We start from the raw sequence: 65,323 nt of genomic DNA, 5'->3' as shown, positions 1-65,323 counted from the left end.
TTCACTGACAAGAAGACCTGAGTCTGAATCCCACTTGGGGCACTTTCTAGATGCGCCGTCTTCGGTAAACCACTTAAGCTCTCTCGCTGTCAGTTTTCCTCCTCTCAAAATGGGGCTAAAACTAAATAGTCCCTGGCCTCCCCGGGCTAGTGTCGGAATCCTTGATGTCCTCAGATGCTGTCAGGGAACTAGTGGAATATTCTGACTTTCTGTCTACCTAGCAAACTTTGATCTTGTCACATGACCAGTCCATCTTTTATTTCCATCATACAATTCACACGAAACATGATGTACTCCTGTTCTTTGGAGCTCTTCATTGGTTAAGTTAGAGCTCCCCCTTTCCCAACACTGATCCTTTCCATTGCCCTCTGTATGATGCTCATCTTTAGTTCTAGGCTTTGGTTTTCTAGGTCTCCCATCTCATATTCTCAAGTGAAATATGAAACAAGGATGTGGGTTCTTGCCCAACTGTGATAAGAAGAATCCACATTGAGGATAGTTTTAGAGTAGATGGGGAGAGCTACCAGCTATTCCACATTGTGGATGAAGTTGTATTGTTTTCATCGGGAGAGATTTCAAATTCTTGTCCATCCACCCAGGAAAGATAAAATGGATGAAGACTTGGTGCCTGTTGCTCCAATTTCAACATGGATATCTGAGTGTACACCTAATAAATAACCAAAATAATAAAAGTGGGTTTATATGTGGTGGGCACAGAGCTGGGCCCAGAGTTGAAAAGGAGGAAGAGAGGGGACTAGATGACTTTTGAGAAATTCCAAAGTACTTTTGCCAACTTTATGCTTCTCATAACAACCGTTATTTTCAATACAAACATTTTTACCAGCATGGCTATATGGCACTTCCAAGACCTGGAATGAGTATGAGACATAGATGAGAGACACATTGTCGTAAGGCAGTCTATAAGGTGGCGTCTTGTTTTACCAGACTGAATGCTTTTTTCTTTTGACCAAAATCAGCAAGGAACGTGATGGGATCTTATAGTTTCTACATCTATGAGTCAATTGTGTGATGATAAGATGCTAACCATTGTCAAAAATAATTTGCAAAATCCTGCTTATCTTCTACCAATATCCTCATTAAGGATCCCCTCAATTCATGAGCAGATAACCCTCAAAACCACTTTGTATAGATGAGAGAATCAGAGTACACTCTGGTAGTTGCTGATAGTCTCTTGGTCACTTCTTTTGGATATCACTAAGGTCTGAGGTATTTTTCTCCACACCACTGGTACCTTCTCTTCCTTTAGAGATTTTGTAAATTGATTTCTCAAGGATTCATGGTTGTATTGCCTCTGGTAGCGATCTCTTTTCTCTATATTTAACTGAATCCAGCTGTTCTCCCTTTTACTCTATTTAGTCCTATATCTCTTTCTACTATAAGAACTCAAGAGACAGTGATGTTAGGGTCCAAGTGTGATGGTTCCACTATCCCTGATGGAGAAAACAATTTGTTGGGATAATTTTTGCAGATCTTTTCCATTTTTCTTCTATCTGTATTTCTCGCTTTTAATTCTTGAATTCCTTGGGATGATTTTGTTTAGTTCAATAGATTATCTTAGATATCTTGCCAAGCTTCCTTTAGACTTGCTTCTTTGCTTTGTCCTTTATGATAAAACAGAATAACCCTAATCTCTCTCTCACATCATAGACATCTAAACACTTGAATTTAGTTATGACATTCTCAAGTCTCATCTCCAAGCTATTCAGCCCCAGTTCAATCAACTGATCATTTGACCATTCCCTGCTGCCTTCTCTGGAAATTCTCCAGTTTACCATTGGCCTTCCTAAAATTCAGTACCTAGATTTGAATACAATAGTTTAGATGCGATCTGACCAGAATACAGTGGTAGTATCACCTCCCAAGGAGCCTTTACTCTACCATCTTGGCTCCACCCATCTTCTAAGAATTGGGAACTTCAGGTCTCAGTGCAGCCAAAGAGTGAATCAAAAAATCTAAAGATTTCTTAGACTAAATGCAATTTGGTCACATAACCCCTACCTTATATTTGTGAAGTTGTTTTTTTTAGTTTGTTTTAGACGTTCATCTCTAAAGGTTTCCTCCATAGAATGGCTCAATATTTCATCTGACTTGCTTGCCATGAGGAACAATATAGCAACCATGGGTAACACAAATTTAGGATAGACGCTAGTCTGTAGAATCTTTACAGAGAAGGATGGTGAAAGAGCAGCATCGTGGTGACTCTAACAATGTTTAGCTTAACTAATTTTCTTTTTTTTATAAGAGAGGACACAACTGAAAAGTGACGCTGGAACAAAAACTAAAAAACAGCAGGATATCATGAAAGAAAAGGAAAGGAAGGAAGGAATGATGAGAAAGAAAGGGGTGAAGGAAGATTGGCAGAAGGGAGACACAGAAGGGGGGAGGAAGAAAAGAAAACACAAGTCTTGAAGTTAGAAGACCTGGGCTGGAATGCCGCCTCTTGCTTCCCATACATCCTTGGACAATGCTAGTCATCGTTCCTGCCCTTCAGATTTCTCATCTGCACCATCAGGGACCGGACTTGGTTATCTGTAAGCACCCTCCAAGCCCTGACATTCTATTTAAGCAGAAAAATATCAGATTCAGAGTTGGAGGATCTGGATTTTAAATTTCTGTTTTGAACTCAGTTTCTGGTAAAAAGATGGGGTTGGGGCAGAGATGCTGGTGTGGAGTAGCCCTTTAGGGCCACGAGGGGGCGATGGTGCAGCACATTGGACATTGGGTATCCCAACCAGTGATGGGTCAGTTGGGCTGAAATGCACTTCAAATAGGGATTCCCTGGATCTGCTCCCCAGATCCTACACGAGGAGGCCACTCTTGCTCACCCCCTTCCTGGAAAAGCCTTGAGTGCAGAGAAGCTTGGCCACAGCCTCCCCAGACAGGGGCGATCATTGCATTTCTGTGCAGTCCCATTGCCTTACCCTCAGAAACCACAATTTGGCATATTATTAATGATCTAAGAAGAGAGAATAAAAAACAAGCAAACCCTCTACAACTTTCTGGTGGCAGACTGGGGGGGGGGGTAGTCAGGATTGTTTCTGGCTCTAGAAACAGAACTTCTAAATGCCCAGCCTAGCAAATGGAGCTGACAGAAGCAGGCAGAGGGTTATTGATCAGTTCTGGACTGGAAAGGGAATTAGGAACCTGGCCTTCCTGCCTACAGATTAGCGATGATTCAATTAAACAGAAAATGGGCCTCATTGTCAAGTCCATCCACTTACGCTTAGCAGATCTGTCCTTGGGCAAGGAGAGATGTCTATAGCTGAATAGGAGTGAAGGTCGCTCACCATCCTCAGGAATTACATTTATTTAAAGGACAGAAGGGACATGGGCTTTTTTAGTTCAAAAGACAGAAAATTGGGGCGGCTAGTGGCGCAGTGGATAGAGCACCGGCCCTGGAGTCAGGAGGACCTGAGTTCAAATCCGGCTTCAGACACTAGCTGTGTGGCCTTGGGCAAGCCACTTAACCCCATTGCCTTGCAAAAAAAAAAAAAAAAGAATCCGGGTTTTCTGACTTTATGGTCAGATGCTCAATTTCCCCTAGCTGTTTCAGGAAGTCACTGCCTTTATTCTCTTTGTGGATTTTTCTAGAACAACCAAGGTCTGACCTGGACCCAGGTCATCTCTAGTCGGGCAGATCCCAGAGAGATTAACTACAGTTTGGGGACATTGGGAAGGGTTCAGTACTTGTCCAGTTGTCTTGGGGTTGTTCAGGGAAAGGCCTCTAGACATCCTGAAAGAAGGGGCCTTTGAGTCAACAAGCATCTTTCCTGTCTCTCACTCAACTGAATCCTTACTGGCGCTCAGTGACCCGTTCTTCTCGGGTCACTCTCCCATCCTCCACAGTGGCTTTTCCAAACTTTCTCAGCCCTCCTCAGCCCTTCTGTGGCTCTCCTCCTCCTACTCTATCAGCTGAGAACCTTGCCTCATACTGTACAGAAAAACAGTTGAGGCCATTCACCATGAGCTCCCTCTTCTCTCCTTTTCCTCTCCTCAGTATAGGGCTGAGACCTTTGCCACCAGCTTCTCCTTCACTCCTGACTTGAATGATGAAATTGTCTTTTTTCCTTTCCAAGGCTAATCTTTCTTGTTCAAACAACCCTATTCCATCTCCAACAGATTGCCCCCTTCTGACATCCAGATACGAGGCTACCACTGAGGAAAGGAGGTCCTTCTCGAATGTCCAAACTTGTGGCAGGTAGTGAGTTCCCCAAGAGGCAGAAGGTCTGACTTACAGCTGGTGGGAGAAGGTAAAGGTGTGTCTGATCCTGAGACAACCTCTGGAGCACCAGAGAAGGAAAAGACGGCCACCTGAGGCCTTGGCTCCAGGGTTGATGAAAGAGAGCGCCCTAGGGAGTCTTGAAGGGAGGAGGCCACAGTCAGAAGGGTCTGATCGGTGCAGAAGGGAGGTGGAGTCCACAAGTGGGCTACCGTAGGACCGAAAGCAGAAGCCACAGATGACAGAGGTGGGTCCAGATCTGAGGCCAGGCTCCCTGGGATGTCTCAGGAGAGACGTGGGCAGAGACAGGAGACCTGGATTGGAGCTAATACGGTACTCTCTGGAAGTCTCAGTTGATAATGTTCCTGTATGACTCCTGTCCATGTTTTCCTTCAAATTCGCCTCGAGTCCATTCTACCCAATACACTGGAGACCTTCCTCGATTTCTGATGACCCCAAGTGGGCACCAATGGAGCACATTCGCCCCTTGGTCTTCCTGGGGAACTCACTTGTCTTGTTTTCTGTACACATAACGCTCCTCACTTTTTCCTAATTATGTCTTACGGCCTGCTCACATCCACTTTTCAATTCTTCAATGATGCTTTGTGCTTCATTTTTGAAGAAAACCACATTGGGGGTGATGCCACGACAAGCACATGAATTGGATTTGAGAGAGGGGGCCTGTGCTAAGTCACTGGCCTCACTTCCTCCCCTGGAGCCACCTGGGTCCAGTGGCCAGAGAGGAATCAGGACGACTGGTGATGGCCCTGGATACCAGGCAATCAGAATTAAGTGACTTGCCCAAGGTCACACAACTAGTAAGTGGCAAGAGCCTGAGACTGGATTCAAACTCCTATCCTCCTGTCTCCAAGGCCAGGGCTTTATCCACGCACCACAATTCTTTTTTGCTCTTTGAATGATTCTCGAATTCAATTCCTCAGACACTGCAGAGACATTACTGACAACAACATAACAATCTAGCATTTTACTATATGTATAATTTATATGTAGACACGTTATCTTTCTTGATGGGGGATAGCTTGAAGGCACAGATGATTTCCTGTCTGTATCTCCAGTATCCAAGCATAGAGTCTGCCCTAAAGGGCGCACTTAAGAAATGCTTATTGATTGATTGTTGATTTATAAAGTTTCATTTGAAAACAAAATGGAAATGTTAAATTAAGAGGTTTCATTTCTCCTTTTTTTAGGGAAATTCATGGAATGGCGTTGGTTGCCCTTCAAATTCAGATAAACCAGAATAGTCCATTGATTCTCACCATCTTTCCTGGTCTCATCCCAGAGTCCTGGAGTGAAGGTGTCTAAAATGTATTTCATGTATGACTCGAGTGGAAAGGGAGGGTTAAGGAAGAGGGGGAAAATGAACTGTAAAAGAAACTGGGGCACAGTGGGGGAACACTGCTGCCTTTGAGGGAGGTTTTAAGACACCATGGAAGGGGTGGTGCTAAGAAACGGCTGGAATCATTGGAGGGCCTGCTGCTGAGGGACGCCAGCCAGTTCTGGGAAGTTCCTGCACATGGGAGAGCCTTTCCTTGGCTCAGCACATTAGGTGGAGCATAGCCAAGAAAAGGGAGAGTCAGAAAGGGGCGTGGGGGAGATGGCCTTTGTTTCCCCAGACACCGGGAGAGCTCCAAGATCAAATGAGCACTATGCCAGAGCCTGATAGGAGGAGGTCGGGCCAAAATGAGTGGAGAAATGGGGCCGGCCATTTCCCATGCAGCTTCTGGCTCCTGGCTCCTGCCCCAGATTCACTCACGCTGTAGGGAAGAACCTTGGCCCTCTGACCAGGTGACAGAGCATGGCTTTGGGGTCTGCGCCAGGAGGGAGGGTCAAAGTCCCAAAGTCCAAAAATTGGAGGGAGAAATCTGAAGCAAAGCCAGGAGGAGCGGTTGTGGAAAGTTACTGGCAGCGGGATGATAGGAAGCCATGAGAGTGTGTCATCACAAAAATGAATCAGTCAAAGAATTTCCCCAGAAAAAGACCAGTCACCCACCACCGGAAAAGAGGCCACCAGAGTGGGAGGGGGATTCCCTGAGAGGAAAGACTTGCAGGCTCCTAGAATCATGGCTAATAGATGCCAGACTAAAACTGGGAAAGCGTTCTGCTCCAGGGAAACCTGAACACGAGGGAAAATGTGCAAAACACCATCTGTCAGTTTGCTATGCAAGCTGATGGCTAACTCCTCGTGGCCTTGCAATGCCGGATATGTAGAAACAGATTAGCTGCTCCTAGCAATTTGTCATAAATAAGGTTACCGTGTTAGCCCTCTGACATCTGTCTGTCATGATGCATGCTGCCTAAACAGCCCAGGAGCCCCATCCTATCAGTTTGCCTCTATCTCTCCTTCCTTCCTCCCAATCTTCTTTCCTTTCTCCTTTTCTCTTCCTTCCTCTCTCCTTCCCTTCCTTCCTTCCTTCCTCCATTCGTTCCTTCCATCCTTGTTTTTTTCTTTCTTTCTACAAACATATGCTCAAATCATTCTGCTGGGCAATGAAGGAAATAAATGTTCTGTTCATGTAAACACGGGGCTAAGGAAATGAAGGCGAGGAGGGCAGGACATGAAGTTTGGATTGTGGAAGTCAGGCCTCGGTGAGTCAACACCTGAGGTGGAGTCAATGGACATGGGAGGCCAAGATGTCTTGGGCTGAGCTGGATGTCCGAGTGGAGTATATTAGGATCAAGAGAATTGTCATCCGCCCCGTCTTCTCATCCACCACATTAACAATGAGGAAATGGAGCTGGCTGGGACCTCAGAGTCCCTCGTGCGTGTACTTGCTGTTCCTCAAATACATGATTCCACCATTCTTTTCTTTCCCCAGCAAGCTCTTGGCCCCCTCACCTCCATTTCTGAGTTTCTGAAGAATAGAGTCTAAGGCCCCACTCTTCTCGGCCAGTCTCCTGTTATGGAATTCTAATATACTTAAGGTTCTGGACAGAAGTGGTTGCCAAAATTCTCCAGCAAGTTTGCTGATGCAGCTTAGTTACAATTTCACTTTCCTTATCCTGAGACCTTTCCGGTACATTTTGAGAAATCCCACTTTTGTTAACAGTCCACACTCAAGACTACTTCACCCAAGCTGTGGATATGACAACAGACGGCACTCTCCTAGTCCGTGGTGGCTTTGGACCCCACTGGAGAGCACTTCCCACTGTTGGTCTCAGCTGTCACTTAGCATGTTGCCCCATGAGATGGGTGGGGGGACGAGAAACCACCTTCTGGGGTATACTACTTGTTTCCACTTGTTCCTGCTTGCCTTTCACCTGAACTGGGCCCTGGCCTCCATCTACCAAGACCCAGCTCAAATTCCATCTCTTGCTAGAGACCTCTACAAGTCTACTATTATCATCTTCCCTGTTTTATAGATAGGGAAACAGGGGAAGATAAAGGTTGTCCTGTAATGTCTGAGATTAGATTTGAACTCCCATCTTCCTGACTCCAGGCTCAGGGCTCTGCTGTCTTACTCTGTCTCTAGTTTGCACACAGCTTTTGGCATGTTTTCTTCCCCATTAGATTGTAAGGCTTACCACATCATGTTTAATAAATTGGGTAAGTTGACTGATCTGACTACATTTTGTTAAGATTGTCAACAACCTCAGGCTTCACTTAAAAAGTTGAACTCCTGATACTGCTTCTTATATGTGATTTTTTCATTTGTGAATCATGAAGTACTTTTGAAAAAATGCTTATAATAACTTTTAGGCAGGGAAGTAACCCAATTTAGCAAAAGAAAACTGAGGCACACAGTAAATAAGACAAGAGATGAAGGGATAACAATTTAGAGGAATCATGATTTATTTTATAGGTTTACCATTAGGCATAATTACAGTACCTGATAAAGATTTTTTGCTTTTTTTAAAGATGCTTTAAAAATGTGCCTAATTTTAAGAATGGATTCAAAATGGATATTAATTTATGCAAAACAAAAAGGCTTATTATACCATGATTTAAAAGATTCTTATCTTTACCATATCTTCAAATAGCTATTTTCACTGAAAAATTCTTGGTAAAACTATTGCAAATCTTTTTTATGTCTGATTCTAATAATTTTTCCCTCCTTTTGCTTGGTACAATTTGAAAATTTGTGATCAAGTTGCTGTGTTCTGTGGATAATAGGCTTCATCAGGCTGGGGAGGATGGACTCTGCACGGCCTCCCACTGACGGCTTCAGTCACATATTAGAACGAGTTAGCCAGTGAAAATCCTAGGGAAAGAGAAGAATGGTTAGGCCAGTAGACAGTCAGCCGTGAGCCCAGTCTTGTCACAGGATCACCCTGCACTGCCCAATTTGGCCAGAAGGAAGGTGAGTTCATTCTCTTCTTTTAACGGATGGGCCTTTTCAAAGCTGTGGATGTTCCCTCCTCAGAAAAAACTCTCAATCCTGCCACACCTTACAAGATATTAAGAGGGACTAGGGAAGGCTTCCTGAAGAAGGTGGCATTTTAACTAGAACTGAGGGAAGCCAAAAAGGTCAGTAGCCAGAGCAGAGGAGTTCCAAGCATCAGGGACAGTGAGAGAAATATCCAGAGTCAAGAGACTGAACATCTTGTTTTTGGTTACTGGCCTGAAGAGGTCATGTAAGAGAAAGAGAGAGGAGTGGGGGGATATAAAGTATATAAAGTACAAGATAGCCAGAGCTGTAGGAGGGGCGGGTTATGAAGAGTTTTGAATGCAGAACAGCATCATGTATTTGCTCCTGGAGGCAAGAGGGAGCCACAGCAGTTTCCTGAGTTGGGGGGGAGGAGTGACATGATCAAAATGTTCATTTATAGGAAATTCACTTTATGGCTGAATGGAGGACAAGTGAGAGGCTGACACACCAGCAGTCTTACTGCAGTAATCCAGTCATGAGGAGATGAGGCCCTGCTCTAGGGTGGTCAGTGCTGGAACCCTGGCCTGCTTGGTAGGATGTGCCAGAGTTCATATATGCTAACGTACAGGCTCCCATGAAGCCACGATAAGACAATGGAGCAGGATTTCAGTGCAAGATCTCTTTCAGAAGTCTTTCAAACAAAGACTGGTAAAGCCTTGTAGTTTGGTTCTCTATACTTTTCTAGGATATGTTTCTGGATCCTTCTCCATTAACTAGAGTTCTTGGATAGAGATTAAAGGTTGTGAACCTCTTTGAACCCCAATGACAAGTTACAGGATGACTAGTACAAAACAAGTTATAACTTGTACAAAGGGTAGGATTAATTCTCTGTAGTAAATATTCCCAAACAATACAGATTTTGGTACAATTTAGTAATTAAAATAATCAAGTTCTCTTTAAAACATGGGGAAATAATCTGAATATTGATTTGGGAACTACAAATTTCAATGAGTAGGAAATTTGAAAACAAAGATCAACTGAATTTTTCTAGTGACTGGGAGCATGCCTGGCCATTGTCCAGAGCAGCCCCCTTCCTGGTAGTGAGGTTCCTTGGAATTCACTAATCAGATGGCCTGATTAAACAGGGAACCAGAGAATAGTTTTATCTGATTGTGCTGAGTTATCATGTCTGAGCTCTAGAAAACAGCTTTTGGACTGGAATGGGTTTTACAATGTGAAAAAGGATGCTTTGGGTCTGCATTCAGATTTCATAGTTTTACTCTGGATGTGGATGGCATTGTCCATCACAAGTCTTTTAAAATTGTCTTTGGTCACTGAGCTGCTGAGAAGAGCTGCATCCATCATAGTTGACATCTCACAATGTCGCTGTTAGTTAATGTGTACATTGTTCTGGTTCTTCTGCCTTCACTCAGCATCTGATGATTGTTCTATGCTAAATACACATGTGGCTTCTACAGAAAGTGCACATGGAGGAGCTTCACTCCAAAATGTAGAGTATGGGCCCCACTCCTAACTTGCTAACAAGAAGAAAATGATTGGGGGAACCAGACCAAGGCAGGGAAGATTGGAGGCTGGGTTTGGAAAAGGTGGAGTGCAGAACCAGCAAAGAGGAAAAAGCAGACAATGTCAGTGGAGAGGGGATGCCATTCTGGACAAATACAAATGTCAATGTGAGTATCATACCTGAAACTAAAAGGTTGTTATCTTTATAAATCAATAATAGTAATAATTATAGCAACTGTAATACAACTAACATTTATTTGGCACTTTAAGGTTTACAAGTGGTACAAAGTTGACAAAGTGCTCTACCTGATTGTTCTTAAGATGTGCTTTTTTGAGGAGCTTTGCCTGAGTATTTGTTAGGAAGCATCATTTCTCTCAAGGCAGATGTGATGCAGGGGATAGAAAGCTGGCCCCCAGGTCAGAAAGGTCCCACCTCACACAGATCCTGGCTAAGCAACTTTGGACAAGTTGCTGAGTCTCTGAGCAGTTCAGGCAACACTCTAAGACAAGAAGTGGCATGCTTCTGGGCTGATTGGCATGGGTGGGGGAATTACCTTACCAGAAGGAAATCACAGATTTAGAACATAAAAAAAAAATCTGGTGTATCAAAACCAATTATCAATATTTTTTTTAAAAAATGGTACACAAGATAGAGAAATATGCTATAAATTCATATGGACTGTAAATAGGATTCAAGTAAATTAATGAATGAAGCTTTGAAAACCTACAAAAGGGCATCACTGTTTAATACCCTCCTTATTTGTCTATCTACTATTTTTCCTGCCTTTGGTATTAACTTAGAGGACAATATAACTATAAAATATTTTATAAATTAAAGGCAGGGAAGAAAAAAAGACTAAAATCTCAATTGAATCCATTTCTTAAAGATGTCAACAAAATTTCTAAAAGTCTCCTAGCCTATTCTTTGCCCCTTTTCTTTTTTTAAGATTGCATAATTACTAATTTCCAAAGATAAAATTATTCAAATATAAAGTTTTATTTTATATTGAGTAGCACATTTTTTTATTTAAATATTTTATTTATTTGTTTTTCCAAATACATGCAATGGTAGTTTTTAACCAATTATTTTTTTTTGCAAGATTTTGAGTTTTTTCATTTTCTCTCTCCCTCCTTTCCTTTCTCCCTTTCTGTCCCCCAGACTGAAAGCAATCTGATATACTTTGTCTCTTTTTAAGAGACAGGGGGCATTTGGGAGGTGGAAGACAGCAGTCCCTAGAGGAAGCACAGCTGGCCACCTATTGGTCACCACTAAACACCAGCATCGATAGAACACAAAAACCTGAGGATTCTCTGCTTGGCATGTGTGATCTCTCCCTTATTGGTATGGGCAGCACTTACCTGTTTCTTCCGACTGGCTTGAGGCTCAATCATAACGTTGATAAGAGATGGCACTGTTTTCTCAGCTAAACTTGTTTCCAGAGCTTTTTGCAGCTCTCCTGGAGTCTGTACAAAATATCCTTTGCCTCCAAATGCAGTCATAATTTGCTCATAATGGGAATTTGGCAGGAGAGAAACTGGAGGTGCCCTGAAAAAGGCAAATAAATGGTCTTTGATGATTGCCTTCTTTTTGTTGTTTTTTTTTTGTTTTTTTGCAAGGCAAAGGGGTTAAGTGGCTTGCCCAAGGCCACACAGCTAGGTAATTGTTAAGTGTCTGAGGCCAGATTTGGACTCAGGTACTCCTGACTCCAGGGCCTGTGCTCTATCCACTGCACCACCTAGATGCCCCTGATTACCTTCTCAAGAAATGTTTTAAAATAATTTGTTGAATTGGAATAAAAAAACTTCTGTTTATACTACATATAATTCTACAGATTTTTTTTAAAGTTTGTAAAATAAAGAAATACAAAGTAATTTTTAAAAAGTTAATTAAATAAGAGTTAACTAAGCAAGGAAACAATCAAGAAGAGGGAGAATAGAATGTTACTTGAATACTGATGGGCTTCTTAGCCAGAAGAGCAAAAAACAGTACAGAGCAGAGAATCTTGATAGGAAAACATTAAAGAAGAAAAACAATGTTGGCACAGTGGATAGAGCACAGGCCCTGGAGTCAGGAGGACCTGAGTCCAAATCTGACCTCAGACACTTAACAATTACCTAGCTGTGTGGCCTTGGGCAAGCCACTTAACTCCATTTGCTTTGCAAAACCTTAAAAAAAAAAGAGGGAAAACAAAATTTTTTGAAAAGTTTTAAAACTTAAGGAATGTCAATTATTCAACATGAAGGTATGTGGAAGGGGAAGTTCAGAAGTCAGACTGATCTTGAGAATACTCAACCTCAGCTAGAACAGAGAGCCAAGTCTTCCTGATGATTGAAGAGAAGAAAATCCAGTTAGAATGTTTATATGACTTGAATAGTTTGTAGTTCCTTCTCTTGAGGACTGATTGTTCCTATCCTTTGGTCATTTGTATTTTTGGAAATGGCTACTGGTCATAGCTACAACCTCTCTCCCAAAACTGTTATATATCTTGGATGCTTCAAACCTTTATCACAGAAATCTGACATGATGACATTTTTCCCATTTGACTACTCCTATTCTTATCATAGATGCATTTATTTTGTTTGTGCAGTTTTTCAATTTTACGTAATCAAAATGATTGTTTTTCTCTTTTGCCTCTACCTTTCATTTTAGACTATCTTTTACCCATGGAAGTGAGAGGCGTTGGATCGTTTTTCTTTTATTGTTTTTACAGTTGATTTTTAATGTTAAGGTCATGGATCTATTTAAGAATGTATAGTGAAGTGTGGTGCAAAGTGTTAGTCTAAGCCAAATCTCTCCCCAAACTTCAGCTTTCCAGTTTTTCCAGATGGAGTCCTTTCTTGAGTAATTTAAGCTGCATCCATCACTGGGTACAACTCCATTGCTTCTGATTCTCCCTTCTACTTTTTAACTAGGACAAGATGATTTTGATAATTGCGCTTTATAATATAGTTTGAGGTATAGAAATAATAATTGCTCTTCATCCCTAACTTCTTTTCCCTTGATATTTTAGATCTTTTTATTTTTCAAATGAATTTTTTTATTATTTTATTAAGTTCTATAAAATATCCATAACACTTTGATTGGTATAGTATTAAAAGTGTAAAGTAATTTTGGTAATATTGTCATTTTTATTATTGGCCCTTTAGTTTTAAATGCTTTTAAATGAAAAGTAGCTTAGAGACTACTTTCCCAAACAATAGATGTCTCAGTTCCATTCTCCAAGACATAAACTTCTCAACACTGCAAATTTACTTTTGTTCAGTCACTGGAAATTCAAAAAATATGACTTCATAGTTTGATTCCTGTGATATCTGAAGAATGAGGAAGAGGATGAGGGAGTTGAGACAGCTATGGTAGACCTTACAACAGAATATACCCCAAAATACACTAGTCCTCATAGAGCAGGACATTCTAAATTAGTCCTGCTCCTGCCAAAGCAACTATCTAATCACCAAGGCTATGACAGCAGGAACCTATGTTGGCAGCACTCATAGTAAACATCCCTAACCTAAAGTCTATATACATGTTTAAAGCCAACTCTAGACAAAACTGTCGATTATGGAGAGAAATGTAGATAGCTCAAAAAAACCCAACAATCTCAAATCACTTACATTTGGTTTAGGAATACAACACAAGATGCACTCATATCCACATTTTCAAATTCAATATACCCCTCTCCACATCAAGGGAGGATAGGAAGAAGTCTACTATCAGCAGGTCAGGATTCAGCAAGGTAGTAGATTATGTACAAAACATATCATTACAATCCTAAGTGGCCTGCTGGATCAGCTTGGGAACCCTAATATCTAGATTCTACTAAGCTGGACAGCACCATGATTTTATACTATTTCTTTTCACTTACAAGATCAAGACAATTTATTGTCTTATTTGAACTTGACAAAGACTTTAGGTTCTAAAAAAACACTAATTAATCCCTCTCAACAATGGACAGCATTTAATAAAAACCTATTGATACCATTTAGAGGAAGTCTAGAATTTAAAATCACATAGATTACAAGGACTGTAGGAAAATCATTTTTTCCAACGAGCTTTTATTTTTTAAAAAAGTTTTGCTTCTGTAGCTTATTTAGTGCTTTATTTTTCCCTAGTCACATGTAAAAACAATTTTTAACATTCATTTTTAAAACTTTAAAACTCTCCCTTCTTCCCCTGCCCCTCCCCCACATTGAGAAGTCTTGTAATTCAATATAGTCACTTATATATAAATGTGTAGTCAAGTAACACATTTCCATAATAGTCAAGTTGTAAAAGAAAACAGTGATTAAGATAAAATCCCCAAGAAAAATAAAGTTAAAAATATACTTCAATCTGTATTCAGACATCATCAGGTCTGAGGGGAAGGACAGCATTCTACATCATAATCATAAGTCCTTCAGAGTTATCTAGGGTCATTATATTGCTAAGAATAGTTAAGTCATTCACAGCTGATCATCTTACAATATTGCTGTAATTTGTACAGCACGTTTCACTTTGCATCAGTTCATGTAAGTCTTTCCAGGTTTCACTGAGAACCTTCTGCTCATCATTTGCCATTATAAAATAGTATTCTAATACAATCACATGTAACAATTTATTCAGTCATTCCCAAATGATGAGCATTCCCTCCATTTCCAACTCTATGGCATAAGAAAAGAGCTGCTATAAATGTTTTTGTACATAAAGGTCCTTTTCCTTTTTTAAAAAAAATCTCTTTTATGCTACAGACCTAGTAGTGGTATTGCTAAGTCAAAGGGCAAGTCTGGTTCACAGTCCTTTAGGAATAATTCCAAATTGTTTTAAAGAATGACTGAGTAAGTTCACAACTCTACAAACAGTACATTAATGCCTCATTTTACCCACATCCCCTCCAACATTTTTCATTTTCCTTTTTTATCCTATTAAGTCAATCTAAGAGGTGTGAGGTTTACTTTATAAGTGTTTTAATTTACATTTCTCCAATCCAAAGTGAGGTAGAGCATTGTTCAAATGGCTATGGATAGCCTTGATGACTTCATCTGAAAAGGTTAATATCTTTTGATCATTTATCAATTGATCAATTAATGGCTCTTACTTTTATAAATTTGACTCAGTTCTTAAATGTTTGAGAAATGACACCTTTATCAGAGAAACCTACTTGTATGAAAAACATTTAAAAAATAATTTTAAAACTAAACCTGAGACTGGAAGATATACTTAAAATTCTTCTTGAAATCTGTTTCTCTCTCTCTCTCTCTCTCTCTCTCTCTCTCTCTCTCTCTCTCTCTCTCTCTCCTTTAGGCAAACGGGGTTAAGTGGCTTGCCCAAGGCCACACAGCTAGGTAATTATTAAGTGTCTGGGACTGGATTTGAACTCAGGTACTCCTGACTCCAGGGCCAGTGCTTTATCCACTATGCCACCTAGCCACCCCCGAAATCTGTTTCTCAATAAGTCAAAGAGTTCAAGTTTTATGACACTCACACTTTGGAAATTTCTCCAAGTTTGGTTATCTCTTTCCAGGTATCTGCATCAAAGCCTTGATAAATTCCATTGTTGTTCACGACAATGAGAAGGATTGGCAGATTATGCCTGAAACAAAAGAGAGGAAACCAGATTTAGTAGCTTGGATTCAAACCATGGCTCTTCTGTTTACCATGCCTGTGACCCTGGCAAGCCACTTCCTAGGCCTCAGTCAGAAAAGTGAAAGGGCTGGACCTGAGGACCACTGAGGTGCCTTTGAGTCCTAGAGCTAAGATCCTGGGAAATAAATCTTTCATAATTCTAAAGGAATCTTCTATCTTTAAGAAGAAATTTCTACACAATGATGGACACAACTATCTGAGTTTTGTGTCTATCAAAGTCAGACTAGAAATGTTGCAATATTAGTGGAATCATCTCCTCTACAGCCTTTTGCTAACATCCTGTCACAGTGCAGAGATGGACGATGTCGGATCTTCCAAGGCTTGGTCAAGACAGCATGAGCTCTGGGAGGATCTAACATGCTGGAAGGCGAGCTGTGAGTACAGATAGAAGGCCATCTGCTTTCTGGCTTCTAAAGAGCAGCCTGGCTAAGTTCTGAGAGGCTATCTATCTATCTATCTATCTATCTATCTATCTATCTATAATATATACATACGAGTTCTTTACAAACTTAAAAAAAGTGTTAATTATTTTTTCCAAAATATTGGTTTTTTATTTTTAATTGGATTGGTATCTTAATAATCACAAATATTATTTCAGAAAATCATTTAGTAAAAAGAAAGAATGTTTGCTTTTTAATGCATGTACTGTAATTTTATGGCCTTTTAGGGATCCATAACCTAATGGTTATTTCTGTAGCATTCATTTTCTTATTTTCATTTCTGGAAACTTCACTTAACATTGTAGAACATAGTTTATAATCAGCGAGAGGATGTGTAGGATTATTTTATAAATCTACATTTCACCTGTTCATAGAATCTTAGTAACAAGTCAATTTGGGATTTATGTATGTAATGATTTTTTTTTTAAGTTTTGGTATATAAAAAACTTTGATGTTCCAAAGAGAGACCTTGAGTGTTTAACAAACAGAAGATGGGACATCTTTAAAAAGAAGTACTTGCCTAAATGTTAGCTTGAACCTCCTAAGGTAATTACCAGTCCCTTGTTAGGATGCTTGAATGTATTGGCAAACTTAGAAATGTTAGAGGATTCCAGAAAACATAACCTGCCACCAGATGTGACAACAAATACTGCAGCTTTATGAAGATTCAGTTATTTACTAGCTAAAAAGAAACTTGACTGCAGAAAAAAATTATGCCGAGATAGAATTCTTACATTACTCACCAGAACAATTTAAAGAAATTTCATCTTTTTTTTTTTGTCATAACTATTTTGTCTTGGTTTCCTTGATTTCTTAATGAGTTCTTTTGTTTTTTAAGTCAGATTCTAGCAGCACTTTAAGGGCAGAGAAGCTTTTCTTTTTACCCCGTATATCCTCATGCACAATACTAAGCATGTGGGAGCCATTTAGCAAATACTTATTGATTTCACCAGTTGTCTATTAGGCCAACTTTGCAGTAATTCAAGCATCTGTGATTTCATCAATTTGGGTGCTCTCTCTCTGACTTCCTTAGCAAATTGTCTTGAAGGTTCCTGGAGCTAAACAATCTAATAATGGCCTCTCAGAATGTAGTCAGGATGCTCTTTAGAAGCCAGAGGGCAGATGGCCTATCTGAGCTCACAGCTCACCTTCCAGCATGCTAGATCCTCTCAGACCTCATGCTGTCTTGTCCAAGCCTTGGAAGATCCAACATTGTCCATCTCTGCAACATGACAGGATGTTAGGGAAAGGCTGTAGTGGAGATTATTCAGCTAATAATGCAGCAATTCTGGTGTGACTTTGAGACACAAACCTCAAGAGACACTTGTGTTCATCTAATTTAAAATAATGATGATTACTTAAATTGCAGTCCTATAAGACTTGAAAAAAAGTTGTCCCTAGAGGAGAAGGCATGTGTGATTTTGTGAGCTGTTGTAAGCTATAGCATTCTTCAAAGAACCACCATGTTGTAAAGGGGAGAGCTAGATAGTGCAATGGCTAGAGCATCGGCCCTGAAGTCAGGAGGACATGTCCAGCCTCAGATACTTATTAGTTGAATGACCTTGGGCAAGTCATTTGACTCTGATGCCTCCTATCCAGGGTTATCTTCAGTCATCCTGATCCATATCTGGCCACTGGAAGAGAAAATGAGGCTGGGGACTTAGTATCAGCCCCCCCCCCCCCCCAATTTAATTGTGCATTTCATGATATCACTTCCATGGTGTCATGGTCTTCTTTGAGAATGAAGGACAAACAGCAATGTTATAAAAAATAAAAATTAAGGTGATCTCAGACAAGACCTTAGGATGACTTTGTCAGAGTCATTATGACTTAGGAACTGATCTTTATAGATTTTTTTTCCTAGCAGGTGATAAAAGAGCAATTAGTATGTCTTTAACATATTAATTTTTCATACATAGGAAAAAATTGAAATGCCACATTTTTACCTGCAGATTGTTTCCACTTCCATGCCAGAGAATCCAAAAGCACTGTCTCCTTCCACACAGACCACACGTTTTTCTGGATTTCTATCTTTAGCCACCATGGCAGCAGCGATAGCAAATCCCAAACCAACTCCCATTGTCCCAAAAGTTCCAGCATCCAATCTATGGGGAAAATTCTCTAATAATTTCCTTCCTCAAAAGAAGAATTAACTCTACAGAACAGTGAGACTACAAAGATTCACAATCCTTTGGATCTTGGTCCAGAAGCTACCTGAGAAAAACTGTAAAAGTAAGATAAATACATTCCAATTCATTTTAGAATGAAAGTTATTGTACAATTGTCAGATAGTCAACAGAAAAAAATTTCATATGTCTATAATTGTTCATATTTTAAAATTAACTTTCACACAAGGTAGGAAACATGTACTTCAAAGTAATTTTGATTGTAAAATTAAATTTAATAAACTGATAGAAGGATAGTCATTTAAACCCTATTCTTTACATAAAAAACAATTTAATGTGTCAAGATAGTTTTCACTAAGTATGTACTATTGGAAGCTTTAGTAACTGTAAATTAATTCATCAAGTACACATATATACATGCACATAAATAACTGCAATTATTTTAAAAGAAAAATTTGGATTTTTTACCTATGACGAGGAAGGTAGTTTTTAAGCACAGTTCGTCCAATATCCATAGTATTTGCTCCTTCGCTTACTATAATACAATCTCTTGGTAGCTGTTCTTGGACATGGTAGAATACTGTGTAATAATTCATAGGCAAAGATTTTTGGGATGCTAATTCCTAAAGTTATAGGAAAAATCATTAAAGAAGATTTATTAGTGGAGTAAAGAGTTATAGGGAAAAAGCAAAATAATGAGAGAATTAAAAGTTATAAAACTAATTTTTGGGGAGAGCCTATTAGAGGCACTATTATATAAATAGTAATAAATGACTGTCAAGAAAGTATTTTGAGAGGACCAACTAACTCAAGTTTGGAATTCGCTGCTTTTGTACACTCCACTCTTAAAATCTTTAATCTTTTTTCCAAGTTCAAATCATATTATCTTCTATATTCCATGTCCCCAATGACTGGATGTCTCCCTCAACAAATTTACTGTGTATTTTCCTCATTTATTTAGTATATACTTTTTTATAAAATTTGAAAATTCTTATTTACAAAATCTTAAATCACATTTGTAAATACTAAGACATTTTGAATAATGCAATACTTTTCAATGTTTAATACAAATCATTGTTATATTACTACTCAGTTTTTACTTTCTCCAAATCATTCAATGAAATTCTGAAGAAATAATTCTATGTCAAAGAAGTTATGGTAACAGAACATCGCATTTCCTGTACACTAAGGCCGAAAGCCTGGAAAAGGCAGGGAGACCCATCAACTGGGAAATGGCTGAGTGTCTTTGAGGTACATGGTTGTGATGGAACACTACTGTGCTTTAAGAAATTATGAGTTTAGTGATCTCAGAAAGGCATGGAAAGACTTGCATAAAATGATGATGAACAAATGAGTAGAAACAAGAGAACACTGTATGCAGTAACAGCAAAGTAGTTTTAAAAATGACTATAAGTGACTAAGTCATTTTGACTATTATAAATACAAAAATTAAAAATAAAGGACAGAAGAAAAATGCTATATGTATCTAGAGAAACGAATGATAAACAGAAGTATATATATATATAGAATAATTTTATATATATGAATATTTAGAATATACTTAAATATGTACATATTGTCTCCTCCTATAGATAGAAAACTCAACGAGGGCAATGAGAGCCTGACATACAGGAGGCACTTAATAAATTCTTGTTATTTGATGGGACTCCTACAATATATGTAGGTATATCTGGTTTTTTTAATGTTGTTTTCCCTTTGTTTGTTTTTTATTTTAGGCAATGGGGTTATTTAGTGACTTGCCCAAGGTCACATACCTAGGCAATTATTAAGTGTCTGAGGCTGGATTTGAACTCAGGTCCTCCTGACTCCAGGGCCAGTGCTCTATCCACTGTGCCACCTAGCTGCCCCATGTAGGTGTATCTGTAAAGATCAACACAGTGAACACAAAGCCATGATAAAAAGAGGGAAAGATTCATTTCTTTCCTTTGAACTAAGGTTCTCCCCAAGGAAAAATCTGACTCATGAAAATGTGATAGAGGAACAAAATTGAAGCTCATTATTATAGCAACTGCTCTATTAATGAATTTAGAACTCCAGAGTTTATAATAATGGCTTTCATATAGTACCTCTACTGCATTAGATTCTCAGCAGTCTGTAAATATCTGTTATTTACTCCATTCTACAGGTGAGGAAACAGACTCAAAAACCTGATCAACACTACCCCCAAAGCAAAGTTGGTAAACAGGCCCAGCCCAGTCATCAACCCAGAGCACCACCCCAAGGGTTTCTCATTACCTTGGATGCTTCTTCATTGCTCTTCATTTTTTCTTTTAGTACCTCCCACCATTCAGCATTACAAGAATATTGCCATGGACTTTTTTGGTAATGTTCTAAAAGCTAAGAAATAATCTTAAATTAAAATACTGGCATAAAAAGTCTTTTTGTAGAATGAAACACATATCACTTGTGCTCTAACTTTTTTAAAAATTAATTTAAAAAATGTTTAAGTTTCACATTTTATAAAATGTGAATTTTTTTTTTTTTTTTTTTAGATTTTTCAAGGCAATGGGGTTAAGTGGCTTGCCCAAGGCCACACGGCTAGGTAATTATTAAGTGTCTGAGGCTGGATTTGAACTCAGGTACTCCTGAAATTTTTGTTTCTATCAACAAAACTTTCTTCTAGATAATGAGACTCTCCTATATTGGGAATACTGTCCATAATTCACACTTTCAGGTTGTTCTACAAAAGGTAAATCATGCCCCAGCTCATCAGATTTCCTCAACTGGGTAAAGATGGAACTCTACTCCAACATATTTAATCCTAGCAGTGATACAGGTTCCTCTAAAATCCCCAACCAAAGAAAGGGAGGGAACACACTGATGTGGAACAGTATTTAGTTTATACTTTTCTGTCATATAAACATGATAAATACCATTATTGGTAGTATTTATCTACCAATATTTTGGCTATGAGAGCTAGTCTGACAAAAGTATAATTAACCAACACTTCTTAAATAGAAGTTAAAATATCATTCTATAATGATATAAAGAGAAGCAAACACTGAGATCTGGACAGTCTCAAAATATAGATGGTAAATCAGTATCAATGGATCTTTTTTTGCCTAAAGAAATAACGAGAGATCTTCCTAATGTCTGTAAATTACATTCCTTTCAAAGTTAAATTATACTTTTCAGGACACTGAATAACTAAATAATACTCTTCCTGAACTAGAGAGAGAGAGAGAGAGAGAGAGAGAGAGAGATGATTTCACAGGTTACCATCAGAGAGAAATCCTAGATATAATATGGTTACCAAACTCCAGAGTTCACAAAGGAAATATCTTAATTCATCTAGTTTCCAGGAATTTCTAGCATATATAAATGTGGGTATGAGGAGCTCTAATTTCATATTTTCAAGTGAGTCATATAGTTTGCATTTTTTAAAACTATAAATATTCAGACACAATTGATTCAAGAAAGAAAGATTTTAAAGAACTGAATGTTCTAAAAATGCCTATGTAAGGAACTCAAACCAAGGTCTTACCTGTGCAGTGACAGCATTTATATCACCCAACAGAGCCACAGCAGGCTTAACATTATTCCCCAGCTCTTCTGCACAGATATCAACCTACAAAGCAATGCCAAACAAGGTGAATTAGTTCTTTAACAAGAATGATAATTTGATCAGCCCAAGTGTCCTTAGAGCCTACAGTATTATAGTATACACATTAAATGCTCCTTAAGTGTTCTTTCGTTCACCCATGACGGGCAGCAGGAATGGACTCCATGGGGCTCTAGTCTCAGCACCCTGCTCACATGGTGGATCAAAGAATAAGAGGGAGACTAAAGCAAACACAACTCTGCTGTTGGCTGTTAGGATTTTTTTTTAAGGTTGAAACAAAAGGGAGTTGTACTGAAACAGGACTGAATACTGTGCTGAAATTCTGCTACTAATTAGGGGAACAGATTTTATATTATTATCAATCATAAAGCAGCTTGAAATTGTCTAGGATAGAGGAAAGAGCTTTACATACCTTAATAGCCCCTGAGTATAATATACTCAATTAATATCCCTAAAGATGATCTAGAGTCATCAGGAAAAGGTTTAGTTTGTGTATGTATATCAATATATGTATATTTCTATCTCTCTCTCTCTCTCAGAGAGAGATACAATATAAATATGACTAACATCCAGAGAAGCAAACATCAAAAGAATTTAACATTTGAAAAAAATACTAGTACTTAAAAAACTTATTTGGAAAACTTTTTTGACATGGATCACAAGTCATGCCAGATGGAATTATTACTGTAATTGTAATCTACTTTACTACTTAAAATAATAAATCTTTCATAGGATAACTAGTTGTTTCCCCCTTATTTTGTAATTTAGTACATTTGCATAAGTAGATTTGAAGTAGTATTTTTTGCTCAATCTAGCTTTTGAAAATGGTTCCAATTAAGTAAAAGAGAAGGGAGACTATTCAAAAGGAGTCAATCAACAACCAGCAAAAATTATAAGAAGACAGTACAGAGAAAGAACTCATTTAAATTTCTTTCCTCCTCAGACCTGGATAATCTGCACATCAGCTCGATATCTTGGTGGAAGTCCAAAATGCAAAATCCAATTTAACCTGGCACCAAGTAATATGATTACATCAGCATGTTGCAATGCCCTGATAAAATAATGAAAAGATAGAAAGATGTCACAAAAACATACTATATTTATGATATGAAAATACTTAAAAATTACTCTCAAGTGTTTGGAAAATCTAAAATAATTTATCACTACAGAAATGAGTCTAAATCTATTTCATCTTTCATTCTAAAAATGTCTAATTAAAATTGATTTATTTATAAAAAGGTCTTATTAATTACTGTGTTCTCAATAAGGGAACACATAAAAATATTACCACAGATGTTTATTATTCTATTTTGTCTGACTTCTCAATCTTTATTATTACAAAGATCAACTGATCTATCTATCTATCCATAGATAGAGCAATTAAAGGTCTGTTTTGAGCTGAGAAAATGCCCTGAATTTAAATAAGTTTGTCATGGGAACACCTATTCACCATCATCAAACCCTTAATTCCCACATGTTGTCCAAGATACTACACTAAGCACTATGGAATTCACCAAGTTTAGGCTAAGTCCTCTATTTACAGGATGTTTTAACCTATTGGAAAGACCATATAATTGTTTCAACTATTTGATAACCTCCTAATGAAGCCTCCTTCCTGCTGTTAGCTTCTCCTCTTCTCCACCATGCAGCCTTCCCACCACTGATCACATCCTCTCACAGCCTCCTATCAAATACCAAAGTCTTGGCCTGGGCCCACAATGTCTGGGGCAATTTAGGTGCAACCTGCTCTGCAGACTAATTTCCCCCATATTCCTGTCATTATCTGTGTTCTAGTCAAGCTAAACCCGTTCTCCAGGCCCCTGCAGGGAATACAAAGACAAATACAAAGCACTCTCTGCTGTCAAGGCCCTTGATGCTGCATTCCTTTTCTAATCAGCCTACATCTGATTTTTGTATCTTGAGAAGATGGCACAATACACTGCACAATACTCTGCAACTGTTTGTTGAGTTCCATAACAAATACATTAAAATTCATCAGTTTAAGAAAACTTCAAGGTCAGTCTAAAACATAAAAAAGTTACAGTTTATTTATTTTGGTCAGTTGTTTCAGTTGTGTCTGTTTCCTTCTCCAGTTCATTTTACAGGAGAAGATACAGGCAAAAAGAGTTAAGCGACTTGCCCAGAGTCACTTGGCTAGTGTCTGAGGCCAGACTTGAACTCATTAAGATGAGTCTTCCTGACTCCAGGCCCAGCACTCTGTGCTTGCTGGTGGCCTCAGATTATTTCTAGAGAAATATAATCTTATATATTTCAAGCACATATGAACTTCTAATCAAAGCTTTCCCCAACCAAGTCCTGTGGAAGCTGATTCAGTCAACAGACGGCAACATCAGCTGCACACAATGGAGCCATGCTTCAGTATCTTAAGTTGCCCATCAGTTTGTCATCTAGCTACATACAGAATTAACTGGCTCATGAAAACACTTGAATCAATGGAATAGTTATGGCAGGAAAGTGGCCCAGGACCCTGTGGCTCCAACTTCCTGCAGACCCTTTGTAGATGAGGGTCTCCAGCAAGCTCACATCCTCTCCTGGCTTCAGTTTCTTCAGCTATTAACATGAGGCTACAAGAGTGTGTCTTCCGAGGGGTGCTGGGGAGATCAAGTACTATGCTAGCTATGGTCCTCCTCATGACAGTTTATAAGCTGCTAAGGGCAGCTTGGTGCTGCAGCAGACAGAGCACCAGCCTTGGAGTCAGGAAGACAGGATTTCAAATCTAGCCTCAGACATTTGATTCTTACTAGCTGTGTGACCTTGGGCAAATCACTTAATTCTGATTGCCTCACGTCCAGGACCATCTCCATTTATCCTGATTCATATCTGACCCTTGGACGCAGATGGTTCTGGAGGAGAAAGAGAGGTTGGGGACTTAGTACAACACCTCCTCACTCAAATCTAATTCATGCGCCTGTCATGGCACCACTTCCCTAATGTTGTGCTCTTCTTCAAGAATGAAGGACAAACATTACCATTATTAATATAACGTGGTTCTACTGTGTAGAGACCAAGAAAAACAAGTCACAGGATTCCAGAGCTGGAAAGGACCCTCGGCAACCATGTGGTCCAAACCCTACGTGGAACAAGATCCCCTCTCAAGCACAGCTGGGATCTAGGGGTCTCCCCAACTCCCAAGATGGCTCATTCCACCTCTGAGCCCCTCTACTTCTTAGAAAGCTTGCTCTCCTGTCAAGCCGGTATCTATCTCTTTGCTATTTGTAAGAGTTTCTCCTAATTCTGCATTTTGGGAATGAGCAGAATCCATCTCTTTCCTCTCTTCAGTGACATTTCTAAGACTTGACAACAGTTACTAGGGCTTCCCTAGCACCTGGGTCTTTTTTTTTTCCAGGCCAAACAGCCCCAGGTCCTTCAAAGGACGCCTAAATGGCACAGAAAGTCCAGTCTTGGATCTGCCTGGACAGTTAACACGTGACTCCCAGAGGGCAGGCATACAGCTCTCAAAGTTCTTCCTTTGGTCTCAGTAATACGAACATTCATGCTGTTTCCAAAAAGGCTCCATATTAATTTATTGGCAGGAAAAGGAGGGTGACTTATGGCTCACCAGACATGTTTTTCCCCTAAGCTTGATTCAACTCACTTTGCCTATGCACAGTGGGACAGATTTCACAACTGTTATAGGAAGCCTACTTTTCATTATGCAGTAGAACCAAGCTATGGGTATGTCTGAGGACTGATGATTTTATTGTAGGATATTATTTTACTGTAGGATTGATTAAGGTCACAAACACCAAGCTAAACTGTAGGATTTACAGCTTGGTGTTCCACTAACCTGGATCTGGCTGCGGCCACACAATTGGGATGATCATCAGGAACAACACCTTTGCCCATGGGCGTGGGCAAAAATGGCAAGTTGCACTGTTCAACCAACTTTCTGATGTTATCTTCAGCATGTGAATAAGCAGCACCTGCAACAAGAACATCTACTGGATAACTTGCTGCATTTCATGGAGCATTTCATGGAATTACTTCTTTATACAGCCCAGGTTGCTTTTCACCTATCTCTTTTAAAAATACTTTCCATCCCGTCTTCCCTAGGCTAGAAGAACAGCAGCCATAGTGGGTCATGATCCCCAAATTGATTAGCACTGAAGATTTAAGCTTCTCCACTTCTGACCTTAGCTGGTCCACTTCCCCTCCCTGCCCCAGCATGGATGCAGAGCCGTGACCCCTCTACATCTCATGATACTGGGCTGCTAAGAGTGAAGGGAAGTGAGGTGAAGTGAAGTGAAGCGATTGCTCATAGTCACACAGGCATCAGAGTGAGGCCAGTTCTGTAGCTGCCAGGCCACAATGCTGTTTACATTGGTGATACTAAATAAATAATACATTGTTGGTATGTCCAAAAATACTTAGAAAATTTTCTGATGCAGAAAAGTAATTTGCAATCTATTACTTTGTTTACAGTTTCCTGGAAATCTGGTAATTAATTCCTTTAAAAAATTTCAGAATTTATAGGCAATCATGTCACAATTAAAAAATATAGTCAATGGATTAAAGTAGAATTTCACCTTCCAAATTCAAAGTAAACAAAAAGGCTGGCAGCTAAGAGGCACAAAGGTTAGAGTTACAGGCCTGGAGTCAGGATGACCTGAGTTTAAATCTCACTTCAGGTACTTATTAACTATTTGACCCTGTGTGAGGGCCTTGTTTTCTCATCTGTAAAATGAGCTGGAGAAGGAAATAGAAAACCAGTCCATTTATGTCTGCCAAGAAAAACCCAATTGAGGTTATGAAGAATGACTGAAAAGACTGACCAACAAAGAAGCCTGGAAACTTCCCAATGGGTTTTGCATTCTTTCATGTGAATATTAAAGTTCAACTATCTGTTTCCTTCATTACCTTTTCCAATTATCAGAAGAGGTTGTCTTGCATTGCTGATGACAGATGCTGCCACAGACACAGCAGAAGTATCTGCCATGTTCACAGGGGGGGCCATGCAGCATTCCATATACCTGCAAAAGAGAATCTTCACTTTTGTAGCAAATAAAACAGAGAAGATCTTCCTTCAACCATCAAAGACTAACAGGCATGACATTCTAGTAGCCGCCTCTGCACAATGTTAGTGCCTTTAAAGGGTGAGTAGAAAAAGGTTAAAAATCAGGCATCATACTTGGAGAGAGTTGTTTTATTTATTAAAAAAATGTAATATAAGTTGTATAGTTGGTTTTAAGTCAAAATCCACCAAGATAAATTCAAAGAGACTGAGAGAACTTTTGGATTTTATTCTCAGGTTCTCACTTCACTTGCTCAGATCAACAGTCACACCTAAGAGTAGGAGGACTATTTTGTCTGATTCTTGTACAGAAACACTCCTTGGGACTTTCAGCATCATTCATGTGTAGGATCTGGGTTAAGTAAACATTTTCTAAATATTCCCCAGTTGATGCTCACAACAATTCTGTAAGATAAAATTATTTAGACAGGCAAGCAGGTCTTGTGGAACAGCATGGCAGCAATATTATTACTACACAAGTAAGCCAGCCTTAGCAAAAATCATCAGGGCATCCTAAGGCAAAGATGAGAGACAATATATGCCAGACAAGTGATGCTACCACCACTTACTCAATCACTATCTCCCCTCAGACCCAACTGGAGAGTACCCAGTACCCAGCCATACCCTGAAGCCTAGAGTCTCAGCAAGAGCGTACCTGGAAAGCAATCAGTGTGGAGAAAGGACACATCTTCCTTTCCACCACCAATACCAAGAGTTGACCAGCTTCCACTGCCTGACAAATAAGACCAAGAAGCCAGGGAGTGGAGGACCCACCAGATTCTAGACCCCAATTGTCATTGTCTTGCTAAGTAATTCCCATAAAGATTAAATTAGGGAACTGCTTCTCCTGAAGTCCTTGGGGAGGGGGGCATGGAAGAGATGAAAACCCTTTCCACTAAAGTCTGGCATTCTCAAGTGGTTCAGGATCAGAATCAGACAGGATTTTATTGGTGCAACTGTTACTGATAAAGTGGAGCATGGCCATCCAACAGCCTTGAGACCTTCCCCTCTGCCCACAGCTCAGTTTAGTGCCTGGAGAAGCGGGTTGGCTGACTTACTTAGTATGTGTCCTTTGAGCCTACAGTGTTGTAGTGCACACAGTCAGTGCTCCCTAAATGCTCTTTCCTTCCTTCATGGAGCGCAGCAGGAATGGACTCCATGTGGCCCCAGTCCCCGAACCTTGCTTACGTGGCAGACATGACTAAGGAAGGAGAAGGAGACTGAAGCAAACGCAACTCTGCTGTGGGATGGTTTGGGGTTGTTTAAGGTTGAAACAAAAAGGAACCATGTACTGAAACAGGACTGAATACTGTCCTGAAATTCTGACTGCAAAACGGGCTCAGCTCAGGGTGCTTCCTTTTTCTTTCAGTGAGTAACTTTTTTTTTTTTAAGGTTTTTGCAAGGCAAATGGAGTTAAGTGGCTTACCCAAGGCCACACAGCTAGGTAATTATTAAGTGTCTGAGGTCACATTTGAACTCAGGTCCTCCTGACTCCAGGGCTGGTGCTCTATCCACTGAGCCACCTAGCCTCCCCTAGTGAGCAACTCTTGATGGAGGTCTCCCCACTTCAAGGGTCTATCATTCCACCAGCATGGGCATCCACTTCACCAGCACAGACTCCAAACCCGGGAGTCTCTGAGAATGCGTGCGCATGTGCGCGTGTGTGCGCACACACACACACACACACACACACACACACACACACACACACACACCAGTCTTTAGATAAAAGATCATCTAAGATTTGTCTGGGATTGTGCTTTGCTAGAATGACCTCCTGAGATCCATGAACCATTCTTTAATGCAATTGGTTCTTTGTAATCCTTTATATTTTCTTTTCTGTATTTAAAACCATTATGCTGTAAAGGGGTTCATATCCCCTGACCCACTATTCCATGCAAAGATTAGGTGCCCAAGTAGGGCTTTGGTGGAGAATGCTAGCACTTCTGTTTAAAACAACCCCATCAGTCCTCTAAACTGGTGTATATAATCTATGGTTATTGTAAAAAAAATCATTTATGGAGGGTTTAGTTAATTCTTTTGTAGTGATAATAAAATTAATAAGTGGCTACCTTATGATTGTTCTCTAAATATTACAGTAGTGTAATTTTATTAGGAACAAGACTCAAGATACCCTTTGCTATTATGTTTAAAAGATCCTTTTTACCAAAGTTGAATTCCAATAATTTCTAGAATCATGGAATCTCAGAGCAGAAAAGACAACACATGATCCATTTTACATATGAAGGCAATGAATGCTGACCAAACAAGCAAAGTGATTTGCCCAAGGTCAAACCATGGCAGAGTCTGATCTTCAGCTTGACTCTAAGATCATGGCTTTCTCTTTGATGAAGTTCCTTTCATCATCAGCTTTACCTAAGCTTTTCACAAGGCTAAATTATGACATTCAAAATTACTGATATTACAGTCCATTACCGTAAAAAGCTAACATGTAAATACATTAACAACATATAGTCAGACCCTTTGTCAAGTTTAATTTAATTAAAAGGAAATAGGCTTAAAGGATTAAATCATGATTGTTATTTCTTACAAGATTAACCAAATATTTGGACATACTTTAATCTAATTAGAAAACTTTCACCCTAACAATTACTCACTTTATCGAGCTTGCCTTCACCTGTAAGTTCACCATGTCTCCAGGTATGTCAACATAGCAGGCACCTGGCCGACCATAAAGACTGGTTCTCACAGCCTAGATTTATTACAAAATAGTAGGAGCATGAATTAGTATTTTAAAAATCTTAATCTGCTTGACTTTATTCCATCTGATTCTCTTTTAAAGTGATGAAATGAATAATTTCCTAAATTTCCTAGCTATTTCTTAATGTATTAGTAATACAGCTTATATGCCTAGGATGAGAGCTCTTTGAAAGGTAACTAAAAAACATTGAGTCTACAATGAAAAAGAAACATTATGGGCTATGGCTTAGTTCATACAAGCCAGTTGTGAAGAGATGTGGCCTGTGTCTGAACAGACTGAGAAGTGGAGAAAACAGGAGTCGAAGAGACCCAGTAGAGAGAATGCAGGCCTTGGAATCAGAAAATCCATGTGGCCCCTACTTCAGACACACCAACCAGATCCTGGAAAAGTTGCCTTGCACTCCTCTCTGCCTCAGTTTCCTCATCCAGGTTCATGTGGGAATCAAATGAATTAACCTATGTAAAAGCACTTCACAATTAAAGTATTGTTAGTCATTATAATTATCAATGGGGAAGGAGAGGGAGGGATTGAGAATTTCTGTAGTGCCTACTATATATCTGACACCGAGCTAAGGGTTTTACCAATCTTTTCTCATTTGATCTTCACAACATCCCCAGTTTATAGCTGAGGAAACTGAGACAAATAAAAGGCGGGGGGAACAAGAGAAACACATCAAACTCAAAATGCCTCTCCAATGGTACTGTCTTTAATTAAAAGGAAGCTCAATCTATATCACAGAGGTCTTAAACCTTATTTCTCACTATTTTTATTCTTAGAAACAATCAACTGCCATCTGAATCCCAAGGTTCTACTGTCTCCCTGAATTCATCTTTTTGCCTCCAAAGTAAAGGCTTTTATGTTGTTTCTGGGGTTAGGGACTTGTCAACTCTGTGGACAATTTCTGTGGCTCACTGCTTAGAGTCAGCTCAAAATGGAAAGACACACATCAAGGTTGGTTTATCAGTATTTCCCTTGCAAGGTAATATTTAAAGATGTTTATCATTTATCTCAACTATAGGGTATTTTCAAAATGGAAGATACAGCCAGGGACCAGTATAGGAGAAGAAAGGTTTTTTTCATGTAAAATTTTTGTTCCTCAGTGCCTGCTCTGTTGTTTAGCTTCTTTAATTAATTTAATGAGAACCCTCTTTAAAATATGATTGATATTATTGTATTATTATATATTAATTAAATTAATAGTTTGTGAAAAGTAATGCAATTTGGAACTATCTGGAAGCATTCCTACTTGTTATACTTTACTAACTGAAATATAATACTTAGGACAGTACAACTGAGATTTTTAAACATTAAAAATAAATAACCCAAACATTATGTTTAATTTATAATTATATACCATACCTTTTCAATAATAAAAGGAATAGCTTCTATGCTGTGCGGTCTGACAGACAGCTTGCTGTATAACCTACAAGCTTCAACCTACAAATGAAAAAAAGTTTCAAATTCAAATTTGTGGATTTCAAATCCACAAACCACAATATTCTTTTACATAGAAACAAAATTAAAAATCATGAGTTTCCATTGCAGGAGAAAGTTATAGAATATAAGTGGCTAAGACTCAAATAAACAGTCAATGTAGAACCAATCCACTTAAAATTTTGGAGACAGAGGGCCTGGGTTCAAATCCTGCTACATCACTCAATGCGACCATATCCTTGAGCAAAGATTCTAGGCATCAGTTTCCTTATCAATAAAATCAAAAAAGGACTTGAAAGCTTTCTGAAGTTCTATTCAGTTTCATGAAGAAGCAACAGTATTTTATATTAACAGTAATATTCATAAATAGGCAAAGAAGAGGATTTTAAATTCATCTCGTACTCAGTACTTTGCTAAACATATAACTTAATGAGAAGTAAGTATAAAAATATTAAGAAGTATAAAAATATTAAGAAAATTGATAGTGAGATTCTTACATAAGAACCAGGATCAAGGATTCATGGAAGTTAAAGAATAAATGTGAGTTAAGCATGAATGTCACCAAGGTTTCATCCCTGACCCTCTTCATTTCTCTCTACATATTTTTTCATGGGTTTAATTATCACTCAAAGGCTGTGACTTTTAGCTGTTACCATTATTTTTCAAAAATTTTATTGTTGGGGCAGCTAGGTGGCATAGTGGCTAAAGTACCGGTCTTGGAGTCAGGAGTACCTGGGTTCAAATCCGGTCTCAGACACTTATTAATTACCTAGCTGTGTGGCCTTGGGCAAGCCACTTAACCCCATTTGCCTTGCAAAAAAAAAAACACCTAAAAAAATTTTATTGTTGTTTCTCTAATTTGATGAATTAAAAACGCACACCTCAACTTAAATCTCCTACCAGTCCTCCACAGTTGTCATGTCAATCCTGAACTGGAATGCCCCTTTAAACATATTTCTCCTCCCAAATTTCTGCCTTCTCTGGCCCTTGGTTCAACTACTCTTCACCCTCCCTCCTCTCCAGAATCTCATTAATTGCAGATTTCCACTTATATTGTTCTATCCCCCCCCCCACAATGCACTACTCATGTGCACAACCTCATCGATCTCCTGTTTCCCCTGCTCTGAAACTCCCTTACTGCAGCTGCCCAGATGCAGAAGTCTGATCATGTTGATGTTTGTCCTTCACACTTGGGCTTATCTGCAAAAAAACCTTTGCCTTTAAGGTTACTATAGAAACTCCTAAGTCAGCCATCTGGCCCTCATCTACCTTCTCCAGTTTTATTTCAGATTGACAACAACCAGCAGCATTTTTTAAATGCTCACTATGTGCAAGGAACATACAGACTCATTAATTAAATGACTTTGGGAGTTCACTGATTTGGAGTCCCTTCAGTGATGCAGATCATAGCCCATCCTTGCCTGCTCATACTGTCCTGTCCTACTCAGCAGTGCTAGAGACTTCTTCAATTGCTCGCTCCTCAAAGTGGGACACTTGTTGTGTCCACCTGCCGGTCCTCACTCTCCCCACCAGCCTCTCTTCTCTTTCTAAATCAGATTCTCCATGACCTCTTTTACTGCTCTCTTCTTCAAAGTTCCTCCTTGCCTGTGGCCCACTCCCTCCTGTCATGGACCTTTCCAGTGCTCTCTGGGTGATATTCATGTTTAATTCCTTAGAGACAAATTTATTTTAAGTCTTGCAGTCATATAGAATGCTGCTAAGAATGCTTATATTTAAAAGACAGGTCTTTAGCCCTGGAGGAAGCTTGGAATTATTCAAGACGCTCCTAAAGGCAATCCAGCTTGTGCTCTCCTCCTTTGTAGCTCGGTAGGTAACGCACGGTAGTGCACATCTTGCCTTCCCCAGACCAACCTATCATTGGACAAGACTACCCATCCAAATGTATGTCACAATGTAGGTAAGAGATGCTCTTGATCCACGTAGACTTTCCAGGATGGGAGGTCATTACAAAGCACTTTTAGAAGACTCTGCAATATTTCAGGAGGTAGCACAACCATCATGAGGCCCCCCGCAGATGAAGGCATCTGGAGGACTCAGTATCCATGGAGAATCCCTCTTCAACCTGGACTCTTTAATGAATCTTCTCTGTCAAAGCTACAAACCCCTCTGGAGAGCAGAGATTACCTTGTTCAAATCAGAGCACTGTGCAACAGCATTCCTTCTGGTGTATCTTTAATGGAATCGCAGGCAGTAAAGAGATGTAACAAAACATTGATCAGAAAGGAAACATCAGAGGCCTGAAATCTTTGGAATCCAAGGGCTCCTTGTTACCAACAATGTTTCTTGAATTTCCCCCCCACATAATAACTTATACTATTAGTATCAAATGATTAAGAAAAATACATCATGTCAAAAAGCTCCCGAGTCCAATAATATTTCACAATCTGTATTCTATTTGAATTGACAAGAGTATCTATATACACATGAAAAACACCACACACATATATGAAAGACACAATTTACTCAGCTCCCAGGATGATGTTTTTATGGATTCGTATATCTTTTTGCATAGACTCCATTGACCCTGGAGAGTCTGCAGCCCAGAGACAAGCAATGGCATCAATATATAATACTAAATTTTACACTGAACATTTTATAGATAAGTACCTGGGGGAACTCCTGGAAGGCTCCCATCATTTCTTGATTACTGTCAGAAGAACCACCAATAACAATCAGAGGCCTGAAATTTAAAAAAAAATTGAAATAAAGATAAATTTCCTAAAATTTCCAAGTGTTTAATTTTAAGAGCAATAAAGAATCAAGCTAAAAGAGTTACACTAAGGACGTCAGACCTAAGTAAGTGGCTGAAAGAAAATAGAGGATATAAAGAAAAAAGAAGCAGGGCTTGGGAAGCTATGACAAACCCATGGGGCAAGAGACTCTAAGATTAATCACGCTTTTTAGGTTACAAAAGACATTCACGTTGTTAACTCCTCCAGAGTTTGCCAGGGAATAAAAACTGCAGATCTTTTCATACTACAGCCCTCATGCTGCACAATCAATATAGGGCTTTCCATTCACTTACAATATTCTTAGATTTGTCTTAGGTTCTAGTCCTATCTGCTTTCTCTCCTGCCAGATGTTCTTCAGTTTATAGAGCATTTAGAACTAGAGTCCTCCCACCTAGAAGCTATTCCTTGCCCCCTTTAAGTTGTTCTTTTTCCTAATTTTTATTGATATCTTTGTTTTAACATCACTTTCACTTCCAATTATGGCTCTTTTCTTTTAACCAGAAAGTCATGCCTTTGTAACTAAGATTAAGAAGGGAAAAAAAGAAGTTTTTCAAAAAAGCCACATCTCAAACCGTGATTGAAAACATGTGCCACATGAGCCTGATCCAATGTTCTGACTTTGCAATGAAACAAAAAAAGAGCATTTTCTCCACTCTGTCTCAAGGCCAAATAATGATCAGTTTGGATTTTCTGTTCTGATTATATGACTGGGGTTCATCGTGTTCCTCACTTTCCCCATTCTGCTTGCTTCATTCTTCATTAGGTCCTAATTTCCTCTCCCTTTTTAGTTCTTGACTTCACCAGCTCTGTTTTCCAAAGTGAATAAAGTCCAAAAGATAGACTGTTACATCCTACCACCAAATTAATGATCTCACCCACATTTTCCTTGGATTTAGAACCAGAAACCATTATTTAGTCTAACCCCTCATTCTACACATAAGGAAACACAATTGTGTCTTCAAGTTATGTTATTTTAACATTTCAGCAGGTGGATGAGTTTTTAGATGAATTTCTTCATACTATGACTCCTCTATTTCTCATTCAAATTATTTGTATCATCAAAATTTTCTTCTTAAATTTTCCTTCCTTCCTGGCAAGGTTCTCTATGTAGCCTCTTGAATCCAGAATCTACAGGCTATCTTTTCCCTGGATTCTCAGAAAAAAATAAAAGTAGCCATCATGTCCACAAGTTAAAAGACTTGCTTCCTCCTCTTTAAAATAAGGAGGTTAAATTGCATCTCTTGAAGATTTAATTCCCAAATTCTATGAAAAGACATTGAAGAATCAGTATCGGATTCATGCAAGATCTTTCTGTCTAAGGACTTAAGGTACTTCCACATGCTCATCTCCTACATTCCCACTTTAGTTTCATTTCACGGAGATGGTGAGATCGAGGCACTGAAAGCCTCAAAACTTTCTCAAGACCTTGGGTAAGTCCCTTCCCTGCTCTAGGTCTCAGATTCCTCAGAGATGAAAGAGGAGGGGGCAAAGTGACAATCCTCAGCTCACGAATCTTATCATTTGCAAAGACCACAGGAGTCCTCTCACTTGAGGACTAGTTCTCTTTTGCTAATCCTGTAGACACACTTAGTAAGGATTAAAAAAAAAAATTATAGGACTTTGAAAAAAAAAGGTTAAAATTTAAACTGAATTACCAGCAGTTCATGTTTGCATTTGCCATTCCACCAAGAGCATGGATAAGACCTGGACCAGAAACCACAAGGCAAACTCCTGGCCTAGAAAAAAAATAAAATGAATTAGAAGATTTGTGTATGTATACATCCATAAATACACACACACACACACACACACACACACACACACACACACACACACACACAGTGTTCTATAAATTTTAAATCATTACATAAATGCTAATTATAATATTAAATCATTTTAGAAGCAAATATGCACATCTCCATAGAAATTTCAGAGGAATAACATTCTAGGGCTTTTTCAGCTATATTTCTACACAATTAGGAATGAGAAAACAAACCAGAGTATATGCATAAAGTAATCCTGGTCAATAGGATGTATGTTCCTTGAGACCAAGAGGTTTTATTTTTCTCTTTGTAGGCATTTGAATACTTGTTAAATCTTTTATTTCCTCCCTTTGGGTCATGTGTATCATTGTAATAAAACTTAAATGATCAGTATATGCTTGGGATCAGAATTTAAGAGAGATTTAAGACTTGTGTTCCTGGAATTTTGCAATCATATTCAAATTCTGATGCAATTAAATTGGAGCTAAATCAAGTATGTATTTGTGAACTGCAGTTGAACCTTCTTATAGAAGAAAGGAACCACTTTTTCTTACTACTTATCAGGTAAATATATTGTCATAGATATTCTGGGCAAAAGGAATTCTGAAGTACATGATCAAAGTCCCTTCTGAGCCATAAGGGTTCCACTTGAACAGGTTAATGCAAGCAAGAGTGTTGGCACTGGAAGGCCTGGGTTCAAATTCTGATTCTTATGCCAACTGGCATGACCTTTCTGATAATTAGCTTGTATTTACACAGCAGTTCAAAGTTTACAAAGCATTTTATTGACATTATCTCATTTGATTCTCACAAAAACCCTGGGTGGTAGGAGCTGTTATCATCACCATTTTATAGGTCAGGAAATGGAAGCTGAGACTGAGGAAGTGATAAGGTAGGATAGGCTTTCACTGTTAGGAAGTATCTGAGGCAGGATTTGAATTTTAATCAGAAACAATATGTTTGGCAATGGGGGATGAGGGGGAAAGTATTGTTAAATCAGTTCAAAACTATAACCAGAATGTTATTTTGCATTTATAAAATAACATCTCTTAAAGGTCTTGTGCAATGGATCCCCAAACAACTTCAATATCTCCATGAAGCTGATTCAGAGAACAAAACAGAAATAATGAAAACAGCATCCAAGAGTACTGTCAGTGATATAGCAATGATCCCTTCTGACAAATCTAATTTAAAAAGGGCCTGTGATGTGCAAAGCCATGCCAGTCCTTGCCCCAGGGAAGCTCCCTCACACTTAGAAGTTACAGCATAGACAGCATAATTTAAGGAGGGAAATATACCAACAACATCTTGCTCACCTGTTCCAGGCACTGTGCTGAGTAAGAACCAGGGCTCCAAAAGACAGGCCTGGCCCCCAGGACTATACAAACCCATAAAAAAAAAAAAAGTAAAATGCCCACAGGGAAATAGGAAATGATCATAAAGATAGGGAAGGCAAAGAGAACTGAAAGGGTTGGAATTGTCCTGGGACCCCCCCCCCCAAGAAGCCAGAGTAGCTGGCAGCCTGCCAGGCCTGGGGGCCAGTCTGGAGACAAGAACATGAGCTGGGGAACAAGATGCAAGAAGCTGGGAAGTCTGGAAGGTGCTGGGAAGAGCTTGGAATGCCCAGGAGTTTCCAGAGGAAGGGGCTCATGTGCTCAGACCTGTCTCTAGGGGAAATCACTTAAGTGACTAGAGAATGGCAAGCAGAGTCCCCCAGCACCTACAACAATGGTCCATACGTGAGGTGAGGATGGCCAGCTGTGTCAGAAGACAGGAGGGCAAATTCCAGAGAGGCCACAGAGATCAAATCAACTGGCCGTAGTGACAATTTAGATGTGAGGAATTGGGGGGGGGGGAGATCAGAGGGAGGGAGGGAGGGAGGGAGAGGGAGAGAGAGAGAGAGAGAGAGAGAGAGAGAGAGAGAGAGAGAGAGAGAGAGAAGACAGAAACAGACAAGAGAGAGAAACAGTCTGACTCTGAGGCTGTGAGCCTGGGAACCAAGAAAGATAGAGAAATAGGGAAGGAAGGAGAGAGAAGAATTTAGAGAAAGATAATTCTGTTTTGAGCATGTTGAGTTTAAGATGCCTACTGGATATCCAGTTCAGGTTGTCTGAAAAGCAGGTGGAGATTTGAGATTGGAGGTTAACAGAGAGTTTGGGGCAAGATAGACAGATAGACTGGAGAATCCTAAAATGGGGAATGAAATCCATGAGAGTTGATGAGATCACCCTGGGAAGTAACAGAGGGAAAAGAGAAAAGGGCACCAGTCAGACACCTAAGTTTAGAGGAGAACCTAGAGGAGAAAGAGGAGTGGTCAGATAGGAGGAAAACCAGTAGAGAGTGAAGTCCTGAAAACCTAGAGAGAAGAGAATATCAAGGAAGAGGGGGTGACAAACTGTCAAAGGCTGTAGTGTGATTGAGGAGAATAAAGGTTGAGAAAAGACCTTGTATTTGGCAACTAAGAGATTACTGGCAGTTTTGGAAAAGACAGATTTGGTGGTATAATGCGGTCAGAAATCATATTATAAGGTGTGAAGAAGAGTGAGAGAAAAGTAAGGCATGTATTATAGGTGGCTTTTTGGTGGAGTTTAGTTGCAAGGAACAGATGAGATACTGGATGATAGTTGGGAATGGAAAGATTCAGAGAGTTTTTTTTAGTATGGAGGAGATATGGGCATGTTTGTAGACAGTAGGGAAGGAGAAGCTGAAGAGAAGTGAAAGAGTGGGGATGACAGAAGAGTATGAGTTACAAAATAAAGACAAATTGAGCTCAGATTGTCCAGAAAAAACTTCCTCAGCCTGAGAGTAGTCCAAGACTCTCCTCCCTGGAGGCCTTTAGCAGAGGCCAGATGACTCTTTAGATATTTATCATGGGGATCAGGTATGGGTTGGAGTTGGTTCCTGCCAAAGCTAAATTGTGTCCATTTTTTTGGTTTGTATTTTATCTTCTAAATTCAGTAAGGAGTCAGAGGGCTTTTGAGTGGGAAATTATTATGATTTTAGCTATGCCTTAGGGATAGTTGTTTTGGCTGGTACTTGAAGGATGAAATAGGGAAAAGAGCCGGAGGAAAGAATATTAATTGGGAGATTGTAATCCAGGCAAGAGGGGACAAGGACCTGAACTGGGTCAGGAGTTATGAGACATAATTCCAAGAGATACCTAGAAAGGTGGAGCTGCTGAAGTAGGTAGGGAAACTAATCATTAAAATTCATCAAGAAAAATGGAAAAAAATTAACAATTGCTCTTATTTATTGATTGTGCAGCAAGATTTACTATGGGAACCTGTCAAGTTCCATGATTACCAGCAGTATATTTTTTTTTACTTTTTCTTTTGTTTTTGCAAAGCAACGGGGTTAAGCGGCTTGCCCAAGGCCACAGGCTCGGTCATTATTAAGTGTCTGAGGCCGGATTTGAGCCCGGGTCCTCCTGCCTCCTGGGCCGGTGCTCTACCCGCTGTGCCACCCAGCCGCCCCAATTACCAGCAGAAAAAAAATCATCTTATACCAAGTTCAGTCTGTCTCCTAAAATAAGGTGAGTGCCTAAGGTATTAAAAAAACAACGCTTTCATTTCTTATTATTCCCAATCAATACATTGCTCCAAAAGGTGCTCCTCGACTTCAGCATCAAGTTGCCCGCTGGTGCCAACTCTTCCGGACCACTCGTGTTTTCTATAAGATAGATTAGTGAGCTCCAATTGATTAATAATGGTAGATAATAAATGATAATAAAGTAAAAGGCTCGCATTACCTGCCAGTCAGGTATCCCACGGCAGAGGCGGCATAAGAAGCCTAAGAAAGGGTAAAAGCACTCAGAGGCGGGGCACGAGGCCCTCGGTGCCCTCTGCCAGGCGGGGTGTCGGGGCGCCCCTGCTCAGGGCCGTGCGTTGGGCACTTTTCCCGCCCGCCCCCTGCATTCTACGGTTGCGGGGCTTAACACGCCACGAAAAGTGGGGGCCGCGCGTGGGGGCTCACCGCCTGCTCGTTCCTCATGCCCACGTAGCGGATGCCCAGGGCCTGCGCGGCCACGGCCACCTCCGTCACGGGGATGCCCACGACGCCGAACACGAACTCCACGCGCTGCGGGGGAAGCGGCGCTCAGCGGGGCCCGGCCGGCCCGGGGCCCCCGCCCGCCCGCCGCGTGCTCACCTGGCTCCGCAGCGCCCGGGCGATGACCTCGGCGCCGGACACCGTGGGCCCGTCCTCGGCCGCCCGCCTGGAGGACATGCTCCCTCCGAGGCCTCCGAGGCTCGAGTGCGCCGGGCGGCCCGCGCCGGCAAGGGCTCCTCCCTCCCCCCGGCCCGCTCCGCCAATCGCCAGCGCGCTTCGTTGTGACTGACGCGGAGCCCGACCAACCGCGCGGGGAAGAGGCGGGGCCAAGGGCTTCCGGGCTCCAATGTCAACAGGCCCTCGCTCCAATCAGAGCTCAAAGTGCTGGCGGGGCGGAGGCGAGGAGACGGCCCGGCGGCGCCGCGCAGGTAAGGAGCCGGAGCGCGGAGCGGGGGGTCTCGGCCCGCGCGCGGCCCCGCGCCGCAGCCGCCGGAGGAGGCCGTGCACGGACGGCGCCTGCGCGCCCGGGGTCGGGCGGAGGACCCCGGAGGGCTTCCCGGGGCCAATCCCGCGGGGCCTCGGCTGGCCCCGCCCCGCCCCGCCCCTCCTCCCGGAGTGCACCAATGGGAGCGCGCCGTGCGGGCCCCGCCCCCCCTCCGCGGCCAGGGCCCCGGGGGCTCTCCGGGAGCTGCGCGCGCAGGGCCGCCGGGGGCGTGGCCGCCCAGGGGCGGGACCCGGGCGCTTATGTGGCGCCGGCTGTGTACCGGGCGCCACGCCCATTTGTTAAAAAAAAACTGCTAGCATTTATGCGGCGCCGGCTGTGTACAGCCGACGTGCTAAGTCTCGGAGATGCGGCTCACCAGGAACAGTGATGACTATGATGGCTAGTGCTTATGTAGCGCCTACTGTATACCAGACGCCGTGCTCCTTCATGAACTGGGGTTCACCCACCTGTGAGAACGCCTGGCATCTTAGTGCCCGCTGGGTCCAGGCGCTGTGCTGCGTCCTGGAGGAGCTGGTTCACCAGTAACAGAAATAATAACAATAACAGTAATAATAACTAGTATTTATGTAGCACCCACTGTATACCAGACGCCGTGCTCCTTTATGAACTGGGGTTCACCCACTTGTGAGAACGCCTGGCATTTTAGTGCCCGCTGGGTACAGGCGCTGTGCTGGGTCCTGGAGGAGCTGGTTCATCAGGAATAATAACACACAGCACTTACGTGTTATTTACTTCTAACTGGGTGCGCCACAGTTCATAAAGGAGCTTGGTGCCCGGCATACAGTAGATGCTACCTAAATGCTGGCTATTCTCACTCTTACTCTTACTGGGGAACCAGCACAGGAATATGTGGCACTTACTGTGTCCCAGGCGCTGTGCTAATTTACTTAAAAAACTGGTTCACCCAGTTACAATAACTACCAGCATTTCTGTAGTTCCTTCTGCGTACAGGCGCTATGCTAAGTTGTAAGTTAGAGAATAGTGTCTGGTATTTATGTGGCACCTACTGTGTACCAGGCACCATGTACATTTATGAGTTGTACTTCACCCAGTTATAACCACGAGCATTTATGTGGCACTTACTGCGTCCCAGGCGCCGTGCTGGCTTCAAGTCTGCAGGGCGGGTTCCACGGCCCGTCCCACTTGGTCTGCTCGGCAGCGCCCGGAGTAGGGGCCGTTACCGGCTCCCTCTTTGTCATTGGTGTTCACTTATTTTAGTCAGTCGACTCTTTGCCATCCTTTGGGGTTTTGGCACCAGAATTTTGCCATTTCCTTCTCCAGGTCATTGTCTGTGAGGAAACTGAGGCAAATGGGGGGAAGTGAAGTGACTTGCCCAGGGGCACACAGCTGGGCTTTGGATTTGAACTCAGGTCTTTCTGATCCAGGCCTGGGAGGAAAGCTCTTCCTCTTTGCAACATCTCGTCAGGCACGTATTAACTGCTTGTTTGTGTGCTCAGCTGCACTCTCAAGGTGCTCCCTACCTGAGGGAGGTGGGGGACGACGTCCAACTCTACAAACCAGATGTGGGGGGCACTGCCAGGAGAGAGTCAGTGGGGGGGGGGGAGTCGGGAGCCTCGGGGGGTTTGGGGACCGGGCTCTTCTGGAGGGAGGGATGCCAGGCCAGGCCTGCAGTCGGGAGACCGGCATCTTCTTGTCAGAGGCCCCCCAGATCTCCGAGAGGGTGGCAGAGGAGGAAGGTGGGCCAGGCCTGGGTGGGCAGAGGGGCCAGGCCTGGGTGGGCAGAGGGGCCAGGCCTGGGTGGGCTGAGGGGCCAGGCCTGGGTGGGCGGAGGGGCCAGGCGTGGGAGCTTTCCCAGGTTCAGATGAACAGGTGTCCCAGGACACTGATTCTCAGGGCTTGGGCCAGTTCACTTGGCAAAATATTCATTAGGGAAAAAACCCGGGCTCTGTTTATCCAAATAATCTTAGGCTTTAAAAGTGGTTTCAATTCAGAGGACAAAGTTCACTTGTTGGGTCGGGCATCTGAAAAGTCCTGGAGAGGTAAGAGCAGCAGAGCTTTAATTATTTTATATCATGGAAGACAGGGTCAAGGGCTGGGTTTGATGGCTTTTTCTGGGTAACTGCAAAGTCTTAACTGGTGTTTATTTATTGATTAATCTTTGTTATTGTGATATACACAATTTTTTTGGATCCTAAAACAATATTTTGTATTATTATTATTATTATTATTAGTTATTTGGGGTTTTTGCAAGGCAATGGGGTTAAGTGGCTTGCCCAAGATCACACTACTAGGTCATTCGTAAATGTTTGAGACCAGATTTGAACTCAGGTCCTCCTGACTCCTGGGCTGGCATTCTTTCCACTGGGCCACCTCGCCACCCCATTATATTTCATATAATTAAAGATGTTGCCCAAGGTCACACAGCTCATAAATGTGTGAGAATAGATTAAAACTCAGGTCTTCCTGACTCCAGACTGGTCAAATTTGGGTGAAATGAAGGAACAAAGAAACCTCCAGAAAGGGGCAGCCTGGTGCGCAAGTGCAGTGAGACAGACCTCGGTTCTCTGTTTCCTCTGCGACCCTCGGGGAACCTTCTCCCAGTGTCAGCCGGCGCATCTAAAGGAAGCTGGTGGAGCTAGGTGATCTAGATTCGTCTTTCTGGGGTTGCTTTTTAAAGCCAGGGGTCACTGAACCCACTCTGAAGAGCAACGTTGGAAACTACCCAACATTAGCCAGAAATGATCCCTTCTGACAGAGGATGGCGCTTAGTGAGACAAGATCTTAAAGGTTGGGAGAAAAATTCAGAGACAGAGAGGAGCATGACTTTTTTGGTGTGAAATTTGTGTGGCGTAGGGTGATGGTGCCAACCTCAAAATAGAAATGGGGGCTGGAAAAGTGTGCATGCGTCGCGGTGGGCAGCCTTCACCTGGGGGACCGCCCTTCCTCGCCAGATTCCTGGAGCAAGCTGTCTGCAGCCACTGCTTCCTCTCCACCCTTGGCTTCCATCTCACCAGGGCCCTGGCCTTCAGGTCTGATGAGCGCCCCCAGGCCTCACCCCCTCCTCACGGGCTGATTCACCGATCACCCCTGCCCCCGGCTCACCTGAGAGGAGCTCTTTCTCAGGTAGCATCTGGGTGGCCCCAGGCTTCATCTCTGGCTCATTCCAAAGGTATTGGCTTTCTCTTCCATGCCAAAGATTTCTAGATCCCTCTTTCTGGCCCAGCTCTTCCCCAAGGAGGATCCCACACCAACAATCACCTGTTGGCCATTCCATACTGAATGTTCTAGAGACCTTTCAAACTCATCATCTTTCCCTGCAAATTCACCCATGTTTCCAAATGTCTCTTTATTTTTTGTGGAAAGCGCCTTACTCCTTCCTGTTTCCCTGTCCCATATGCCTAGAATGCCCTCCTTCCCCCCTGAACCTCGCTAAGATGCAGCCAAGCATCTCCTTCTCCAAAACGAAGCCTTTCCGGATCCCTCCAACAGGTCCCCCCACCCCCCTGGTACTGTCTGTTTTGTATTTGCTCTCTGCCTACGAACGATTGCTACACTCAGAGATGTCCTAAGCTTCTTGCCAGGAGGTATTGCTTCATTCACTGTATTTTTTATTCCAAGCACCTGGTGAGTAATCTGCACAGATGGACTGTTTCACATAATGATTCACATCAATGTTTCTGCATTCATTAAGAGCTTTTTTTTTTTTGCAAGGCAAATAGGGTTACGTGGCTTGCTCAAGGCCACACGGCTAGGTAATGATTAAGCGTCTGAGACCGGATCTGAACTCAGGTACTCACGTGCTCTACCCGCTGCGCCATCTAGCTGCCCCCCATTAAGAGCTTTTGAGGAACCGGGGACTCTTGTGGGATCCCTCGGGGGCATCCAATGTCAGATTTTCCAATTGTCACCCTTCATCTAGGCTTTTCTTTGCACATATTGTTCCCCTCAGTAGATTATGAGCTCTTTGAGGCAAGATCTAATTTCTTTTTCATCCTTGGAGTCTTCTGTCTTGGTGGCCTGGACATAAGTCGGCCACATTCCCATCTACATGCATCCAGAGACCCTCTTGACCCCCAGGCTGTCCACTGGCTTCAGAATAAGCATCTCGAGCCTTCTCTTGTTTCACAAGGATAGAATCCCTAACTTCAGGATCTGGGAGAGAAATGAAATAGGTGGATATGTAAGGAAAAGTAAAAAAAGACAGAGATCACATATATTAGCCCATTTTGGAACAATGTTCCCTGGATTTTCAGAACATAATTGAGGCACTGGGAATGCAGAAGAGGTGTGTGAGAAAACCCCCTGCCTTGATCATTGCTAAAGCCTCCTGTGCTATCTCTGTCTTATATAATATCCCACTGTCTAAATTGGCCATGCCAACCTTCCCCATGGGGTGGCAATAACGAGCTTTAGCTCGGCCGGAGTGTCCGGGGTCCAGTGACCGAACGATGTGAGATGCTTGTCCTTGGCCTGTTGAGTTCATCCACACAGCACGAGGGGGGATCTCTGGTAGACGTTTGGGATAGCGTGAGGAGAGAAAGGTTGCCCATGTAATGCTTCATGTGGAAGGATTGGGGGCCTTAAGGATATATGTAGATGAGGACCTGGACAGTCATCAGTCGGTCCACGTTTATTAAGAACCTACTAGGCTCCAAGCCTTGTGCAAAGCACTGGGGAACCAAAAGGAGGCAGAAGACAGTCCCTGCCCTCAAGGAGCTTACAGTCGAATGGGGGGAAGAGAAGATGCCGACAAATGTGTACCCCAAAGCCAAATGCCAGATACCTAGGAGATGATTCACAGAGGGACCCTCTGGGACTAAGAGGGGTTGGGAAAGGCTTCCTGTAGAAGAAGGGATTTTCAGTGGGACTTGACAGAAGCCAGGGAGGTCACAGGTAGCCATGAGGAGGCGGAGGAGCACCCCAGGCTTGGTGGCTGGCCCGAGCAAGTGCCCGAGCCAAGAGGTGGGGTGTCTCGGACCTGGAACAGCTGCGAGGCAGTGTCACTGGAGCAAAGGACCCGCTGGGAGGGAGTGTGTGTGTATTGTGTATATGTGTGTGTGTGTGTGTGTGTGTGTGTGTATCTGTGTGTGTGTGTCTGTCTGTGTGTGTGTCTGTGTATGTGTGTGTCTGTGTGTGTCTGTGTGTCTGTCTGTGTGTATGTGTGTGTCTGTGTGTGTGTCTGTCTGTGTGTATGTGTGTGTCTGTCTGTGTGTGTGTGTCTGTCTGTGTGTGTCTGTGTATCTGTGTGTGTGTCTGTGTGTGTCTGTGTGTGTGTCTGTTTGTCTGTGTGTGTCTGTGTGTCTGTGTGTGTATCTGTGTGTGTGTGCCTGTGTGTCTCTCTGTGTGTCTGTCTGTGTCTGTGTCTGTCTGTGTGTATGCATGTATCTCTGTGTGTGTCTGTGTGTCTGTGTGTGTCTGTGTGTGTCTGTGTGTGTGTCTGTCTGTGTGTGCCTGTCTGTGTGTGTGTCTGTGTGTGTCTGTCTGTGTCTGTCTGTCTGTGTGTGTGTCTGTGTATGTGTGTGTCTGTGTCTGTGTGTGTCTGTGTGTATGCATGTGTGTGTCTGTCTGTGTGTATGTGTGTATCTCTGTGTGTGTCTGTGTGTCTGTCTGTGTGTGTCTGTGTGTGTCTGTGTGTGTGTCTGTGTATGTCTGTCTGTCTGTGTGTGTCTGTGTGTGTCTGTGTGTGTATGTGTGTGTGTCTGTGTGTATGTGTGTGTCTGTGTGTATGTGTGTATCTCTGTGTGTGTCTTGTATGTGTGTGTCTGTGTCTGTGTGTGTATGTGTGTGTCTGTGTGTGTCTGTGTGTATGCATGTGTGTCTGTGTGTGTGTGTCTGTATGTGTGTATCTCTGTGTGTGTCTGTGTGTGTCTGTGTGTGTGTCTGTCTTTGTGTGTCTGTCTGTGTGTGTCTGTGTGTGTGTCTGTGTATGTCTGTCTGTCTGTGTGTCTGTGTGTGTCTGTGTATGTCTGTGTATGTCTGTCTGTCTGTGTGTGTCTCTGTGTGTGTGTATGTGTGTGTATGTGTGTGTGTATGTGTGTATCTCTGTGTGTGTCTGTGTGTGTCTGTGTGTGTGTCTGTGTGTGTGTCTGTGTGTGTGTCTGTGTGTGTGTGCATGTCTGCACACTGGGATAAAACAGAGCATTTTGTATTTAATACTAGCCCTCAGCATGAATTATTTTAAGTTTTAGCTTTAAGTGCCTTAAATCCATTAGAGTAAACTTACATATTAGCTTTTTTAACTAATGGTGTGCTAGAAATATGACTGTTACCTTTTTGTTTTTTGTGGGGCAATGGGATTTAAGTGACCTGCCCAAGGTCACATAGAAAGTAAGTAACATCTCAGGCCCTCCTGACCCTACTGGCACTCTGTCCCCTGGTGCTTCACCCAAAGGAAGAAGAGGTAAAAACATACATTATTTATCATTCCCTGTTTTGAATTTTTTAAAAATGAGTACAAAGTTTATGAATTTATCTATGCACACATATATATGTGCTGGGAATCCTAAAACTGGCAGTGAAGGTTGCACAATGTTAAATTGCCCAATTACCTCCATGAGTTTGTACAAAAGATACCCAGGAGAGCCCCAGGAGTCTGGGCTTCTTACCCAGGGGAGCAAGGTGACTGCGACACGAAGGCTGAGCACTCTCTAAAGAAGTCAATCTTTTTATCAGGATCATAGTTTCAAGAAAGTTATTATACTTTTTGAAACATCCACACATATATTTATATACATTTATTAACATGACTTTAACAGATCATTTGTTAATTTACACTGAGTGCTTCAGTTTTGATAGAACCTATATGCTCAGTCAGGGATCTTGCTTTCATGGAAGCTGTCAAACTGGACTGGAAGGTGAAAACCTTCTAGAACTATTGAGAAGTAGCATCTTCAGGAGCAGCAGGGATGAATCTCTTAGCCTGTCACAACTGGCATTTGATTTGACATTCTGAAGAAATGGAAAACAATAAATAAATAAATAAATGTACACTTAAAAAATAAAAATCTATTTTCCTTTTATTTTCTTCTAAATTTTAGTTAACAGAAACAGGCAAAGCTATATACTATCTTTTCCCATATTTTCATAGTAAAAGAAATGCAATTCATTAATCTCATTGGTAGCATTTGGATAGAAAAATATTTTTGATTATATATATATATTTTTGTAAGGCAATGGGGTTAAGTGACTTGCCCAAGGCCGCACAGCTAGGTAATTATTAAGTGTCTGAGGCCAGATTTGAACTCAGGTATTCCTGACTCTATCTACTGCGCCACCTAGCCACCCCTTGATTATATTTTTTTTAAAAAAACCCTTTTATAAAAAATGTATCCCAAGTTCTTGGTAGCATTGCAAATCCCCTAAGGCTTGATCTACATGGTATGACATTTCTTCTCCTGTATTTTTCCATCATTTTTTTCTTATTTTGGAGAATAAAGGAAAGATAGAGGCAGGTTCAGATTGACAGGATTCTTCACTTAAAATAAGATCAGAAAAAGAAGACAACTGGGCTATTTATTAATTTCTAAAATATGCATGTCTGTTTTTACATTTTATTTCATAAGATGCTGACTGTAAAAAGTGACAGCATGGATGAGGGGGAAGATAGTTCATGCTGCCTAGTCAAGATGAATTATTTGTTGAGGAAAGAAAAAAAATCCATTTTTCCTCTCTGGTCATAGATTCAACTTTGATAGAGAGAAAAAGTAGCTTTATTATAGTGATTAGTGCCCAGTGAGTGCTTTTTATGAAGCAGAAATATATAAATTAGTCTCCTCTGGCGTCTCGGTGTAATTTCCAAGAAAACCACGAGCTCCACCAAGTCTCATCAACACCTTCCCAGTCCCAGTGGTTCACTGGCTTCCTGGGTAGCGGTCAGAGCTGTCTCTACTTGTGGGGGCCTCAATGTCCCGTTCTTGGGACCCCCACGATTCCTCTGCCCCTGGTCAGTTGGGCACCATTTTGATGGCACTTGGGACTTGGCTCCAGTATCCCCTTTGACCCCTCCTTGCTGGCAGCTTTAAGTCCTGACTGTTGCCCACATCATCTGCCATTTTTAATGTCCTTTATAACCTGGTATCCCATTCAGTTGCCCCAAGGGACAAAGTTGACTTTATCTGCAGTTTTCCTTCAAGCCCAAAGGTGCACTTGTGTTCGTTTTCTCCCACCTCCTAGGGTTGTATCCCTCCCCCATGAATGCTCAATACTCATTAATTCAGTTCAGCTTCACAGACACTTAAGACATATCTGCTACGTGCAAGTCACTGAAGGGCTGGATTCAAAAACACATGAAAGGCTCCATTCTCTGCGGACTTTGATCTCAGGGATATAAGTTATATAAGACTAAGTAATAAATTGTTAGTGAATTTGGTAGCCCTCATTAAGCTTTTCTACTTGTTCTCTTTGTAAAGGGAACCATTCCATTTTATGTAAATGATTAACCCCCATTCTCCAGAACCTTTTTGATAAAAAAAAATTCTATGATGTGCATTCAACCAATGATAAGGTTGGGAAACATGAGGATTTTCCAAGTGTGATAGGATCCTGATCTCTATCTAAAGAATTCCTTTGGGGGCGTCTAGGTGGTACAGTGGATAGAGCACCGGCCCTGGAGTCAGGAGTACCTGAGTTCAAATCCAGCCTCAGACACTTGGGCAAGCCACTTAACCCCATTTGCCTTGCAAAAACCTAAAAAAAAAAAAAAAAAAAGAATTCCTTCTATTTGCATGAACTGATTCTGAGAGACATGAGCAGAACCAGAAAAACATTGCTCACCCTAACAGCAACATGGGGGCGATGATCAGCCTTAATGGACTTGCTCATTCCATCAGTGCAACAATCAGGAACAATTTGGGGGTATCTGTGATGGAGAATACCATCTGTATTCAGAGAAAGAATTGTGGAGTTTGAACAAAGACCAAAGACTATTACCTTCAATTTAGGGAAAAAACACATTATTATGTAATTTTGCAATCTCTTATACTTAATTTTTCTTCCTTAAGGATATGAGTTTTCTCTCATCACATTCAAGTGAGATCAATGTATACCATGGAAACAATGCAAAGCCTGCTTTATGTGGGGGGTGAGGGGAGGCAAGCAAGAATGGGGGAAAAATTATAAAACTCAAAATTAATAAAATCTTTCTAAAGAAAAATTTTAAAAAATTCCTTCTTTTCTTCCTTCTCTATTCCATTCAGACTAGCTTCTTCCCTACACAAGAAAAAAAAAAGTGACAAAGTTACGGAGATTTGATTGCATTAAAGGCCAAGTTCCAGGTGAGCCTCCATTGACTTCCTGGTTGTCTAAGGGCATGAAAGACCCACCCAGGTGGCGTCTGGGCCCTTCTAGCTTTCTCCTGCCTGTGAGTCTCTCCATCTTTGCTGGCTGGCCAGGCCTCCTTGTGGAGGTGTCGACCAAGCCTGGTTGGTGGCCTTCCTCTGCCATGGCTGAGAACCTTGTTCTGCGACTGACCAAATGACTTGATGTCTCGGCTTGTTCCAACACCAAACCTTGACCACCAGCAGCCACCCAAGTCCACCTTGCCCATGATCCTTGCTAGTTCAGCTGAGACCTTCTTTTGCCAAATTGCAAGGGAGCCCAAGCTCAAAACACACAATTTATGCATATGTGGCATCTAATCTATTTAGAGAAAGGCTGACCTTGCTGGCTGGCCAGGCCTCCTTGTGGAGGTGTTGACCAAGCCTGGTTGGTGGCCTTCCTCTGCCATGGCTGAGAACCTTGTTCTGCGACTGACCAAATGACTTGATGTCTCGGCTTGTTCCAAAACCAAACCTTGACCACCAGCAGCCACCCAAGTCCACCTTGCCCATGATCCTTGCTAGTTCAGCTGAGACCTTCTTTTGCCAAATTGCAAGGGAGCCCAAGCTCAAAACACACAATTTATGCATATGTGGCATCTAATCTATTTAGAGAAAGGCTGACCTGCAAAACCCATTCTGAGAGCCTGGCAGGCATTCTGACTTCTCATTTCACCTCTGCCTCCTGGGAAGCTATGTAACTTCCCTTGCCCAAGTTTTCTCAGCTCTAAAAATAAGATCTTTTTTCCTTTAGTCTTTGAGTATCATGAATGTTATTTAAAAGATGCTCCTTATTATAACCAGTCATGGAGGTAGGATTATTATAATAGAAAAAAATGTTTAAAAGACATCCTTTAACATTCTGGGCTTGTCCTCAAGCTTAATTCAGATAAAAAGAAAGCTTATCCATTCTACTTTGTTTCCTCATAGAACTCGTGATCGGCCACTGAAAGACTCCTTGTTCATCCCCCCAGAATAGTTGTAGGATGCCAACCAATCTTGGAAATGAACATTCTGGATGTTATATTTGTATTTATTAGGTGGCCAGAAATGCCACAGAGAGATGAGTGATGAATAGAGATGAGAAGAGAAGGCTCTCATTCTGAGAAATGTTAAATGTTGAATTCTCAGCATGAGTATTCCATTACCGTAAATCGTTAGACTTGTTTATTTTCTGAGGCCTTTGCTAAGAAAAAAAGAAAAAAAATTGTCCTACTAGGAGTTTAGTTTTATAATGAAAATATATGATGTATAAGGCAAAGGAATTCCCTCTGCCAATACAAGATGGCACCTTCTCTGAAACTGGTCCTCTTAGACAGTTGTTTAGGCCCTGGACTTTGGGTTCAGGTTTTCTATCTCTGAGGCTGAATTGCTCTCCACTTTATCACACTACTGTTCAATCTAAAGCATCTTAAAAGTCATTTTAAAGGGATTCTTATCCACCCAGACCAGAAGCAAAGGAATAACAAAGGTAGAGAAACTTGTGAATGGAGACAGAATTCTGTGCTCCTTACTAGACCAGTGATTTCCTACGGCTCTGCAGCTTCTGGAGTGGAAACTCTGAGTAACAGCCCAGACGACTGCCTTCCTCCTAAAGCCTCTTCTTCGCATCCTCCGGCTTTGGCTCCGCTCTCCTCCTTTCCCAGTCTCCACTCTTTGATTAGTCATTTCTCCACTCTCCTCTGCTTCTACTTTCACCTTGGAAACCTTGCCCAAAACCCAACCCTGGATTACTTCGGTAGCTGCCTCTGCTCATACTTGCTGCTGAATAGAGCTGATCACTGACCTCTGACTTCTAACCTCACAAGGTTATTATGAGGCTTAAATGAGATATTTGTATGTATTTTTTTTAAGTTTTTGCAAGGCAAATGGGGTTAAGTGGCTTGCCCAAGGCCACACAGCTAGGTCATTATTAAGTGTCTGAGGCTGGATTTGAACTCAGGTACTCCTGACTCTGGGGCTGGTACACTATCCACTGTGCCACCTCGCTGCCTCCAATGAGATATTTTTAAAAAAAAAATCCAACACATAGTAGGTTCTTCCCTCCCTTACTGAAATAATCTCCTTAATGGCCTCCCTGCCCTCAAAGTTTTTTCATTCTAATCCTTCCCATAGCTGACAAGCAGCATATGACCCATCACGTCTCTTCTTATCAGTACTTGCCGCCTCCTGGGGCCTGTTTCCCGTCCCTCTCTTCACAGACAGACCTTCCCTCCCTGCTCAGTCTTTACCTTCTGGAGGAGACTTTTCTGATGTCTTTGCTGCTCAATCACCATCTTTCCCTTTTACAGAAAGAGGCTCTCCCCTCCCCCCCCAGTTTGTGTTGTCTTACCTGAGACAATATAAGGTCCTTGAGGACCCCCCAGAGGCATCTTTTTATCCCCAATATCCAGCACAGTTCCTGACTGTGCAGTTAATAAAACTTGTTGATTGATTCCTCATGCTAAAACCAGCCCATTATCCACAACACTCCTTGCTTCTTAGGGTAAAATAGAGTGAAGTTAAATTTGATCATTCCCAAAGGCAGGAAGGAAAAGCTGTGTTTTCATGGGGAAACTTTTTTTTGCCTGCTTATAAATGACAGCAATAATCCTCCTGTGAGCTAGTCAGCATTTTTTGTGTTGTATAAAAATCTACATACTTAAGCAAATGAGATTTAGCTTCTAAATTCATTACTTATTAAGAGAAATGCAGGGGAAAAAAATCTGTAATTCATTTCTATTAATAGCTGCAGTTTTTATTACCCTGGTCATTTTATAGATTTTGGCCAGTGCAGATACTAGTGAGAAACTGAATCATGTCAGTTATAATCAATGTTATCAATTAAGAGTTGAATATGGAGTGAGAGAATTGAATGACAGTAAGATTTTATTGAAAATTGAATAAGAAAACTGATGCAAACATTGGGCCTCTTTGGAAATGGCCGGGAATCAGCATAGTGTGCCATTTAAAACTTAAAACTTGTGTAAGGAGAAACACATGCCCTTTTATTAGGGACATGAAACAAACTCTTTCAGTCCTAGTTTAGTTGGGTGTCTGGAGTTAATTGTCAAGATTAATAAATCACAGCTGCAAATGTGAAATTCCTGGCAGGATTCTTGATTCAACAGCTTTCCTCTTGTCGGTTGTGTTCCAGATTTATTGCCCACATTATGCTTGGAGCCAGCTATAAACTCGGCTTTTTCCTCTTGTGCCACCAAGTTCTCTACTTGGAAGGCCATACTGAAGGACACTATGTTGCTGCTATCTATGAACATCCATCCCTTCTGAGTCCCGACCCTACCGCCCTCACAGATCGAGAGGCAGCATTGGGACTAATGAACCAGAACCTTGATTTGTATGAAAAGCAAGTAGTAGCTGCGGCAAAAGAGGTAAGGAAACATCGGTCCAGTTGAAGCTTTCTGGCCATTGAGTCCTCGGGAGGGACCATGCTGCCTTTGTGGCCGGGTCACTACAGGGATCCTCAGAGGACCCTGGAGCTAAGAACAACTGACCTTGACCTGGCTGGAGGCTGGACAGTACGATCTGACAAGCAAGCATTCATATATTCCTTATATAGCCCAGGAAATTGAGAGTGGATCACTTACCCATGATCACCCGGCGATTAGGTATCTGAATTGAGATTCCTTCCAATATCCCTGACTCCAGGGAACCATCAGCTAGGGCACACTGGCTCTTAAACAGAAGAACCAGACCAACCTTTTACGTCAAATTAGTCCACAACTTAATGTCATCTTCATTATGTCTTGAGGCATTCAAAAATTAAATTGAAACTTAAATCATTCACAGCCAGTTTGTTGCCTTCAGATTATTAGACACAAAATTCTGGGTACCATATTTAAAAGAAGAGAGACTCTCAGGCCCCAGGCAAGTTCACAGAGCAATCTAACTGAGGCAACCCTGAGCTCCAATCTACAAAGGGGACGATCTGGACCCATTTTGTTCATGGAACATTTCCTGCCCCTACCACAGAGGATGGGGAGCAAAAGGAACGGATCTACTCCCTTGGGCCACAGAAAAGAACATGGGTTTGGTTTGTCAAATGTACTGCAAGGATAAGTCTTGTAAGGAAACATTTTTTTTTTTTTAAATTAAAGGCTTAAGATGAAGTTAGTCGCATTGGAGAGCCATAAATTTGAAGACGTAGAGACCATGACAGGCCTAGTTTTTCTTCCAAGGGCAGCTGAGGGGCCCTTCTCAAATACTCCAGAAGTGGCCCAAGTACTAATAGCCCTGGGACTGTCAAGCAGGCTGGCCGAGGTCAAGGAATCAAGAAGGATGGTCAGAGGGCCAGCTAGGTGGCTTAGTGGATAGAGCACGGGCCTGGAGTCAGGAGGACCTGGGTTCAAATCCAGCCTCAGACACTTAATAATGACCTAGCTGCGTGGCCTTGGGCAAGCCACTTAACCCCATTTGCCTTGCAAAAACAAAACAAAACAAACAAAAAAGGATGGTCATGAACAGACAGCAGTATAGTGGAAAGGATTCAGGGCCTGGATTTGAATCTCATTTCCTTGGTATTTCCATGATCTCAGGAGAGTCACTGAAGCTTCCTCATCTGCAAAATGACAATAGTAACACTTATCCCAAAGGGTTGCTGTGAGAAAACAGCTGTTTTTTAAAAACCGCTTTGTTGAACCCAGTGTGTAATGTTTATTATACAGGCTTTTTAGAAACGGAAATTTACTGTTGTATATGTTCTGTAGTACACATGCCAATTTTTTTTCTTTTCTTATTTTGTATTTAAACTTAAAACAAACTATTCAAAAAAGGAAAAACCAAAAGCACTTTACAAGACCTTGAAGCATCTTGTAAAATATCAGCCTCTGTTATTCACTACCTTGGGTCATCTATTTATATCTTTACCCAGAGCCCAAAAACAAAGGGATTAAAATGATTCATGGGAGGGAGCATCTTCATTGCTAGCTGCCTTAACTCGGCTCTTCTGTTTGGGAATTCTCAGTTCCCTTTGCAAGGGAGATATTTTGTTAAACCTCGTTAATGTTTGATTCTGGCTTTCCATCAGGATCCTGGGCTCCAGAAGAACAGGGGCTGGTTTTTGTCTTTTTGTTTTCTAAGAGCTTAGCATGATGTCTGTACTTTCTTTTTTTTTTTAGTTTTTTGCAAGGCAAAATGGGGTTAAATGGCTTGCTCAAGGCCACGCAGCTAGGTCATTATTAAGTGTCTGAGATCGGATTTGAACTCGGGTACTCCTGACTCCAGGGCCAGTGCTTTATCCACTGTGCCCCCTAGCCGCCCTTGTTTTAGATTATTCTTGACTTTGCATCTCTCTCCCCTGACCCCACGTTGGTACCAAGAGTCAACAGTTGAAATATGGAAACATGTTGAAGGTTACCACCATTCCTCTGGATCTCCTTTGGCAGAAGCACCCCCATGAGCCCCAAGCCTTCTCAATCAGGGACTTGTGTCTTTGATCAGTCAGGGAAGGGCTTCTGGGTTGGTCAATGTTCCTAAGAGAACTCTGCAATAGCCAGCTAGGGAGTGCCATTCCTAACATTATTGCTTGAAACACACTGATGTAAATACTTTATTCCTCTTAGATCAGTTAAAAGAACCATTTGGGTGTTTTTTTCTAATCACAGATTGTATTTTTGACATTCTCTTTGGCAGGGTGTACAGATTATTGTATTTCCAGAAGATGGGATTCATGGATTCAACTTCACCAGAGATTCCATTTACCCATATCTGGACTTCCTTCCATCTGTCCAGGCTGGGAAGTGGAACCCATGCCTGGAACCCCAGAAGTTCCATGACACTGAGGTGGGTGCTACAGGTTTGCCTTTTCTAAAAGCAAACTTAATCAATCTGAGGTCAACTGTGGGATAAAAAACAAGAACAGAATGATCTTAGGCTTGAAGAGAAATCTTGGAAACCTTGTAAGAATTTTAGGGGCATTCTGAAAATGACTCATTTATATCATGAAATAAGTCAAAATCCAGGAAATCTTTTTAAAATTTCCATTCATTGATATTTTCCTCATTCTTTAAGATACAAAATGCATTACTGGAAATCCTTCATTGTTTCTGATAGAGTACTCGACATGCAATACATCCTCTTTAATTTATTGATAGATGATAATTCAGTTCATTCATTCATTCAGGAGGTGTTTATAAATTATATGGCATGAGGGCAGATGTGGTTGGAGATTCATTACCAATCTAAGATGAAGTCTTTGCCATCAAAGAGTTTACCCTCCCATGGAGGAGATATGATAAAATCAGTAAGAGTACTATGCAGCATCACATGATAAGTGTATTAGAGTTACTAAACCAAGTGATTCCCAGGGATTTTTGTATTTTTTTTTTTAAGAAAAATATTTCAGAAGCAAAGTTGAAAGGGAATCTCTTAAGTTATTTCGTTCAGGCCTGACCTGGAAAAAGGGCATCTGAGATCTACAACATTCCTGACAAGTGGCAATGGCATAAAGGGTGGATTGCGACAGAGAAGAGTGAGGCTGGGGGAGGGTGCCAAGAGATTCTTACTGTAGTCCAGATGTGGTGTGATGACAGTAGGGTGAGAGAGACAGCTGGCATTTACATAGCACTTCAGGGGGTTGCAAAGTATCACGGATACCTTGCCTCCTGGGAGGTGGGTTCCATGCATTAGCATCTCCATTTTGCATATGAAGAAATTGGATCTCAGAGAAGGTAAGGCAATTGTTCCAAATCACTATACAGACAGACAGACAGACAGATACCTGGAGAGGTGGATATAGAAAGAAAAATAATGATAGATAGTAGACAGAGCATTTATTAAGCCCCTACTGTGTCACGTAGACATAAATCAAAAAAGATCGAGTTCTAGGGTCCTTCTGCTTTGATCTGCCCTATTTCCAATCCATTCTCCAAGTAGCTGCCAAAGTGATGTTGCTCAAGTTGTGGATCTGACCACGTCTTTCTTCTGCTCAATAAATTGCACTGGCTCCCTATTATCTCCGGGGCTAAGCATGAAGTGCTTTGACCTTTAAGTCTGGGCTCCTTCCCGTCACACGTACTGTCCACTCGATTGATAGTGGTCAGCTCAGTGGTCCTGGCATTGGCCCATCTCCTGGTGTCGCCTCTGTTTAGATTTCTCTGCCTCCTGCCCCCCACTTCTTGTCCTCCCCCAGCATTCGTTCCAGAGCTGTCTTCTGCAGTTGTTCCCAGCCTCCTCATCTTGAGCCTTCCTTCCGCTCTCTATGTGCCCGCATTTTTACATGTTTGTTACCCTGTGGACTGTGAGCCTCTTGAGGGCAGGCACTGATTTTTACCTTTCTGGGAGCCCTAGCACTTAGCTTAGGTTCCCCTGTAAATGCTTGCTACTCCTTCGTTCACTGACCAGGGTAAGGTGGCAGAGAATGTATCCAATCGATTCAGCAGGTGTTTTAGCCTTCTTCTATATGGCCCATTATTATTGCTCCACCAAAGGCTCCTCTGATGCCTTCTTTTTGCTGGAGGTGGCTCCTTCTCTTGAAGATAGTAGAAAACAGGTTATGGCTCTTGCTCCTAAGCTACTTCCACTTGATGTGGAATGGAAAATGATTCTTTTAGGGACCAGCCTGGGGATGTTCAGGAAACCCCTCCCCAGAGAGGGAGCCCTAGATGGGGGGGGGGGTCCTCCGATGGTACAGAAGGACAGCTGCCTGTCTCTTCTCTGGTGAAGGGATGTGCACACTGGTGAGATCACAGATCTCCCAGCAGAAAAATATACAGTATTATGAATTGTGAATTTCAGATCACTTAAATTTGATTTTATGGAAATAAGTTGGAAGAATTTTTTCTCTTTACTTTGTGAGCTATTATCCCTAGCCAGCTTTTTTTTTTTTAATTCAAATTCAGCTAATTATCAAGTCCTGGTTATTTTACCTCTAAAATTTCTTACCTTCATCCCCTCCTTTCTCTTACTTTTCTGTGGATATCACCCTTGAGTCAGTCAGTCAACCTTTCCCTTAAATGACTGATCAGGGCAAGGGGCTCCCAGGAGGTGATGCTTTGTACCACATCATGTTGGCATCTTCTCTGAACCTTAGCAGCCTGGGAGAATTGTTCAGAGAGAGCAAGTGGTTTCTGGGATGATCACAAAGCCGGTGGGTCAGAGCCAGACTCCTTCACCGGCTGGCTGATGTGGGACTGTCATCCTGTCGTTCCCTGCTAAAAACTTTCTAAGACTTTCTGCCACTTACTGACTAATTTCAGACTCTAATTTGTGTCCAGAGACCCTCGAAGCCTTTCAGGTTGTGGCTTCTGTGACCCCCTTCATGTGTCCAACTTGATATCCCTAAAGAGATCCTAGACTTTTCCATCTTCTTGTCTTTGTATAATTCTGTATATGTATGGAATGCAATGCCCCCACCCCTATAGCTGCCCCTTGGAATTTTACTCATCCTTTTAGGATGGGAAAAGGAAATAGTATCTTCATGATTTCTCAGTGAAAAATGGTTCTGCCCTGCCTGCCTTTGGTCTTTCAAAACATGTTATATATCTCTTAAAATGTACAGACTTGTTTAGTTTCATTTTGTCTTAACTCCATGCGACTCCATGGACATTGTCCATGAGGTTTTCTTGGCAAAGATTAAGTTTGCCATTTCCTTCTTCAGTGTGTCCCAATTTTGCAGGCAAGGAACTGAAGCAAATAGCAGTTAAGTGACTTGCCCAGGGCCATACAGCAAGTAAATGTTTGAAGTCAGATTTGAACTCAGATCTCCCAATGTTCATTCATTCATATATATCTTAAATGCCTGTTACTGTGGTGTAGTGGTTAGAGCACTGGCCTTGGAGTCAGAAGGGTGGGCGTTTGAATCCAGCCTCAGACACTTGACACTAGCTGTATGACCTTGGGCAAGTCACTTCACCCGGATTGCCCCTCATCTGGGGCCATCTCTAGTCATCCTGATTCGTGTCTGGTCACTGGACACAGATGGCTCTGTAGGAGAAAGTGAGGCTGGTGACTTAGCATAGCTCCCCTCACTCAAATCCAGTTCACTGCTTGTCATGGCATCACCTACCTGATGTCATGGTCTTCTTCAAGAACGAAGGACAAAACATCATCATCATCATCATCATCATCATTATCATCAGGTTAAAGCATTATGAAAGCACGAATAGCTTGTGCATCTTTGTTCTTTTGTCACTTAGCATAATCTTTTTTTTTTAGGTTTTTTTTCTTTGTGAGGCAAACAGGGTTAAGTGGTTTGCCCAAGGCCACACAGCTAGGTAATTATTAAGTGTCTGAGACCGGATTTGAACCCAGGTACTCCTGACTCCAGGGCCAGTGCTTTATCCACTACACCACCTAACCGCCCCTCACTTAGCATAATCTTTCCTTCACACATAGTAAGCACTCAAGGATGACTTGCTTTGTTGACTTAATTATTTTTTTTCCTGGAGAAGTAGCTAGATGGCACAGTGAATAGAATGCTGGGCCTGAAGATAGTAAGATCTAAGATCAAAGGTAGCCTCAGACACCTAGGAGTTTTTTGACCCTGGGCAAGTTGTTTAACATCTATCACCTCAATTTCCTTATGTTAAATGGGGATGATAATGATTGTCGTGAGGACCAAATGGGTTCATAGTGGTAAAGCATCTAGCAAATATTAAAGAACTATGTAAATACTACTACTACTATTATCATTATCATCAATGAGTTTCTTGATAAATGGGAAGCCAATGTCAAGTAATATACACCAACATTCTTCATATTTATTATTTACCAATTTGTTTTACTAGGTCTTCCAGCGCTTGAGTTGTATGGCCATTAAGGGCCAAATGTACCTGGTGGCTAACATGGGAACCAAACAGCCTTGTAACAGTAGTGACCCACATTGCCCATCTGATGGACGGTTCCAGTTTAATACAAACATCGTGTTCAGCGACAATGGCACTCTTGTCGCCAGCTATCGCAAACAAAACCTCTATTTTGAATATGCTTTTGATACTCCTTTTGAAGTTGATCACAGCACCTTTGATACACCTTTTGCTGGCAAATTTGGCATTTTTACTTGCTTTGATATATTGTTCTTTGAACCTGCTGTGAGTCTCGTGAGAAACTATGGAGTAAAACATATTGTGTTTCCAGCTGCGTGGATGAACCAACTCCCACTCCTGGCAGGTATAGGAATTCAACAAGCTTTTGCAGTTGCTTTCAATGTCAGTGTTCTGGCAGCAAATAATCACCACCCATCCTTGGGCATGACAGGCAGTGGCATACATACTCCTTGGAAGTCTTTTTGGTACCACAATATGGAAAGCCCTGAAGGCAAGCTGATAATAGCCCAGATATCAAAAAACCCATCAGATGTAGGCCTCCTGGAGAATGGCACAAGTAGAATTCATGAGTCCTACAGAAAATTATCATCTGAGAATCCTAACTGTGAGAATGATCCAGATGCTCACTGTAATAAGTCCCCAAAATGGAGCCAGAATATGCCACCCTCATTTCACTCGGAGATGATGTATGACAACTTCACTCTTGTACCTGTTTGGAAAAATCAGGGCAGCCTCCAGGTCTGTGCCAATTCCCTCTGTTGCTATCTGGATTATCAGAGGCACATTTTATCCAGTGACTTTTATGCTCTTGGGGTCTTTGATGATCTTCATACAGTTCATGGCACTTACTATGTTCAAGCATGTGCACTGGTGAAATGCGGTGGCCCTGAATTTGAAACCTGTGGACAGGAGATAACAAATGCTACCGATACTTTTGACTTTCACCTCTGGGGAAACTTCAGTACCTCTTTTGTGTTTCCTATATTACTGACTTCCAGAATGACACTGGAATCCCCAGGTCAAGTGGGCTGGGAAGGCAACAATTTCTTCATGAAGAAAAATCAGTTGTCTTCAGGTTTAGTGACAGCTGCTTTGTATGGACGCTGGTATGAGAGGGATTAGTGGAACCAACTAATCCATTGAATGGATGTGAGGTGTGTGTTCTAGGTTATACTCATCGGTAAATAGTGACTGTTGTTCAAAATGGAAAACAAAAATGATCATCATCATTCAGCATTCAAAAGTACAGATGAACACCAGCTGCTGCTGCATCTAATCATAGAAGTTATGGGGATGCTCTCCCTGAAGGCAGAATCTCCTTCCTGTTCTACCAGAATGTCATTTGGCACCATGGAAAAAGTAGTATCATGGATAGATCCCCTTGGTTCCATTTCTTTTAAACTTTAATTCCAGAGACAGTTTCAAGTAACTTGTGAATTTTTAATGCCTTTTATTCTTCTCCTCATTAACTTTTTTGGACTGCTTTTTCCATTTGATCTAACTGGTTCTTAACATGTTGTTTTCTTTGTTTTTTTTTTTGTTGTATCTCCTTCACCAAGCTGCTAACTTGGTCTTCATGTTTTTCCTGCATCTCTCTTCATTTCTCTTCCCATTTTTTCCTCTACCTCTCTTGATTTTCAAAATCTTTTTGAGCTCTTCCATAGCCTGAGTCCAATTCCTATTTTTCTTGGAGGCTTTGGATGCAGAAGCTTTGACTTAGTCATCTTCTGAGTGTGTGTTTTGACTCCATGGGACCAAAGTAATTGTCTATAGTCAAGTTCCTTTTTTTCTGGTTATTCATTTCCCCAGCCTATGCCCTGGTTTTGAGGTGCTTCCCAAAGCTTTCGAGTGTTATTGGGACACCTTGAAAAGAACCTCCATTCCTTCAGTGTCTTATGAGAGGCTCTGCCTGCCCTCCTGGCCCGTGCTCTGGTATGTGGATGACCACCACAAGCACTTCCCTCTGTACTGGAGCTGTGAGGAGGGTCCCTTTTCCTCTCTGGTAGTATGGGACTCCAGATTGTGAACTGGATCTGAGTATAGGCAAAGCAGCACAGTCCAGTCCCAGGAAAGAGAGACCTCGAAAATCTCCCCCCACTTCCTTACCTCGGTGGGCTGAGGGCTCTGGGAGCAGCTGCCGGTCAGCTCCCTGCTGGGTGGCTTCATGAGCCACCTTCTGTTTCCAGGAACTGGGCTCTGCCTAGGGCTGCAACTGTGCTGGGGGCCACCCTGGCCTGGGCTCTGAGCTCTCTCTGGCAGAGGTTTCCCTGCTGATCTTCTAAATTGTGCTTGGTGTTCCCTGAGTTGGGGGAAGGGGTCTGGAAACTGCTGATGCTGCCATAAGCCAATGCCCCACAGGATTTTCCTGGAAGGCTGGAGCTCCTTGGCTCTGGTATGGTGATCCTGGTTGCGCTGCCACCCCCTCCAATCCTGTGGAAAAAGAGTCTTCCCACAATCTTCCAGGTTACCTTGGGCTAGAGAATTGCCCCACTGGGTCTTTCTGTGGGTTCTGTCTCTCAAAAATTTAGAGTCATAATTTTAAGGTTTTCGGAATATTTTAGGAGAGAGCTCCTAGGAGATCCTGTCTTCATGCCACCATCTTGGCTCCCCCCTCCATTATTGGCTGTTTAATGTCCTTTGACCAAAATGAACACCATTTTTTCACACACATTCACAAAGCAGCATTTTGTTTTTTTGTAATATTATTAGCTGCTGCATTCAAATATATTTTAGAAGCTTAGCATATTGCTTAAGGTAATGAATATGGAATGTGCAATCTTGGTTTCCAGAAAGACCTGTAGATGTCTCCCATGTGGGCTGAAGCAGAACACATCAACCCCAGGGGAATAACAGCTGTATCAGAAATGGGCTTGTAAAATACTGCTGAATAAAAAAGAAAACAGAGCATGATAGGAATTCCTTACATCCACATTGTTTCTCAGAAGTATGAGGAAAGACATAACATCATGAAATTTAAAACTGCAGTGTCACAAGGGGAAAAATAGTGATGGGATGGGAAGGGGGCAGCGATGAGTGTGAAAATTGTGTCTGCAAAAAACAAAAAAAAAAACAAAAAAAATTGTGTCTGCGAGGGTTTGATATTCTCTGGGTGGCTGATGGCACGAAAACATCACTTAGAGTTTTTTTTACAGATGGCTTACAATTGCCCAACTCCCTGAACGAACTATCCTGGTGCAATTCAATCACTAGCCCTTGACAAAAGCCTCACTTTCTTAAAAGAGGTTGAGGAAAGTTGAGATTTGATATGGTTGCAAGGGTTGGGGATACCAAGAATTTCAAGCACAGTTGTAAAATTTAAGCTTTTGCTATATAACATTTAATTCTTAATAAATTTAATGTGTGTAAACAATTTAAAATATTTTTATCCTTTACTATTGTGGTACAAGTTTTCAAAGTCATTTGAAAAACAATTTTAATCTTAAACTTAATAAATGTTTAAATGCAATGATGTTAGATTTAATTGAGAGAAATGGATTGCTTTATTTTACTTGGCTATTGAATGGTTTAGTTTCCATTTCCTTCTCCAGCTCATTTTACAGATGAACTGAGGCAAAGAGTGAAGTGACTTGCCCAGGGTCACACAGCTGGTAAGTGTCTTGAAAGCTCAGATTCTCCCGACTCTAGAGGCCTGTCCTCTGTCCACTGAACACCTTGTTGCCCTAGATTAGTAGAATACCCACTGGGGGGGAAATGAATTTAGGAGTAGGATCAGTTAATTGGAATCAGAGAATTGGAAAGGCCTAGACTATTTCTAGAAAAGACTCCAGACCCCACATTCCCCAGGTTCTTCTAGGAGTGAAGGGTTGGCCCCAGCTGGCCTTGGACCAGAAAGAATCAAAGCACTTATAGATGCAGACTATTGGAGAAGAAGGGCAGCTGTGAATGGCATCAGGCCCTCCCTCAAGAAGTCATCCCACCATGCCAGGAGGGTCCCCAGCCAAGGTGCTAGCCATATCAAGAACAGATGACCCATGAAAATTCTATTCTTTCCTACTTCCTCCCTGATCCACAGACTACTTCTAGCTTCAGGGGTTGGGGATGGATGGTGATCTGGATAAGCAGACAAGCAAGAGATTTCCTGCAACATAGCTCTGCCCAGGGACCCTCTGTAGGTGCTGGGATGAGTGGACACTGAGGTTACCTATTGTGACTTCTTTATTTCTTGGAGTCAGTCTACATTTCCAAAATGGAATGCATGTTGCTGTTCTACCTTGGGTGCTGGGACTCAGGCCACCATTTAGAACTATAAAACATGGTACAAATGAAACTTATTTTTAAATGAGCACTGTCCCCCCAAAAACTGGAGGTTTCACAGACTTTAGTCCATTTTCCTAATGATTTAGAAATAATGGCTCATAAAGTAAAAACAGGGTTCCATAGACAACAGCTGCATTACAAAAAAAAAGTTCCAGCAGTACCAGATGGTAGAACACAGTGAAAGTAAGATAAGAGCATTCAAAAGCAATAAATTGGCATTTTCAGGGGAAACAAATCTAATGGACTTTTCTAACTTACCTTTGAAAAACCATCATCTAGGAAGTAAATGGGAAAGGGGAATCATGACAAAGTAATGGTGAATCAATTAACAGGAACTTTGGGTTGAAGTGAGTTTTAAACATGTGGTTTTGGGAAATTAAACAATAAAATCAATTTTAGGCCACAATATGTTAGTCTGCACCTTTATCTCCTACATTCCAAGATCTACTGAACCCTGACAAACAATGTCATATTTGTCACTGCACTGGAGATTAATTAACCAAAATGCTTTTATGTCATCTACTTTACCAAAGATACGTGAATTTTAATTTAGATCATAAATAATGGAGGTGAAATCTTATTCAGTGAATCCAATGATTTTCAGTTATTCAGAGAATTAACACTTTTGTTCACTTCCAAAGTTAAGAAACTAGCTTTGAAATATATTTTCCCATTTAATGTTGTTTCTAATTTCTAAGAATAAAACATGCACTACTGGTATTTGTCTTTCTTAATTGTATTGAGAACTTATTAGATCCTAATGTCCATGGGGCATAGGTAATAAATGAATAGGTGGTGGATGAAGAGGCTAAAGAGGCAAGGGCTCATGGAGTACTAACCCAAAATGGTTTAACTCCTCTGAGGCATGGCCACTAATGGTCCAATTTGTTCTGAGAAAGATGAAAACATACGGGTTCAGAAAGTGGAGTGCCAAGTGTCTTAGCTCTTCTTAGGCTAATAAAGAAGTATAGAATCAAAAGAAGAATGATCTTTATAATAGAACCATTTTTATATAGTTGGTTTATAACTTGTTCTAATTTAATGCTTTGGGGCTGGTGGTATGAGTATTTTATGTTATAAATGGATTTTTCCTAATTATAAAATAACTGAAAAAATCGTGATCAAACATTTTTTCGATTGTTTCAAACCAAGTTACTTAAATTGAAATTATTTTCCATTTTTGTAAAATAAGAATTCTTAGCACCTGATTTTCAGGTTTCTAAGTTTTCTACTCAGTTTATCTTTCCAGGTGAGTATTTGCTACATCTTTTTACTATGGCACTCTTACTGGTGGGCTATCACAATAATGTAAGCTCCTTTTTACTACTGAAGCCTGCCTTCTTCATAAAGTGTAGCCCCCTCTCTGATGAGAGAAAACAATATAGAATTTTCTTTTCATTGCTATACAATGGTCATTTCAGGATCTAGAGGGAAGAGGGAATAAAGAAGTAGAAAGAACAAGGGCCGAAGCAGGTGGGCTAAGGCACTGAAAAGGACTTACTTATAGATAAATGAATGTTTTGAGCAGGGGAATGGGCAGGATTTTGTAAAAGTAGTGTTTTCAGAGGACTCCAGCAGGGTGTGCTGAATATGTGACAACAAACGCTGGAGACCATTTAGGAGGTTCAGATGTGAGGTGATCGAGGCTGTGGCAGTAGGAATCAACATGAAGAGACGGATGCGGAGATCAATCAAAGGAAAAAATCAGCAGGATTTGGTCCCCAGAGAGAGAAGTAGTGATCAAAGATACAGGTTCATGGCATTTATATCTGAAAGGAGTGTCAGAGGTCATTAGATAAAGGACTGTGAAACTGTTTTTTGTGCCATGGCAGTCTGGTGATGCCTAGACCCACAGTGGTAATCACTGGAGTAAATACTGCATTTCAGAG

General features: G+C 41.5%; 2 protein-coding genes across 6 annotated transcripts; one reads left to right on the top strand and one right to left on the bottom strand.

Moving 5' to 3' along the window:
- Positions 1-8,011: 8,011 nt before the first annotated feature.
- On the bottom strand, positions 8,012-39,804 carry HACL1 (2-hydroxyacyl-CoA lyase 1). The gene is made up of 17 exons (XM_074195765.1): positions 39,712-39,804; positions 39,538-39,642; positions 39,314-39,354; positions 35,458-35,538; positions 33,678-33,750; positions 30,975-31,052; positions 29,512-29,606; positions 26,740-26,852; positions 25,670-25,805; positions 22,807-22,912; positions 21,784-21,867; positions 20,535-20,636; positions 18,747-18,901; positions 18,099-18,257; positions 15,552-15,659; positions 11,452-11,638; positions 8,012-8,460 (listed from the first exon to the last, which is right to left on the bottom strand). The coding sequence occupies exons 1-17, from the start codon at positions 39,787-39,789 to the stop codon at positions 8,428-8,430; spliced, it is 1,734 nt and encodes a 577-aa protein (XP_074051866.1). The 5' UTR covers positions 39,790-39,804; the 3' UTR covers positions 8,012-8,427.
- Positions 39,805-39,975: 171 nt separating this feature from the next.
- BTD (biotinidase) lies at positions 39,976-64,192 on the top strand. 5 transcript variants are annotated; one of them, XM_074195767.1, is made up of 6 exons: positions 42,059-42,117; positions 46,381-46,478; positions 49,273-49,350; positions 52,529-52,763; positions 55,024-55,173; positions 59,118-64,186. In XM_074195767.1, the coding sequence occupies exons 4-6, from the start codon at positions 52,545-52,547 to the stop codon at positions 60,276-60,278; spliced, it is 1,530 nt and encodes a 509-aa protein (XP_074051868.1). In that variant the 5' UTR covers positions 42,059-42,117; positions 46,381-46,478; positions 49,273-49,350; positions 52,529-52,544; the 3' UTR covers positions 60,279-64,186. The 5 variants fall into 5 exon arrangements, with proteins under 5 accessions (XP_074051869.1, XP_074051871.1, XP_074051867.1 ...); XM_074195768.1 differs by lacking the exons at positions 42,059-42,117; positions 46,381-46,478 and adding an exon at positions 39,976-40,040; XM_074195766.1 differs by lacking the exon at positions 46,381-46,478 and having other exon boundaries at positions 42,009-42,117.
- The last annotated feature ends 1,131 nt before the right edge of the window (positions 64,193-65,323 follow it).

This window comes from Macrotis lagotis, chromosome 7, assembly GCF_037893015.1.
Source record: "Macrotis lagotis isolate mMagLag1 chromosome 7, bilby.v1.9.chrom.fasta, whole genome shotgun sequence".
In the NCBI taxonomy this organism is placed as follows: domain Eukaryota; kingdom Metazoa; phylum Chordata; class Mammalia; order Peramelemorphia; family Peramelidae; genus Macrotis; species Macrotis lagotis.
Note: the sequence above shows the minus strand (reverse complement) of the source record. Positions and strands in the feature narration are given on the sequence as shown.

Coding starts and splice junctions, on each gene's coding strand:
- HACL1 (XM_074195765.1), bottom strand. CDS start 39,789: ATGTCCTCCAGGCGGGCGGCCGAGGACGGGCCCACGGTGTCCGGCGCC. Junction 39,355..39,537: donor GCATGAGGAACGAGCAGGCG/GTGAGCCCCCAC, acceptor ACCCTTTCTTAG/GCTTCTTATGCCGCCTCTGC. Junction 15,660..18,098: donor GAAGTGGAAACAATCTGCAG/GTAAAAATGTGG, acceptor CTTTTGTTTCAG/GCATAATCTGCCAATCCTTC.
- BTD (XM_074195770.1), top strand. CDS start 52,545: ATGCTTGGAGCCAGCTATAAACTCGGCTTTTTCCTCTTGTGCCACCAA. Junction 52,764..55,023: donor TAGTAGCTGCGGCAAAAGAG/GTAAGGAAACAT, acceptor TCTCTTTGGCAG/GGTGTACAGATTATTGTATT. Junction 55,174..59,117: donor AGAAGTTCCATGACACTGAG/GTGGGTGCTACA, acceptor TTGTTTTACTAG/GTCTTCCAGCGCTTGAGTTG.